A 72,089-nucleotide genomic window follows, 5' to 3' on the forward strand; every position below is an offset into this window, starting at 1 on the left:
TGCAACCTGGTCAGCCTGGATGGGGATTCAGACTCAGCTGTGGCACTGGAATCCAGGTGTTTTTTTTGTTTGTTTGAGACATCTTCATTTTGTTTATGAAAGCAGGAGTGAAAGTCTACCCTGAAACGTTCTCTGCAGCTTTGAAACTAATTAAGCAACAGGACTGTCAAGTGACTTCACTTCCATCATATCACGTGCCACACAGCAATGAAGCACAGTGACTGCAAAATGGTGGTGAAACATCCTCCAGCCCTATGTGGATCTTCATAATGGATCTTACATACCAAAACCAGGCAAGGATGAATAAGACATTGTGCTTTCTTAGGGTTACAGCTGGTTGAAACTGAAAGCTGAAAAATGAGTCTAAACAGCATGACTGGCCCCTCAAGGCAAACAGAAACGTCATGACCTCCCCATATGTTGTCCTGCTGCCCCCAACTCTTTCCATTCAAGGACATCAGAGGAAACTGAGGAAGGCAGCAGTGACATAGTTTCTTTGGGTCCCTTCACTAATACTTTGCCACCTTCAGTGGCACACTTCTCTGGTTGTCTGTTTAGCCCACAGCAAAACAAAACCAATCCCCCCCACTCTCCTCCATTCCTCATATTAAATATCACTGGATGGCAAAGTTCACATCAGAACTGGTATAAGTTGGGAGATGCAAATTCTAAGCCTCTTGGTGAAAAATCGAAGAGGACAAGGTCATTGTGCTTCATAACATGTACCATAAGCAAAACTATCTTTTAATGTTGCAATTGGTTACATGTCAGTAACTACACATAATGAGGAAAAAGGTTCAAAAGCCTCAAAAAATCATTAGGGGAACTGTTTTAAATTGATCATGTCATTTGTAATGAAGCTCATGCAGAAGTCATACAAAAATACCGAAACTTCTTCTCAAGAAATAAACAAAAAATACTTTCCAATTAAAGCATTTAATTATGACAACTACCATGATGAGTAAAATAAAAGAACATTACCAATGAAAATCTAATTTCTCTATAGCATCCTAATTCAGGACCTCATTTTCCAAACATGTTTAACTAATAGCAAAAATAGCAGCACTGATTTCACGTCTTCTTTTTTGTTACTAAAGGTAATCATGAATACAAGCATTTTCAAGAGTGGAATTTAAAGTTAGCAAATACATGATAAAATTTAGGACTGTCTCCACAGTACAAAAAGAAAAGAATATAATAACTTTTTACCTTCTACAGTCCACGATATTAAGGCAAGGTTTATGTAGGATTTCAATTTCTTAAACCAAGCCACTATCAAAATGCCTTTGTAGCAAAAAAGGATGAATATTTGAAGTTAGCAGAAAATATTGTAAGTGCCAATGTGAATGAAGAAAAAATCATTGATAACAGCAATCCTACCATTCAAAAATTACTCAAATCAGTGCCTATGCACAAAGTCCACCATAATAAATAAAGTTAGAAGTGAAGCATAGGAGGTAGAATCACATTTCATGGTATGCTAGTGCATAGCATATTACACACCTGTGATACAAACACCTGCCCCACATTCAACTGTACATTCCTTAACTGGCCACAATAATACTGTTGACGTCCTATTAACTTTGGGTACCGTTAAGCAATTTGTGGCTGACAATGTTTTAGAAAGACTAATGCAATACTTGCACTTCCATAATTTACACCAGTAGCCAGGCTATCTATTTATCATCCATTGCAGGCGTTAAAGCAGGGCTTAAACAATAGTGTAGAAACTATATCCCAGTAAATTATCTCTACTGCATCACTGAGACAGAAATGAGAATTAAAAAAGAGATACAAAATTTAAAAAAATGTCAGAAGCACATTAAAAATAAAATAAAATCGGTATTCTGTTTAATGTTCTTGCCATGAGAAAATCTTCTGGTGGAGTCAATGAGAGATTATCTTGGGCAGGGAGTACTGAGCTGGCCTTGACACATTAAAAGATAAATCATATATAGCTGATGCAAGTCAGGGGAGAAAAAAATGTTACGGGAAATGTTTATCTTTTCCAAATCTTTCTTGAGGGCAGTGTTAAAAAAAGGTTGGTGTGATTGAAGCATAATGTCATTACTTGCCAGGGGAAATACAGGATGTTAAGAGGCTGATTAACCTGCCTTCACAGTGCAAGCATGTCGGCCCTAAATAAGTTAATATGGTAACTTTTTATCTTCTGAAGTTCTCCAACTGCAAATGCACAGGTAAACTCAAAAGGTGCGTTTACTGCAGTTAAAGTGTGAGATGGGAGCTGTGTGCCACATTTAAAGCCAGAGCTCATCTGAACTGTTTGCAAATCTGAGGGGGGTCAGCTCCAAGGATTTAGTTTAGGTCCATGCTTAGCTAAGGGTAATTGAGGGCAAATTATGACCCCTTCAATCAGAAGAACTACAGAGCAATAGTGCTTTTGTTGGTGTTGCTTGGGCTTGCACAAAATTTCTTGATGCTAAGAACAGAATTTGATCTAAAACATACAAATTTATAATCCAGTCTTTATGAACTCTATGTATTTTTTTTTATGCTCCAGGATAGGTCTACTGCTAAATAACTATTTTTTCCATGGCCTTCCCCAGCTTAGTAACTAACACTTTTCTTTGATTTACAAAACAAAGTTCTCACCTTTGGTTGTTAGGAGTTTCTATTTTGGGCTCAGGCAGCACTCCTGGAATGCAGCAGAGCACGACTGGGTGCTGCACCTTCACCCCACGCAGGGAAGAGTCTCCCAGGAGCAGTAGCCGGAGGTTTGAGGAGAGCCCAACAAAGTGCACTGCTCCAGCAGAAAGCCCCGGAGGCAAATATATGCATGCCAGCTCATGCCTCTTAAAACTGTAAGAACAGGCTGTTCCAGAGCATGCATCATGAGATTCCCAACCTTGCTGACACCTCAATGCCTGCTGGAACACCAATGAACAGCATCATTACTCTTAAATTGGTTAATAAAGTTGCTTACTCTCAGGTGACTCTCCAAAGGTGTAAGCTTATTCACCTGCATTAGAGTGAGTTCATAACTTCTCCCAGTAGAAGATAGCCTTATGTTAAAATTATATCAAATTATAGATTAAGAAATGTTAGGAATATAAGTTTATAAATTTAAATGCTCCAAAGCTGAGAAATAACAGAATTAGGGTTGCCTTATTATTCACATCTGATTTTTTCCACAGGATGTACTGTGCTCATGTTAAGAGCTGAAATTATACCTCTTGCTGTCTCCCTGCCCCCTCTCAATTAACGAGAGAAGACGAGCTTTAAAAACTCATTTCTTAGAGACTTTTATAGGCCCTCAACTGTCTTGCATCCGATACGCTTCATACTGTTGACTAATTATTTTACAACATCCAAGTGAGATGAACTGACCCTAATGCCTCAGCCGCTGATGTGGAAGCACAGAGCCCACAGTCGGTTCTGACTGACAGATGAATGAAGCGGAGATTTTGCAGGAAAAGGAAAAGCGTGTGACACATAATTGAAGGCTCTATCGTACTGGGAGAGTACGACTCTTGAGGCAGGTGACTAAGATCGTGGAGCATGTCTCCATTGTGACTTTTTTTTTACTTCTGTCAGTTTGTGTGGATGTATCCACTCCAAGACAGTTGTCGGTGTCCCTACAGGCTTCTCTGCCCTGTTGGGCTCGCGGGTTTTTACCACACCTATTTGTAAATAGCTTCTTGGTCACACCAGGGGGTCCTAATAAAGCCTTTTAGACTTCTGCATTGTGGAGCCCCTAGGATCTGCCATGGAAAAGACAACTTACAAACAAACTTGATCCTCTTCATAGGGATCATCCAGAACAGAACAGCAGGGCCAGAGGATGATTTGCTGATTAGATCACTAGCCTGAAAGACGGGTGGCGTTGGTTCAGGTTCCTTCTCCATTACAGCTTTCTGCATGATTTGTGGCAAATGGCCAAAAGGTCCTTTGCCTCCTGCCAAAGGACGCAAGCACAAAAAGCAAGACAAGAATAAAATGTAGGCACTCAAGTACAGAAGTGTGACTCCGCAAGTCACACATGAACCTACATTTTCAACAGTAAAACTTCCTCAATGTTTGTAGCCCAGCACCACCATCATCCTCTGAGGGTTCAGTGCCTAGCTCTAATATTATGCTTAAACATGGGTGGCATCGCCTTTAACACTGAACATTCATCAACAGGTCTTGTAGCTTTAAGGCACCAAATACTATCATTACTGAATTAGAGATCTGAGATTCTGCCTCCTTCCTTGCCTAGCCCCATACTTCGTGTACTTTCTGCAATGCTGGCAAAGCTTTAGCTACAGAAGTGGAGTGTCCTTGTGCCCAAGGCTATGACAGCCAGTGGCAAGAGCATCTTCCTGGAAAGCAGGTGGTTTGGACCCTAATACATTCATGCAGAAGAGGACAGAGAACCTGAATTTCTTACAGCTTGGCCAAGCCCTCTAATCACTAATGTGGTCTTCATCCTGCTCTCGTCTCTCTTTCCCTTCATTAAAATAAAATAAATAAAAGGCCAGTATCACTTCCATTTTTAGAAGGAACTACGTAGGCATCTTAATTACAGAAGAGAGTCTAGCTCAGTGGAGTCTACACATTATTTTGGCCCAGTCAATCAAAATGCCAGCTTAAATGCCTCAATACTGTCCTTAGATTCACTTGCATCAATAACTGATCTGCAGTGTATTGCAAAAAACTTTTCCATATATGCCAGTGAATGTAAGAAAACTCTATAACCGTATACACAGTGTGTGGTGCCAATCAAATATTTTTGAAGTGAATCTAGAGAAACAGAAGTGGTGTAATTTACATGCTACAGTGAGCATATATGTTACTTGATTATCAAAACCTTTATTCCATTTGCTGTAACAAAGGTTCCAAAATTGGAGTGCACCCATGGGACCACCATTTACAAGATCCATTCAGAGATGTATCAACAGTTCGAGCCCACTAGGTACAGGAGAACATTGTAGAACATTCACAGTTCATAAAACCTAATACAACAACTGCCAAACCCTATAATATCTTGCTTTCAGAAGAACAATTCACCCCTTTATACATCAAACAGCAATTTTCTTAACTGCAGCGATTTTGTATGTGATGATAAATTCAGGTGGAAATTAGCCCAATAGATTCTCAAGAAAAGTAATGCAAAGAAACTCCCTGAACTTATCCGTCCATCTTTTTCAAAATTCATGTATGATATAAATACTTAAATATACTTGCATTGCTTTGGAAAAATTGGATACCTGTGCTCTTGATACTTGCACAGGTCTTTTTCTCCCAGGATTAGTCTCACTGTAGTTTGTGGGATTTACCATGACTACTTATAATCACTGGTTGAAAAATTGACAGGCAAGGTATTTCTCCCAAGAAAAGTACTTTATAGAGCTTAAGAAATAGATATCTTGGTAATCGAATTTAGAAAGGGAATGCATATACATGTAAAGAAAGGTCATTGTTAGCTGAAGTGTGACAGATCTAGTCCGTATTAATCTATACTGACTTGATGAAAATCCATGACTTCACTGAATTTTGGACTGACTCCTAACAATTGCAGATCCCAGCCAAATACAACAAGCTCTTACTACGGTGATTTTCAGACTGACCCATTTGGGATAATATGCTTCGTAAAAACCTAGACTGTAAAACTTATGAGTTCTTTCTAGCTTAAACAGCTCCAGGGAACTAAACCAATTGCAATTTGAACTCTGGTTTGCGTAAGCCTTTATTATGATATTATTATGATATCTTGAAGTATCATAATAAATCCTCAATTTTTAAATTATTGTACATTAAGTACCCTAAGTCTCCCTTGCAAAAAAACTAAGTTCAGCAAACCCAAATAATAAAGTCTATTTCAAAAGGAGATTTGTTCTTTTTTGTTGTTGTTGCTTTGCTTTCTTTGTGTGAAAATTTTGTGCCTTTCTGAACCATGAGTTTTGCTTCAGTCCAGTGACTTGGGATTTCAAACATAAGCTACAAGTTACAGCCTAAGCCTGTATCAGCTTACTTTATGGGAGTTCGGAGGGGTTAAATAATGATAAACGCATGATAAAATGTGAGGATTAAAAATAATTTCTGTTTTATTAGCATCAGTACTGTGGCCGAATTCCACTCTTTTAAACCAAGATAAAATGCTTTTTACTTATTTTCATTCAGTATTAAGAAAACCGTAATTCTGCCTATATGGAAATCGGAGCACAGTTCATGCCCTTCTCATGCTTGGTTTATATCTCTCCCCATTTAGCTTTTGTTGTGCTCTTCCAGTTCCAGCTTGAGCAGAATTTGGACTGGACTCTAACAATTACAGGAGTCTCAAGCAGTTGGGTTGGTTTTAAGTTTCATATTCTTTGTTTTGTTTTCCACTTGTCCACTATAAATGGGTGTGACTAACAGAAACAATGAAAAAAAGTTAGTGTTTTAAAAATCTTTCAAAAATAATTGCATTTCAATAAATTCACAATAACTTTTGCTACTTCTAATCTTACTATCATCTATTCAATTATCTACAATTTAGAAATATTCATACAAGTTTTCTCTAAATGTTGAAGAAAGTCAAGCTACTGAGCCAGCTGAAGTCCTGGCTAAACATCCGTATCAGTTTGTTGAAGTCTTAAACCAGGTTTTGACAAGACTATCCTTTTCTATTGTATAAGAATACTTCTTTGCCTCAGTTTATTCCACTAGTTCTGATTAGTAATTAGTTTATCCACAGCTGAAAAAAATCAAACAGGAATTGAAAAACGGAAGAGAGATTATTCTCTTCTTTCTGTCTGTGTATAACAATACAGTGTAAGAGGAAGAGATCTATCACCTCTAAAATTATGAAGGATAAGGATGAATGTAAGTAAATTGATTCAATTTAATAATTCAATTAAATACAATATTCCTTTTGTTTAATAATTGAATTTAGATGAATTTATATTGTTTTCTTATATATCTAGCCTACTTAGGGTAATTTATTTCAGTAGCATCAACAAGATTAATTCCTAGATATCCATTGGAATTATAATTTCTACACAAATGAGGATACAATCATTATCCAACCCATAATAAATGCAAATGTAAAAAAAAATCTATAGAAGTGCTTAAATATTATACACTAGATATATTGTGCCATACATAGTAGCAAACTTAATACAAAGTTATAGCAGCCTTAAAGGTGCTGTTGCTGTTTGCTTATTAGTATTATTTAAATTGCTTTTTTTACTATTTTGTTTTAAATCAACTCAACTTGGCTCACAGAAACATTTTTTTTCCCCTGTGGCTTGTAGCTTTGGTCTAATCCTATGGTAGGTATTTGGTGACCTTTAGGTAAAAAAGATGAATTTCATAGAATTTTCCTTTTTAAAAAAAACAAACACGTATTGGCTCATCTTGGATGAGCTTTCCCTTATTGCTACCAGAATCAAAACATTTGTTTGTAAAAGGTTTAACTTTCCTTGGATCTCTTCACTCCATTAAAAAAAAAAAACCATGTGTTTTCAACCTCTGTACTCATTGAATAGTTCAATTTAGTTTTATCTATACTTCACCCCTGTCTGTATTAAACTTTAATTTGCCTTTAGGACTGCTCACTCTTGGAGGTCTCTTAGTACGCTGTCCTGAAACAGGTAGTTTCTTGAAGTGGTAACCATGCATAGAAAAAAGCGCTTTCTTTGAACACGGAATTAAAAGCTGTGCAGCATAAGAAAAGATATATTGTCTTTGAACTGCTTGCTTGGTCTTTATATGGTTTTTTGCAAGCCTCTAATAGCACATCATCATTCTTACCAGAAGACTGGGCTTGAGAAACCTTGGTCCTCTCAGTGTGCTAAGCTCTTGAATTTGCTTCCACTCCCGTTGGAATAATTACCATTTTTACCTCCTTAATCTGTATAGGTATGACAAGCTGTCATACCTTAACTATGCTGTACAGACTTTGTTATTATTTGGTACATCAAATTTGGGGTTTCGTTTATAAAAGTTCAGTAATATTATTTTGATATAAATTTTATATGACTGATTTTTCCCAGTTTAAGGAATGCATTGCTTAACTTACATTATATCCAGAGCTTTACTGAACACCAGAATATGATTGTCCAACTTTTGGTTTTTTTGATCATGGGGAGGTTTACACGGCACCGGGCCTGCTGGTGACAGACGGAGTCCAGCTGTCTCACAGGGGGAAAAGGATCCTCGCTCATGAATTGGCAGGGCGCATCGAGAGGGCTTTAAACTAGGTTCAAAGGGGGAAGGGGATAAAACCAGGCTCACTAGAAATGAGCCTAGGGGTGGCATGCCGATGCTGGGGGCGAAATCGATAGCCCAGCTCAAGTGCATCTACACCAATGCACACAGCATGGGCGGCAAGCAGGAGGAGCTGGAAGCCATTGTGCAGCGGGAGAGATATGACTTAGTCACCATCACAGAAACATGGTGGGGTGACTCTCATGACTGGAGTGCTGCAATGGATGGCTATAGACTCTTCAGAAGGGACAGGCGAGGAAGGAGAGGCGGTGGGGTGGCCCTGTATGTTAGGGAGTGTTTCGATTGTCTAGAGCTCAATGATTGTGATGATGATACGGTTGAGTGTTTATGGGTAAGGATGAGGGGGAAGGCCAACGAGGCAGGTATCCTGCTGGGAGCCTGTTATAGACCACCCAGCCAGGATGAAGGGGCGGATGAAGCGTTCTACAAGCGGCTGGCAGAAGTCTCTCAATCGCTAGCCCTTGTTCTCGTGGGGGACTTCAACTTCCCAGACGTCTGCTGGAAATACAACACGGCAGAGAGGAAGCAGTCTAGGAGGTTCCTGGAGTGTGTGGAAGACAACTTCCTGACACAGCTGGTAAGTGAGCCTACCAGGGGAGGTGCCTTGCTTGACCTGCTGTTTACTAACAGAGAAGGACTGGTGGGAGATGTGGTGGTCGGAGGCCGTCTTGGGCTTAGCGACCATGAAATGGTAGAATTCTCGATTCTTGGTGAAGTAAGGAGGGGGGCCAGCAAAACCGCAACCATGGACTTCTGGAGGGCGGACTTTGGCCTGTTCAGGACGCTGGTTGAGAGAGTCCCGTGGGAGACAGTCCTGAAGGGCAAAGGGGCCCAGGAAGGCTGGACGATCTTCAAGAAGGAAGTCTTAAAGGCGCAGGAGCAGTCTGCCCCCATACGCCATAAGAAGAACGGGCGGGGAAGACGACCGGCCTGGCTGAACGGGGAGCTCTTGCTGGGACTCAGGAAAAAAAGGAGAGTTTACCGCTTGTGGAAGAAGGGTCAGGCAACTCAAGAAGAGTACAGGGATCTCGTTAGGTCGTGCAGAGAAGAAATGAGAAAGGCAAAAGCCCAGCTAGAATGCAATCTGGCCGCTGTCGTTAAAGACAACAAAAAAAGCTTTTACAAATATATTAATGACAAGAAGAGAGCCAAGGAAAATCTCCATCCTTTATTGGATGCGGGGGGGGACATTGTCACCAAGGATGAGGAAAAGGCTGAGGTACTCAATGCCTTCTTTGCCTCAGTCTTTAACAGGCAGACCAGTTCTCCTCAGGGTACTCGGCCCCCCGAGCTGGAAGACGGGGACGGTGAGCAGGATAAACCCCCCATAATCCAAGAGGAAGCAGTCAACGACCTGCTACGCCACCTGGATGCTCACAAGTCTATGGGGCCGGATGGGATCCACCCGAAAGTGCTGAGGGAGCTGGCGGAGGTGCTCGCCAAACTGCTCTCCATCATTTATCAGCAGTCCTGGTTAACGGGGGAGGTCCCGGACGACTGGAGGCTTGCCAATGTGATGCCCATGTACAACAAGGGCTGGAAGGAGGATCCGGGGAACTACAGGCCTGTCAGCCTGACCTCGGTGCCGGGGAAGATTATGGAGCGGTTCATCTTGAGGGCGCTCACAAGGCATGTGTGGGACAACCAGGGGATCAGGCCCAGCCAACACGGATTCATGACAGGCAGGTCCTGCTTGACCAACCTGATCTCCTTCTATGACCAGGTGACCCGCCTAGTGGACAAGGGAAAGGCTGTGGATGTGGTCTACCTGGACTTCAGCAAGGCCTTTGACACCGTCTCCCACAGCATTCTCCTCGAGAAGCTGGCGGCTCACGGCTTAGACAGGTGTACTCTGCGCTGGGTCAAAAACTGGCTGGACGGCCGGGCCCAGAGAGTTGTGGTGAATGGAGTTCAATCCAGTTGGCGGCCGGTCACGAGCGGTGTTCCCCAGGGCTCAGTACTGGGGCCGGTCTTGTTTAATATCTTTATCAATGATCTGGATGAGGGGATTGAGTGCACCCTCAGTAAGTTTGCAGACGACACCAAGTTGGGCGGGAGTGTTGATCTGCGCGAGGGTAGGAAGGCTCTGCAGAGGGACCTGGACAGGCTGGATCGATGGGCCCAGGCCAACTGTATGAGGTTCAACAAGGCCAAGTGCCGGGTCCTGCACTTCGGCCACAACAACCCCATGCAGCGCTACAGGCTTGGGGAAGAGTGGCTGGAAAGCTGCCTGTCGGAAAAGGACCTGGGGGTGCTGGTCGACAGCCGGCTGAACATGAGCCGGCAGTGTGCCCAGGCGGCCAAGAAGGCCAATGGCATCCTGGCCCGTATCAGAAATAGTGTGGCCAGCAGGAGTAGGGAAGTGATCGTGCCCCTGTACTCGGCCCTGGTGAGGCCGCACCTCGAATACTGTGTTCAGTTTTGGGCCCCTCACTGCAAGAAGGACGTTGAGGTGCTGGAGCGTGTCCAGAGAAGGGCAACGAGGCTGGTGAGGGGTCTGGAGAACAAGTCTTATGAGGAGCGGCTGAGGGAACTGGGGTTGTTTAGCCTGGAGAAAAGGAGGCTGAGGGGAGACCTCATCGCTCCCTACAGCTACCTGAAAGGAGGTTGTAGCCAGGTGGGTGTCGGTCTCTTCTCCGAAGTAACAAGTGATAGGACGAGAGGAAATGGCCTCAAGTTGCGCCAGGGGAGGTTTAGATTGGATGTAAGGAAAAATTTCTTTACTGAAAGAGTGGTGAAACATTGGAACAGGCTGCCCAGGGAAGTGGTTGAGTCACCATCCCTGGAGGTATTTAAAAGATGTGTAGATGAGGCACTTAGGGACATGGTTTAGTGGGCCTGGTGGTGTTGGGTTGACGGTTGGACTCGATGATCTTAGAGGTCTTTTCCAACCTCAATGATTCTATGATTCTATGATAACTTGGTTCCTGAATTTACTGACTCGCTTATGCTCAAATAGATGTTATCTCAGTTCTGCCAACCCAGCTCCCTTTACCTCCTCTGACTTTTGGGTAAATACACATTTAATGGTAACATCACAACGTTTTAAATTCTTTGCCAAATATTTTATGGTATTCTAGATTATTATAATTTTTTCCCTCTCTAATATCAGCAGATAAACCAATAGGTTGAATATTCCATGTTTTATTCTACATCTAAATCTTTTTATAGGTCCTAAGTGATTTTTAATTTTTTCTCCCTCATTGTCAATAGGAACTTTGACATTATATTTAGATACAGTTTTATCCTTTTTACAAGCTGGCTCTTTCTAACATGACTCTTGGAGAATATATAATCATATAGTAATGTAATAATTTTGAAAAAAGCTTGTCGTTGTTCCTATTGCTTCAGTAATAATTTGCTGCTCATAGAGCTTGAATATTATTGGTTTTATCAGAATAAAACCATAGATTTTCATATTACCTGTTACTATAGTCCATAGTAGCTTGAATAAAAGGTTTCTCCTGGATTCCTAGAAGTAGTATTCACTTTCAATGTCGGCATAGAGACAAGACTTACCTTTACACATCTCTGGGGAGTTTTGCAACGTCAGTTTGAATTCATTATTATCAGACCATTCAGCTGACTAGATGACCTAATCCCATCCCCATTACTCACAAATGTAGTCCTGTTAACATAAATAGGACAACATAGAAGAATAATGGATTGCAAGGGTTTGTTTTGTTTTGTTTTTACATCTTAAAAGATGTTACCTCGTTCAATTCTGCATTTTGAGATACAAAAACATGAGGTGGTTACATTCCTGTGAAGAAACTGTTTAATTACCACTAATTTCGGGGAAAGGTGATGTTGCCCGAAGATATGGGAAGCTGGACTCGGTGATCCAATCGAAGGTCCCTTCCAACCTGAGTTATTCTATGATAAAAATGTCCCCATAGCACTTGGTGAAATAAGACATCCCATCCCAGTGAGTCATTAGATATTTTAAAAATTGACTGGGAATTTCTTTCCTGCTAGTGCTTTGGTCGGGAAGAAATAATTCAGCCTTCTTGGTTAGACTTGCTAATGGCCTTATTGCACAGACTGTTTCTTCTAGTTTGGACATGAAGAAGATAGATGTTTAAATTCAACTTTTTCTCCTCTCTAAGGCTGTGTCACTATCCGCTCAGTGGCGGCTTTTCCTAATGCCTCACCAGTCTCCTGACTCCACACGGATACTGACTGCTGAGCAGGTAGTAGAGGTAAGTGCTTTCGATGTTGCCGATCGTGGAGGGGGAGGAAAAGCTACTGATGGGAGGAAGAGCTTAAAAGAGGATTTCACCTGCAAGCTGTGGAAGGCAGAAGAGATGTCTTGGGGGCTAAACAACATCAAAGGATGAGAGCAGATCCTGGAGGGTGACAGAAGTAGTTAGCGTTTAGAATTTACTTCCTTTGTCAATGACTCAATGGAATTTGAGTAGTATTTACAAATACATACACTTTCCTCGCATAAGAAAATAAAAGGCTGTTTGGCTCAGCAGAACTGTTATGGATTTAATTGGACAGCAAATTCCCACGTACTCAGCTAATTACACAGAGAGATGCACAAGACTCTCCTTCCAGGTGCCTTAGTCCTGCCTAGTATGGAGTGTCACTCTGTCAAAAACATTTGAACAATTATTGTAGTAAATTTGTCAGTTTAGAAACTCAATTTCTGGGCTGCTTGAAAGAGAAATGCTTTGCAAAAGCAACACGTGTTTTTTTCCTCCTATTACAAGAAGATATTTACAATAACAACATTTGTTCAAATGGTGAAAATCCCTTTTAATTATATAAATTTTCTGAAAAGCTTCATAGCTACAATAGTTTTATGAGTCATTTATTAGAAAAGATTGAGGTTTGTAAGAGGATCCAGCTGTAACTTGCCCTGAGCACTGTACGAATTCTTTAGTAAGTACTGATGACTTTTTTTGTGTCTGCGTGATTGAAAAAAATGCCCAGTAGTTTTGTTTATCAATGCAAAAACTTGTTTAAACATATTCAGTACTGTGTTTCTGTTTTTATTGAACATAATCTGTCTGTTTCTCTTATTAAGAATGCTTTCATACAAATGATCAAAATTACGAAACCGTATACCTCAGAGTCACACAGAAGTTGAGAAAATGCAACGGTGGTAAGTTTTGATGTTTTCTGAAGTAGGAAGACTACAGCGTTTTGGCTTGGGGATAAGTACTTTAAAAGCATAGCACATGATGTTTTCCTTTCACCCAGAAAAGAGAAGTAAAGTAGATTTTTCTTAGCAAATTAATTATCCTAACTTCCACACAAATCATCCAAGTAAACCGAGTCTGACCTCTCCATTCCAGCCTTTCTGGGAGCCACTGTTTGGCACCACTGCACGCTTGTACTTTCCAATTATCGCACGGAAAAGATAAACTAAGGATAAGGAAAAGTTAAGATCTTGGGAAAAACACAGATATGACGGTGTTTGGTTTAACTATTAAGAATATAACCAGTAAAATCTGCTCTGCCTTAGTGGGCCACTTGCTGTCCCTTGACTGATTTATTTCTAGATTCAGAGGTGTTGTCTGAATGTTCTACCTGTGCAAACCAATAAAACGTGACGAGGTGTCAAATGCCTCCGAAGTCTTCTGCTGGGTCTGCTGCCTTCACCGAAGTGATGCGCCTACTACACATTCCTGGAATAAGAGTTTTCCTTTTGAGTTACTGATCTAAAAATGATGAGTACTGCCAGAATTGCATCATTCTCTGTCAAGATTAAGGGAGAAACAAAAGAAAAACCCTCCTGAAATTCCTCTGATATTTTTACCTATGCAACCTCACAGATCCAAATGGAGACTTGAGGCTGTAACTCAACACGATTTTGCATAATTGGACCCACTTTAAATTGCAGTCTTCTAGTGTTGCTAACCCTGGAGTCTGACCTTGGCTTTAATTTTTAAAAGTTTACTTTGCTGAAGCTTCTCCTTCTCAACTTCAGTGATACTCAAAACAATGACAGAGCAGCTAATAACTACAAAGCGGGCAAATAACAGTGCGCTCATCAAACTTTTTTGTACTCGGATACCATTTTAAACACAAGTGATATTAGGAACAGAGCATGATTTAAATGTGCTTTGACATGGGAGATGATACCGGGGAAGATAAATGTTTTAAATCAAACTCTATTTAAGATAAGCACGGCATACAAAGTAGCTACTTGACTCTTGAATTTAAAAGTGCAGTTATTCAGATACATACTTAAATATACAGACTGTATCTGGAAAATATGTTCAATGAGCAATTATATTAGTAAAGAAAATACAATGTGCTTGGGCAGTATGCCATTTTATTTATTATTATTCTTCAACTAATTTTTACATCTTGCCAAAGCGCATGCTGTGCGCTGTATACTGATTTGAAGCCAAATTGAAAGTACAGGTGCACCAACATGTGAGAAAGTATTTCAATAGCTGAAGAAAAAGCTTATATTCAGAACTGAAGCTGTGTAAACCAATGTCTTCAACTGCTTAACTGTGTGCCAGAGGAAGAAAAGGTCTCAGAAAGAAACAGACTGATGCTATGCCATCTCACAAAAATCCTGGGCTACAAACACATTATTTTTTGTGTAACTTTACCATAAGACAAGCCAAAATATTTCCTTCCTAGGGACCAGGATTTATACTCAGCCTTAAATTTTCCTCAATGTCAGCAAAGCTAATTGCTACTTTGAAAACAGGTGTGGTAAGGGTCCGTTGCCCTGGATCTAAGATAGTCATTAAAACCAGTGCAGAGTGGAAATAACTGTTAATATTGAAATGTAGTGGCCTTTTAAGCTCATTTTGACCTGGTATAATGCCAAAATTTGGCATTAATGTCAAAGTTTAAAAAAAAATTACACTTATTCAGAATTTCACAACTTTCTACTTAGTAAGGGCCTAGAGACAAAAAAAGGAAAAAAAGTTTTAAACAGGAATGAGCCTCCTGAGTTTTGCTGCTCATGAGAAGTGGTCTGAGAACAAGAGATTCATGGTTTTTAGCAGATATGCTGCCAGCTTTTCTCACAGGCAGCAATAGACAGTGTAAACTCCAGGGCCACATATAAAATAAACACATTTTATACCTGTGGGAAGCAGGGGAGGTTCAGTTTTCCAATGTTCTAAACAATTAATATCCAGCAGTTGACAGATACGAGCTGATATAACATACAGCGGTTCCATTGGGTACTGCAGCAAAAGGGTAACAATAATCCAAATGTCAGGCTGAGATCTGCTACCGTGCAAACTGCAAGGGCTACAACCAACTTGCTCAAAGGCTTTCAGACACTGACTCAGCTGTGCAGGTACCAGTCCTAGGTTAGCAATGAGAAAAAGATGAAATCCTGGAAATTTTATAAGTGATGATCAGTGTCTTTTTAAGTGCTCAGAAGAGAAAGCACTGCCTTCTAAAATACTTCAGAAGAAGTACCACTTTGTATTTGGGATTGCAGTGAGTGGTTATTTCAGCTGGCCAGTATTATGCTAGTAACTCTTCCCAAGCTAGAATGACAGCTACTTTGTATGGGGATTTATTGAGGAAAGGATGTTTCCCAGGACATCGCAACAAGTGCTCCTGCCAGAAGACCACCACTTCACTGAAAGATTTTGCTTGTAAAAAGAACTCTGCTAGCCTAATATATCTCCTTTATAACTGCATTACTCCTTGTTTATATGTCAGTCTCTGAACAAAGCATTGACTCCATTAGCCTTCTGTCAGACTAAAAGCCGCAATTTTTCTTTCGAAGACAAGTGAAAGGAGGAATCAAATAAAGCAGCGAAAGATTTAATATTTTGTGTATCCGCTAATTGTCCTTTGGGTAATAAATAAACAAACAAATAAAATCAGGGGCTTGTAATTCAAGCAATTTACTTTGGGGGAAAATTTGTGTACTTTTTTCCATGAGAAAATCTGAGAAATGTTACTATTTGTGTTCACAGCATCTAGCACACTCCTGAAGTGTGATGCTTACTGTAGCTGGTCAGTTATTGCCTCCTGTAAGGAATCAGTTATTGCTTCTCATGCTTACCACGGGAAAACTCAACAAGCTCATTCTTCACTTTTTATATTCTGAGTGAGATGCTGCTCCCTTTCAAAGCTACCTTATATATTAGCATTTGATCAATCTTCAGTACAGTGACTATCTAAAAACTGTCCTCCTCTTCCTTCTAAAATTAATATTTCACTTTTTACCTAAATGCACAACCCCTAGTTGCTGAAGACCATCGTTGCTGAACGGTTTTCTCCTACTTCTTTATTTCTTAACATCTTAAAATACTGGGAATTTGAAAGATACTGTGATTGTGAAAGGGGCTTTGGTTAGGTTTTTCACAGAAGAACTCTATTTTCTCCAATGCTACCTTTTTTTAACACACATATTCAACTGCGAAGTACAGCAATCTACTTAGTCACAGCAGCTGTCTTTTGCAAGTCTACACGTTTCTTCGAGGGATACAGGGAAAAATGTGGTCTCCTCTTTATTCAGATGAACTGGCTGTAACTAATGAACTGAAGCTGAATATTCTCCTATTTTTAAGTTAGAGGAGAAAGACACTGAATGTATTTAACAGAAACCATCTCCAAAGTTGGCAACTTTTCAGACAAGTTAATGATGTCCCGCAGGACATTATCAACAAATGCTACCTTCTATTTTGAATGCCCTTTGGCTAACACACTTTTGTGTAGTAAGCCCAAACAGGAACTGCAAAGCTTCGTGGGCTTCCAGATGAAAAACACCCTGACCAACCCATCCTGATTGGTATGCATTTGGAAATTCATCTGCTTATTTGCTTCCTTTCCCCTAAGACTAAAGTGACTGTCTAGTCTTAGGGCGATACACACCCCCACCTGTATGCAAGAACTCTGTTCCCACCTTGACGTTTATTTCACTATGTTTTGCTCTATTTAGACTGTGGCTTTGAGTCATCCTTCCAAAGTTCAAGATAGTTTTCCAATGAGCCCTTCAGAAACTTGCTTTGATCCCAGTTTTGGCAGTCATCGCTCGTCACATATTTCATTTGTTACTTTAGACGTAAGTCTCCATCCAAAACAGTCCAAGAGCAAAGAAGAGGAACAGCCTCCAAATATGGTGAGAGCTAAGCTGGTTTCTGGAGTAGTTTAGCACATCGGCGTGTGTAAGAATGAAGAGAACTGGAACGAGTTTTAAATAATGCTCTAAATAGACTGTGGTGAAATGTTCAGAACTTAAAACTACACACAAAAGCATGAAACAGATAAAAGAATAGCTAAGACCCCATTAGTAAATATAACTCTGTCACGATCAACTCCAGCAATAAAATGTTGCTTCAACTCTCTGAAATGATGTCTGATGAAACAAAGGTTAAGCACAGGTCTTTCACTTAATATTTGGTTTATAAAGAGCTAGTAAAGTTTACACTATCAAATATGAAGGGAAGGATGAGGTTTTTTCCAAAGCAATTATACTGGACAGTTATAATAAAAATACTTCCCAGAAAAAATACTCTTCAGTATCCACCAACTGAATTTTAATTTGGATCACACAATTCTTTTGCTTTTAATTAGGATTATTTTATTTCTCCCCACTGCTGTCGGATGTTCCTTTCATTTAGTGTCTCAACTTAAAAGTCACACTATTTCACAGTATTCTGTGCGTGGATTATGAGGAGACCAATTACGAGAGAGTCTCAAATGGCAGTAACGTTAATCAAGTGAACTGTTACATATATTGTAGCCAACAATAATCTGGCCCTTAACAATAAACAAACAGTTATTTATACAAGTTTTTAAATGTGAAAATGTAAGAAAGTTTTCTATATCTGATCCTGGAAGCACATAAACCTGGTATTGACGCTTCTCACACACAAAAAAGTCAAGACCGCATCTCACAAAGTGGCAGTATTTTTTTCCTTGGTCCATAAGAGCAGTACCTAGCACCTCTTGTAATCTGATTCCTATTCTCTTGTCCTCCACTTTATAAAGAAAGCAAATTTGATGCTAGTCTGTTGGATAAAGGAGTGCCTGAGGCTACATACCCAAGTTTAATTGCACTGCAGTTCAACACATAGGCATGTGCAATTTTTTAGGAAAACCTTAATTCTCCCAGAGCTCATTTTTAACTTCTACAATACACAAAAGAGTATATCCGATACTTTCACTCTGTATATTTTGGAAAAAAATAATGTGGGATATCACAATATTATCTTACAATTTAGAATATGTAATTGTGGTAGATTTGAATCGTAACTATAAAATATTGGAGCACAAATCTATAAAGGAATTAAAACTGTAAATTGCATGAACACTTTAAATTGTTTCTTGTTATACATGTTTAATGATTTAGTTTAAAACAGCATGTAAAAACTCCTTAAAAATAGCGTATTCAAAATGCTTATCCAAATGCAATTGCTATGCACAAGACAAGAGTTTTCTCTTAAAAAAACCTGACATTTTGCATTTTGTGCTTCAGTGTTCCTTAAAAATAAGTACTGAGTAATCTACAATTAGCAAAATATAAGCATATTTAAGCTGTGAATTATAAGTTAATGAAATAAGCTGCTTTAATGGGGAAAACATTTTATTAGTAATAGAAAATACTCATAGCTGGAGAGTCAGCAGCTGCTTTTAAAGGATGCCATTAAGCTGCCATTATTTTGACAAAGCTCTGGCCTCAAAGAGGCAGATTTTCTTAATGCATTGTAGAAGTCCTTGGCAAATTACATAATATTCATTAAATTTAAATGGAGACCCTTGATGTCTCCTGTAAAGACGTCCCAGGGAGTCAATTTTCAAGGGATTCATAATGTAAGCAGCAAGTTATCGGAGAAGGAGCCATTCATCACCTAAGAAGGCCCCGAATTAATCATTTAGAGAAGGAGGTGATATGACACATTTTGGTGGTTTATTTGTTAGACTCCATGAGACCCTGAGCCAGACACCTACTTCAAGTAACAACAGAGGCAGTCCGGCCAGCCACGTGCTGCATACACCAAATTTCCTCAGACGCTTCCTAACTTTCAGAGGAAAGCGGTTCGTTTAATCCCTAAAGTTAATACTACAATGTCAGAGGGACTAAAAAAGCAGAGGCGACAGCTAGCCAAAGCACTGTGCTTCTGCCTGACATCTGCCTCACACCTAACACCTTGGGAACTAATCCTCCCGTTAAACTCCTGACACTGATCCTGCTGGTGAAGGATGCTGTGTTAACTTTTCCTATTACAAAAAGAACCTCGCGCATGCTGGGCAAGTAGATCCCTTAAAATCTGAATCCTAGTCCTACTAAATTTTTGTGGTTGGCTTTTTTGGATCCCAACAGTGGAATCTCCCCAATGCTGCTTTTACTCATTCCCTCGGTGTCACACAGCAGACAATGTTAAGGCTGAAACAAAAGACCATCCCAGGAAGTTTTCCCCCTTTTTAATATTTGGCTTCATTTAAATGCTGCATGTCCCCAAAACCTTTTTAAACTGCTTACTTTTAAAGTACAAGCATGTCAGTATTTAGCCACAGAGGGTACTTTCTGTCCTAAATCACCATCCATTTATCAAAGACTGACCTGTGTTGCTAAATGCTGTAAAAACACATTATAAAAACATTGCAATAATCTCCATGTAATAGCCATTGGCTTCCAGCATTGAATATACTGATATTTGTATAAACATTACACAGACAATGCCACACGGTTTTCAAATTGGGCTGTACTTAGTGTGGTAGGCTGCCATCATCATTACTCAATAAGTAGTACAGACAAGAGAAAACAGCTTCCTTTAGCAGATACGTCTTATTCCTATCTCTCACAAAATGGCACTATTACAAAATAATCCAATATTTAATTTATTAATGCAGACTAAGAGATGGGATTTGTTTTTCATCACCATTATTTATAACTGTACTAACGTGCCCAGCGTTACACAAAAGGGCAACGTATCCCAAGTGAACTGCAGCCAGAGCTTGCACAACACTCCCATAAAAACAAATTAAACAACTTAAAATATGGAAATGAAATCCTGATTTTTACTCTGTATGGTTCCATAAAGAATTAACTTTAATAAATGTAACTGGAGAGAGAATTGTCCTTGATGATCCTTCTAGTTTACGTCTAAATATTTCAATAGCTCTTTAACTGCTAAACTATATTTAAAATATCCTTGAAAACCTTTATTAGGGGGTTGAGACGTTAAATAATGAAAACTCAAAAACCAACTCCATGCTGGGGAAACTCGAAGCTATTTAATCAAGCTGGGCTTTTACATTGTCAATAGAATTACGGTTGGTATCAACTAACAAACATTATGCCTCTGAGGTAGGGAAATTGCGATGGCTCCATTTTCAAATGGGCATAGGAACTGAGATTAGTTACTAGATGTGAATTACAGATGGAAACTGGTATTTAATATGCAGCATGGCGCTTTCGGAAACCTGCCTTCCTCCTCTGTCCTCATTCCTCATCTACTTAACCATCAGGACAGTGCCAAGTCAGTGAGACATGGGGTGAAACAGCTGATGGAAACCCGCATAACAAAGCATGTGTAAGCACATGTACATCTCAAAAATTGACTATGATTTCCCGTAACCACCACATTTCATGGATACCTCAAAGAGAAGAACCCTTTCTAAACCTCATAAGTCCACAGTTGTACGACGAAGGACCTCACGGAGCAAGTTAACTTAATCGCATCCCAGTGAAATTCAAGCCTCCAAGTAACTGGGTGAACTACTCAACGTTCTTCTGAGCCAGGACCACTCTTTGTATCTCCTTAGCATCCAGAAAATGTACTATTGTCAGGGGACAGACTTTGCTGTCTTGCTGCCTCAAGGAAGAGGAAAAGACGACAGGCAAAAGCATTTTTTTTTCTGAGAAAAGTGTGTTGAAAAACTTGTGGGAGCATTGAAAAAAATACCTATGGGGCAGACAGGTGGGGCAGAATGCTCCGGTTTTCTGTCATTCTGGCTGGGTTTTATTCTGTCAAGCATGAAGAGAAATATGCATCATGTTTTCCATATCAAAATTGGCACAGTGTTTGTCCTCATGCTAAATGCAGTTCTGGCCTGCAGTGCCAAAGATCTCCTAGTAATATTTACACAACCACAGAGTCAGACGAATAGTGCATTTAAAGGGACTGCAGCTGTCATATAAAAAAGACATACATACTAGCACATTAAGAACATGCCATTTTTTTCACTAATCACAAGTTTTGGACACTACTGAAGAGATTTCCCTTAATGGCTACCCTGCAAACAGCTGGGATATTAATTTAGAGCTGTCCTTAAGGAAATACACCTCTCTGTGGTCTGTGAGTCTTAACAGCATGGTTCTTACAAACACATACTTAAGCAGAGCTTAGGAGTTACAAGCTTTGCATAACACAGATTAATATCACAATTCAAGATACACTGCGGTAGTGCATTGTGGTGCTTTATTAGTGTTAGACATGCAATATTTATTTACTGAACAGAAATTAAAATATTAAGATAACATTTTAATCAAATTAAAGGAGTTGAAGTTGCAATAATGAAACAAAAAAAGTTTTTCATGCATTCTAAGTTTATAGTTCTCACATGTGCATATAGTTGTGATTCTGTACCATTATTAAATGTAGACAAACTATTGATTGCACGAGACAAAATCAACCCTTAAGTTACAAGTAATGTTCATATCTTTCACAGACTTCCTATATAACCTGGATCTTCAGCTTTTTATAGTACATTGTAATACAAGACATCTGGAAGCTTCTAAGATGAATAGGAATGGCTCTACCATTTGTAACATACAGTGGCTTCTTTAATGTACAAATTACAAAAGATAAAGCAAATGCCCACCATGCTTTAGGAGACCATGACTTTTTCAACAGAAACAAATCTCAAAACCCTTCATAAACAGATTAAAGTGCTACCTATTGCATATTAAATACTTCCAGTGACTGTATCTACATTTAGAAGTTATAAATCCCTGAAAATAGGGTTTCATACCGAAAGTGCTGACAGACCCTTAAATCTAGCATCATCAACACAGCAGCGCTATAATCCTTCACCGTGTACTTCAAAGGGAGGAAGTTAGTCAACATGCTTTAAATATCACCATTTTAAGAGCCCACAGCTAGCGCCTCTATCGTATCTACAACAGTAATGGATACATAAAGAGCAAAAAAGCATGAGCTTACTTTACATACTTGATGTAGGACAGTAATTTTTCTTTAAAGCTGGAAGTGTAAACAAACCTCCAGTGCAGCAGTAAACATATTAAGACAGCAGTTCTGTTTGTTTTAAGATGCATCTAAGAAAGGGCATCCTGTACAGAAAGAAATGCAGTCTAGTACCTAATGAGCATGAGTTTCATTAGGTCCCCAAATCATGAAACTTTTCTAAATGCAAGGCAACATTTTCACAGCTGGAAAATTACAAATAGTTCTTGATACAGAGCCAACAGCAATAAACGTAGTTATGTATAATCTAAGGAGAATGCTACATTCATTAGTAGGTGGAAAACCAAGCTAAACGTAAAATACAGCAGCAAGAAGTAACATATATAAATATTAAACATCCTTGAATGGCAGAAAGTTTAAATTTGTTACTTACAACATTAAAGTATGGCCTCGATATTTGTCCTCTAAAGTAAGCAAAGCACGTGGCTATGAGCAGAGCTGTTTCAAAGGATAATTTCAAAGTATAGTGTGTGCATGGATGAACTCTTATGCTAATTTTTGAGAGAAAAAAATCAAAGTAATGTGGAGATGTCCAAAATTTTCATCCCTACATTTTAAAGGGCAAGAAAGACTGACCATAAGTGGCAAGTTCTTATGGTTTTAAAATGATCTGCAAAAACGTTTACAATTTTATCCTATGGGAGAAACAGAACTTTCTTTGTTTTCAACATGTAAATTACTCTGTATGAAATGTTTTCATTCGAAAGCTGCATGGTTCAAAAAATACGTGGGGTGAAGATGCTTTTCAAAAATACTCTCAAAATATAGAAAAAACTTAAAATTTTCTTTCTAAGCAGAAAGTGACGTGCATGTAATCTTTCCAGAATTGCTCCAAAAGCAGCCTACATCTTCAGCTGTAAGAACTCTATAAAAATATTTTCATAGTTGTAAATGTCCCGTTCGGCCTCTCTGTGTAACTTTACCTTGTCCTAAACTGCATTTGTCATTCTCCCCTCTTTCTTGACAAACTGTTAGAAACAAAAGGTGCTTTTATTCATTTACAGATCAGATAAAGACTAGACAGCACATTCAAAGCTTCACTAAATTTCTCCACTAATGCACAAAAATTGATCTTTTCGCTACCTTTAATCTGCTTATCATTCTTGGTATGCAAATATGTCAAATGATCTGCTTTTAGTCAATTATGCAGTTTGATATTCTACATTTACATTCTAAAAGAAGTGATTTCAGAGGTGCTAAATATAGTAGAGTTTCATTTTAATAATTACAAGTTGGCTTGCAAGTGAAAAGTCATTGGAGCATATTCTCTGGTTAGTTTACTTGTTAAACATCGGTGTGTATGATTTAATCATTACTACAGATGGTCTCATACCAGTCAGTTTGAAAATGACTCTGGAATTCAAAACAATTGCACAACACTTCCCCATTAACAATATGAGAAAACCACTTGCTTTGGCCAAACATTTGAAAATGTTTAAGAACTTTTATGGAAATACTGAGTAACTGAAATACATCTTGGTGTAATTAGGAAATTAAAATCTAATTGAGTGCAAAACCTAACTTCCAACAGTAAACGTACCATAACTTAGTACATAACCTTTGGCACTTTGAATATATTACAACAAATTTACAGTCATTTAGATCTTAAGTGGGTCAAAAGAACATTCACGTGCTTTATGAGGTACCGAACTCGATAAATCCTTAGGTTGTCAAAAGAGAGAGACTACCTGATGAAGTGGGCCCATTTCTGTGCTACAAACATCTAAATGCAGAGCACTACAATTAGGTAGGGCTTGAATCGCTCAGGCTCCATCCAGGCACAAGGATCTATGCTAATGGATCCCAATGGTGGGTTGGGAACATTTCAGGGACATAGTGCTAGGGGGATGGGAGGTAGTTGCTAAAAAAAAAAAGAAGAAGAAAGAAGAAGAAGAAAGAAGAAGAAGAAAGAAGAAGAAGAAAGAAGAAGAAGAAAGAAGAAGAAGAAAGAAGAAGAAGAAAGAAGAAGAAGAAAGAAGAAGAAGAAAGAAGAAGAAGAAAGAAGAAGAAGAAAGAAGAAGAAGAAAGGAAAAGGAAAAGGAAAAGGAAAAGGAAAAAAAGGAAAAGGAGAAATAGCCAAAAATAAGTAAATGAAGTCTGAGAACAATTGTACAAAGAAGTATTTTTTTCAAACAAGAATAATTCTGTGCTGTCATACAATACTAACACCGTCGAAAGCATTGAGATAGTAGAAGTTTTTCAACTTTTCCAGATCATATTCAAGATATTACTAATTTTTGCAGTTTTAAAAATGAAAACATATTTAGATCTTTTACTACAACAAAAAAAAATTGGAATTTAATTTCAAGCTTTGTTTTCCTCCTCAGCAACAGCCATTACATGGTGCTGTAAGGAAAAAAAAAAAAGATCAGGTGTAGAAAAAGAAGAGGAGGAGGAAAAGACAGTCAGTTTTCTTAAATCCAAATCTAAAATATTCTCTGTACTTTTTTTTTAATATCATCTTACTGTTTCACAGCAACAGACAATCCAACTGAGACTCTTATGAAGGAAATTAAAATGAAAATCTATTTATGTTAATACTGTGAGGATTCTTCTACAGTATTTTCCCATTATACATTCATCACTATATTTTGCCAATTTATTGAATAACAGATACCTTTTTCATATGACATTTTACAAACAATTATTAAATGATCAGGAAGACATTTACTTCATTCTTCTTTCATTTGCCTCAGTGAAAACTGACTTTTAGAAGTACTTACAAGGAATACAGATTTTTTTTTAAATGAAAAGCCTTTCTAAGTACTCTGTATGTGTTTAAGCAACATAGCCTATTTCTAAAGGCATATACTTCATTGTGATAAGATTTAAAAAACCTAAGACATATATAATGTAAAACTCAACCTTAAATTGAGTCAGTTCTATATTTTTTGAATCATCATGTCTATTTAAGTCAGTCTGTTCATTTCTTCCACATTTTCACTGTAGTAGACTTTGACTAAACAAAGTATTCATATCTTTATTCCATACTTTTCTCCAGTTCTACCTCTGACTCTATTAACACTGTTCAAAGTACTTTAACATATAAAAAGGCATGCAATAACTTCATACAAAAAGATCCTCAAAACAACCTTATGTCATGAGCTCACTACCAAAGTTCAATCATTATACACAAAATTCAGCATTTAAGTGTAAAATAACTGATTCCAGCATGTGCCATTACTGAAATGGCGTGCTATTTTTTACATTGTTATACAAAAAGCACATTGTATAGAATACAGCATTTACTCTGCAAAGATTGTGCATCACTGTTTTCCTCTAATATGTGTAGAACAAACTACATTCCATTGCAACAAACCACACTTAGGTTTAGTAAAGCGTACTACACTGGCTTGAAAACAGTGGTCTTGATGGCATGCTGTAATATCAGAATCGATATATTTGCATAATACCAATAATCATTCAAGAAAACATTCATAACAGCACAGGCTTCCCAGTTGAAACTGCCACACGGTGAACACTAAGATATTATATAAACTGTATGGACATATTTAATATGCATTATTAACTCTACTGTAATTATTCTGTACCTAAAGGTATTTTCAAAAAGAAAAAAAGTTATTTAGGTGATCTAACAGAATATTACTTTTGGAAGTCCCTGCTAGCGTTTGGAGTAAAAAACAAATAAAAAAACCCATGCCATAGTCCCATCCTCCCCCCGTTCCTGGAATTTCTTAGGAGAAAAGGAATGAAGATAAGTCAAAATGTTAAAGTGTGATTTCCTTCCACTAACGCATTCAGCAGAAAGTACCATCAAGTATTGCTATCTTAGCTTTTGGAAAATTTGCCAGCTTTTCGAGAAGGTTCATATGGCACTCTGAGAATACTAGGTGTTTCTTCCATTACTCGTACAAGAAGATTATCAATGTAATCTTCAAGTTCACGAATATGGGTGTCCTTCTTCTTAAGTTGCTCTTTATGTTTCACCAGCTCCTGCAAAACCTCTTCGTAAGTAAGGTTACGGTATCCTGCAGTGGCGTCAAAAGGATTTCCATCCTACGGGTAAGTTTAAAAAAACCATCAGATTTTATGAAATAGTTCAGTGTTCTGAACAAATTGATGGGTTATCGCTTTTCATATGTGTCTCGCGCACCTCTTGACAGAAGCAACTTTACTTAGACAACATACCTCCATTTGCTCTAGAGCTTTTCCCTCCAATACCCCCACTGGGGCAGACAACTGGAGATAGGTTGCCCAGTTTGAAGTAAGTTTCCCGTACTGTCATCTCAGAAAAAATATTGTTCTCAGTGAGATTATACACAGTTATTAACCACCCAAGCAGTAACCACAAGGACAGTTAGCAGGTCCATTTTGGGAAACCAGCTATGTGGTAACCTTAATTATAGAAGAGCAAGAGAAAGAGCCCCGAGAATTCAAGTCCTACTGTAACTTTCCTGAGTTCTTGCCTTTTGAGCATATCATAGCAAAACGTAGCTCTAAATGACATCAGCCCTCATCTGTCTTTCATATTCTATTTTTAGTCATCAGTGGTTCTCCAGGCCTTGGCCTCTGAATCAGATAATAAAACTTTCAATTTTAAGTTTCAGGTGAAGCTAAAAGGCTGCATCTTATGTGCACCAGAGCACTTAAGACAGAAATGCGTACTACTGAAAGATCTTGCTTGCCTGCTTGCTTGCTTTAAAGCAGGAGGGGCCCAGAATTAAGCAGTAGGGAAAACAGAATTGTTTCTGTAATGATTTCTGACGACTCAGTAAGTGCAGGTATTAGCGGAGATGGACAAATTAGTCCCCTTAACAAACGGCAACACGCGATCCAAAAAACTATAAACTTGAATGTCTTATTCTGTGTCAAGAAGAATTAGCTGTGACCTTAAGTAACCAGATTATGAAAAATATGGAAATGTGTAACTGAGAAAAAGATTGTGAGAGTTGGTTTATAAAAGTATTAGCGCCATTAGACATGCTAAGCAGTAAGTTTTATCTGATTCAGAAATGGAGACATTTAAAAAGATATGGAACCTCTAATTAAGTAAAATAATCTAACCTCTCAAATCCTGCACCTCTAACAGGGCAGAAGAACACAAGACAGCTTTTGTTTACAGTAGAAACTTGTCATTAAAAATCATAAAGCTTGCACAGCTAGGAAGCACACCACATAATAAAGTCATATTCATTCCTTTTCCATGCTCCATTCTTTCTCTTTCCATACAGCTCCATATTTGCACAGTGGCATACGTCGAATCATTAAAATATGCAGGTGGCCAAAGTTTTCAAACAAACCTCATTAAAAGTGATGGTGCACTGCAAATAGGCTGAAGTACAACGGATCAGTCAGCTTCTCTCCATCAATTATATTCTAATAGTAGCTCTCGAAAATATGTGCTTTTAAGGGTTTCTCACTACATTTGAGATATTTAATGTCACGTTCATGTACGTGTATTCAGTATTTTAAACTTATCAAGTTACAAGATTGTAAGTGATCAATAACTCCCACTTTATTAAAATGGCTAACTTGATGAAATTTATAAATTGGTTAGTAATTGATTTCCAACAAGTATAGAAGAGAAAATAACTTCGCTTTGTGGTCATTATATTTTTAGCACATTTTCTTCTACAAGAAGGAAGTAAAATTTTCTCTTTACGGTACTCAATTTTTGTACACATTGGAAAAGACAGCATTAACACTTCCACGTCTAAAATACAGGGTTTCCCTAATTTTCTGATTTGGCAAAGGAAGAGGAATTAAGATGCAATGATGTCTTTAATTATTATGTAAAGTTTACTGGAAAATCGTGTGTAATACATATGCTTTAAAGATGTTTTGTCATACACATGCTCCACATAGATCTTTGGGGTGGAATAACCTATGACATTAATTACACAAGAAAATTCTAGTTAAAGGATGTTAGTACTTAGAAATAAATATTGTTAAAGTTAAGAAGATTTTAAATGTTCAGTTTGAGCAAATAAGTGATACTTAAATGTATAAGGATGTTAAAGTTAAGATTTTAAATGTTCCATCTGAGCAAATAAGTGATACTTAAATGTTTAAGGATGTTAAAATTAACATTTTAAATGTTCAGTTTGAGCAAATAAGTGATACTTAAATGTATAAGGAACAACTATATCTTTACAAAAATAGATACTATAATTTTAATACAAAACATTAATCTTATAATGAATTATTAAGAAAAAAAGATTCTAAATAACAAGCTATGCAAAGAACGATTGTCTCGGCTACAAAATACTATTGGGGTACACACTGACAGCCAGAGGAAATGGAGTTAGATAAAATGAAGGCCTGGCAATCTCTGATCATCTCTTTATTGTTCTAATGAGGAATTCTACTCTGGGAATATCATCTAAGCCACTTTCCACATCTTTTGTCCTACTTACTTCATCTTCCTTTCAGTTCTTAATTAGGCCTTAAAGAGCTCACGATGCCCTTTCAACTGGCTACTGCTCCCATTTAAACACTGCTTTCAGAGACAGGTGTTGGCACCAGAGTAGAAGACATACAAACATAATTACTAAATGTGATGCATAAGGAAGAAATATAACAACTTGGTGACAGCTGTTATTGCAGAACCTAATAATAAATTACTTCAAACACCTTAGAAAGCAATCTTGAATATGTAAAAAAAAATTCAAACAGTTTCATTCAGAACTATGGTTGAGATACAGTTTCTTCTCCTCCTAATTTGTATTTTGTCTTAAATGAGCACCACCTCATAATCCTACAACTGACATCTAGGATAGCTGGTATTCCAAAAGAAAAATCATCAAGGATTTCTTTTATCACCTTTAAATCCTTTAAATAAAACAATTCACATCTTATTTCTTAAAAGAATTAAACCGATGCTTTTACCAGCAATAAATTACATGATTTGCGGGAGTACATTTGCAAGCACATAGAAACTGTAATTATAGTTACTTTACAGACAATAGCTGCTAAGTTAAATCAATTTTTTGATGTCGCTTTTTGTCAGAGATTAAGTAACCGCCTGGTAGAATTCAGTTTACTATCTGATCAAAGGCAGCCTTCATATACTCTGACATCTCCCACCAGTTACTTACATTATAAAAACTTGGGCATTTACAATAACATCAAATGTTATTACAAATCATTTACATAAACCAGCAAAAACCAAACAGTACAAAGTCATATTTGCTTGTGAAACTTGCTTTCTATATATTTTAAAAAATGAAAACAAACCTACTTTTAAAGATTTCATCTATTCACAGAACAAATTCTAGTAAGACATTTTACTTCAAACAAAGACACTGCATAGGATATCTGTGGATTTTTTTGGTTTTTTCTTAGTACACAATTTATTGTAGGTACTTTTAGAGTCAAAAGAGTATTCTGAATAATAACTTCTAGGATTTCTATTTTTTAGTGTTTTCTGAGAGGCTGTTCATTTATTATTTGTATTATTAATCCTATCATGCATCAGTTCATTACTTCCATTTTGATTTGCCATCTAAAGACTGTCCTCAAGTCTCCGACTACAGTGATAGGAAACTCCTGTTAAGTCAATTAATACATCACTGCCTAATACAGAGTTCCTCACCTGACTATTACTTCTCTAGAGTCATCTGAAATACCGCAAAGCAACAGTTTTCTTTTCACTTTCTGTGCAAAGATCTAATTTTTCCCTTCTTCTCTACATCATCATACCAGAATAACACTGCATATTGAGTGTTAAACTCTTCTTTATTTCCAAATTTATATTAAGCCTGTAATTTTCTAATTAGATTTTCTGGATACGTCAAAAGAAAAACAAAAAACCCCCAACATTTCCTTATAAGAGGTTAAACAAGAATAATAGCTTATATTGTGTCAAGCACCAATTAGTTGGCATTTACTGATGGCTTTCCATAACACTTCATAACTCACCATTGTTTTCCTGAGGTCCTCAATGCCAGAAGGATTCGTATTAAAACTGTGGGAAAAAACCAAAACCCCAAATATTAGCAGTGCATACTTATCTAACTAAAACATCTACTAGAAGACACTACTGAATTAGGTATATAGCTATAAAATGTTTAGTATGATTTATTTTCTTGATTTGTTGAACTTAGGAGAAGTAGGAAACATTCAAAGTTAATGGAAATTTTCATATATTCTTTGTTCACAATTTTTTGTATTTTTCATATTCTTTTTGTCATAAAATTTGAATAAGTAATTAAGAAATACAAGAAAGGATATTACAGATTGGGCTTCCCTAGCTCTTCTCTTATTTCTAGACTTACCTCGAGCTTCTAAGCAAAAAGAGATCCTTTAAATGAAATATTCTGGAAACAGGTCCCTGGGATGAGATTGTTAAAAAAACAACAACAAAACCCTACAGACTAACATGTATTCCCAGCTTTCGTGGCAGCTGCTAGAGGAGAAACGTCCTTTAGAAATTCCAGTGAGATCACCAGCTTAAGTGAGAGCTGAAAAGCCATCTTCTGTCAGCAACATTTGTTTTGTACTTAAAATTGAGTAAATAATCTATTATTTTATAAACCTAGTGATTATCCCACATATCCAAAAAGCAAAGCTATTTCATGATGTTGCTGTGTTGAGATTTTTTCTTCCTCAACTGCAAAAATGCAGTTGATATTGATAAAAGCAGCCATCGCCTAAGTCTCAGGCCTAAGAAACGGTCCACTGGTCTCTCAGGTTGATGTAATTATTAGCAAGTATCTTCAAAAATCAGCGCTGCTATGTCCTTATGTACTTGCTACAGCAAGTTTGGAGAGAAAACTAACTCTCTGAAAATGTGTTCAGAATTTGCGTATGACTCACAAATACTATTTACTTGTTAGCATCATAGCAGACATTCTTTCACATCACAGAATCTATTAGTTAGATTGCATGTACTGGCTGTCAAGGGCGACGTCTGTTGACTAAGAATAATGCAAAAAGTTACAAAAATATGTTTACACTTATATTTTAAAGGTAGCTTAAAGTAAGGAACATGTATTTTGTGACTGTTCATCACTTATCTGAATTTATAAGCCATATATTTCATGGTGTAAAAGAGGAAGGGACATAATTTACAAACGTAAATTACATGAAATGTAAAACCTGGGTTTTTTCTGTAAAAAAAAAAGTTTACAATTTTTTTTTACATTAAAATTTTTTATTCTGTACATTATTTTTCATTTCCAAAGTAGGCAGTCTTTTGCCGATACAGAAGTTCCGTGAACCATCTGCTGGACTGAGGATATTAGATACAGATTGGATTACATGAACAGTCACAACTAGAAATCAAGAGGTGTCTGACGAATCAAGTTCTGGCTAATTCCCATTATACCTGTTTGTAACAGTGATTCACAGCAGTCTGCCTAGTTTGCTGGAGACCAGTTTTGAATGAGGGGCCTCTTTCGTCGGGTATTGTCTAAAAAGCTAAAGGCAGGAACCCTCCCTCACAGCCCGCCTTTTAGTTTCACACTGATGTGTCAAACACATGATGAACTTGCTTCATTCATGGCTGCCTTTTGTGATCCGAGTACAAAAAAAAATGAGTTAACTGAACTGGATCGAATTAGCTTGGTGAAAACCAAGAATGTCTCTGTTTAACGAAGTGTGGCGTTAATTTGGGATATCTTTCTTTTGGGACTGTTTCCTCGTGTTAGACAAGATATAGAATAATACGGCCTGACTGCTCAACTGAGTGACTTTCTGAAAGGTTAAAAAAGCAAGATCTTTCATTGCCTTGAATGACTTTATAGTTTCTGTGAAATAAGTTCTGGGACTCTTTTTTCATAGCAGCAGCTTAAAAGAAAAGCAGCAGTTCTGACTACGAAAAGTTGCGTTTGAAAATTAGAAATATAAATCCCTGGCAATATGGACTAGTTTTGGGGGTTTTTTAGCTAAAAAACCTGCAGTCATTTCCGTAACATTGCAGACAATGTAACTGCAATTACAAAAGAGCACATCTGTGTATTTCACATGGAGCAACTTGAATATACTTGCAAAAAATGAAAAACCATTAAACAAAATATTCACCAATAAAAACTCAAACCCCATGAATACTCTTACCCATATTTTAAAGAGATATGTGGAAAATATACTGCTTCTCAAGGAAGAAACAGGTGCTGAGATTGCATTTTTTAAATCAGATTGTCTGCTAAAGAAGGTGGGAGCTCCACGGCCTCACTGAGCCCCACAGGGTTTCCTGCCAGCGCTTCCAGCCCGAGGTGAGCGTGAGCAGATGCAGGCTCTCACTGCTGTACACATAATTCACTGTCCAAGGACCAAGTAATACCTTGAAAGAAAATACTCTAAAATTATGAATGCATACAGTTGGGGGAGTTGCATGTTTGGTGTACTGAAATTCATGAGAGCGTTTATTTTTGAATTTAAATTTCATCACAATAATACACCCCTAAAGTTATCATCTCACTTGATTACTAGTAATAGCTTACAGAAAACACGCCTCTAGGACCACAGCCCACACGCTGTACAACCATCATAAGCCTCCTTCGAGCAGCCATTTTCTTGACTTCCTAAGAGCACTCTGAAGTCATTGATTTAAGCAATTATAAAAAACAATGTCATTTTTTTTGCTGTGTTACAATCACAGTTCATAGTGATAATGCTTGTTATAGTCCCATCTCTGTTTTTTCCCCAGGGTTTGATAAATGGGCAGGGAACTTTTGCTATGGAAGCATGAAAAAACTATGTTCACAGCTTGGGAAAAAAATTTCTTCTAGCTTTTTTTGAGTGCAGTTTTCTGTGAACAGTGATTGTAAAAAAAAGTGGTATTGTGGGATTCTACAATTGTTTCTCAATTATGCCCAAACTAAATTTGCTCAGTTTACAAGTAAAAAGATGATTCTTTTCTAATAAATGGACTTTCTGCCAACTCACCCTGAGAACTAAAGTCAAACTGGGTTTCTCTGGCTCACCATCATTAACACTGTGTGAAACTCCCAGGTGTTATATCTGAGTCTAACACCTTCTTACTGGACAGACCTTCCAACCTACACAAACTGGCTTGACTACTCCTCTTTCTGTTCACTGAAAAGAGCTCATCTACCTTCTTGCTCTTGTGACCTTCATCATCTCAAGGAATCAAGTCATTTTCTGCCTCTTCCACTTATCCAGTCAGAGCAAGAAGCCCCCCGCTCCACCACTGTGGAGTCTCAGGTGCCTCAAGGTGATGTCCCAGGACCCATAATGATTTTTTAACAGAAGCTCCATGGTTTGTCTCTTACAGCTAATAAACTTTCATTCATTCCAATCACCTTCAAGAAAGTTAGGAACTAGTAAAAAGGAGGTAAATCACACCAGCACAGATTCAAAATCAGCTGCAGTAGGTTCATGCAGATGACTCTGAACAAGCAAGCCACCCAACTTCTACACTGCCCCTAACCCACTATAGGTAGAATAGACTTCTTCAATCTAGCACAGAAATTAGTCATGTCTCCCATTTCACTCATCTGGGAATTCAATTAGTTTCCTTAACAGTTACTTTATATCAGTTATTTTTACCAGATAAAATCATATCCATTATTTTATTGCAACTTTTTCTTTACAATTTTACTGAACGGTAAAGTTTGTTTGAATTTCTGGGGGTTTATTAGCTTGTATTTAAATTTTAGCTCATCTGAGATGAGAACTCTTCCCTATTTCCATGTTGCTGGGGGGAGAAAAGTGATGAGAAATAAAACCAGAATAAACTAATGATGGAGACAGACATACTATAGTGCTGATTCTGTAGAGTGTTTTGGATGACCATTTCATAATCATAAAAAACATATTATTTTATACTTTCTTGTTATTTTCCCTATTTAAATACATTTCATTAGAACTACATGAAACACTTTCTTTCTTTTCATAACACCTACTTTTTATGAGGTAGTTAAATACTTACATTGCATGCTGATTATTTGCAGTTTGTATAGAAACTTCAACACACTGGAGCTGAGTTTAGGATGTATCACAGGCTCAAGTTTATGACTGGAGCTTGTAATTTTGTCTTTTGAAGTTTAATGGTAGTTAAAAATCCAAACATTTGGTCTAGTGGCTGCTTAAATATTTAGCTTCTAAATGCCTAGAGATTAAAACAGTGTTTAAAAAATCTTTCCTATAACTGATTTAAACATTTTAGTGCCTGAACCATTTACTCTGACAACATAATGAATGGGAATCAGACTCCTAAATTATGCTGTATAGAAAGCATATTTTCTTAAGGAGCAAAAGCTTTTTACTTATCTTTAGCTATTCGTATTAGTTATATGATCACCGTACTGTATACTATTAGAAATTAAAACAATATTTACATTAATCTTTACTATTCAAAGTATTGAAATCTTCTTTGTTAACTTGACATCTTGTAAAATAACCAAAATACCTATGTGCTCAGTGTGAGCTTTCAGGTTTTTTCCTTTAATATGGAACGTCTATGTACAAGTTATTAGCAAAGCTCTACCATGTTCATTTTCCATTAGAGTTGAAAAATTATTCCTATTCCTACTTCTCGGTCTTTCGACTGATTTTTATTGCATTGCTTATGCACTCTTCTTTGGATTCTCACAACACGTATCAAAACCTTGAAATATTAGGATGCAGTGTAAGTTATTACCAATGTACTAGAAAGACAAAAGAAGTGAATAAAATCAGATACAGTTAATGAAATTCAGAAACTTTGCTTTCCATAGAATATTATTAGCCTGCTGTGCCTGGCAACGCAGACATCACTTTATACTCTGAGAAGGAATGACTGTCATGTCTGGCAGCTAAGCAAGTATGGAGTAAGCATATTACAATTATTTCCCAATCAGATTCTGGGGAACATCACTTAAGACACCTCACTATATAAATTGTCCTGCTGTCAAGCCATGCTCCAAGGCCTTCTGGAGTATGTGCAACCCCAGGAGAACACAAAAAGAGTATCAGGTTTTGTTGCTATTACTCCATTTTCTTAATATTACTATAAAGTCTCATGCCAAGAGTTAAGAAACCGGACCAAAACCCCTGAACTTTGAATGTAAGATACACTTTTCTTGCAAATAATTTGTTCTCAAGCTACATATTCTTTACATAGACTACTTTGGAAACGGTCTGTTCATGACTATACTGCTGCACTCTACAGAGCCGTTTAAAGATGGCAGAAGGTTCCGTAAGATCAAGAAGTTACAGTCTCAGAATACAGTGCTCAATAATGGTCCTGAACAATATGCATTTCAAGGAAGCAGCCTTTTCTCTTGTGGCTTACGTATATTTCAAATTTAGTGCAGTAGAAACATGACAATGCAACTATATAGAGGTTTTCAGTTAAAACAACTCAAAGAATTTAACAAATTTTTGCCTTCATGTATAAAGGCCTTCATTTCGAAGAGAGACATGAATTTGGATCCACAATAGGCTGGTGGCCGATTTCGAGGTGTCTGATACTGCTGGATACAGATCAAGGGAACTGGAGGCACACAGGGCTGCATTCATGAGCTCTATAAGAATGCCAGCCTTCTCCTTCCAAAAATAGAAGTATCTTAAAACAATGGCACTTGTACTTGCACACTGCTGGACACATTACTCATGCAAATTCACTTATTATTCAGGACTTACGAGACATTCTAAACTCCAAAGTGATCTTACACAGTGCACTCAACTGAATGTTAATTTCAGTTTCTGGAAACAAACAACAACAGTTTTACATAAAAAGTTAATGTTTTTAAGCATTGAAATATTTCTCCTTTTACTAGGCAGTTGTGCTATGACTAAAAAAATAATGAAGTTTTATCCTCAAGAGACCACTAAAGTTCTTTTATACTAAAAGTTGTGCCAGGACTTCCACTAAAAGACTCTACTATTAGAGATCTCTAAGTCAACCAAAAAACCCAACAACCCTAAAGTAAAATTTGGCATTGAAACTTCCACAACCATTTTTAAATGCTTAAAAAAATAGCACTAATTCTTAGTTCTTACAATGAAACAGAAAAAAAAAAAAGTTCATCAATTTTACATAGCTTCTGCATTTATTAATACAGAAACTGGATATAACTATTTAATTTATTTTAAAGAAAATAGAACAGGTAGTGCATTCCACCTTGGGTCACATAATATGCCTCGTGCATCCACTCAAAAAAGTTTTTACATGCCCTAATGTGCACCAACAGACAATGAAAGCTTGAAAAAATCTTGTCATGCAGCCAGCAGGATGAACTTCCCAAACAGTGTTCCTAAAACAGACAACTAATTAGGAGTAAGTGATTGCTGGTGAAGAGTCTGCAAAAGTCAAGATTAATACTAAGTATTTCTACAATATCTCTCTAGGAATTGATTGCTCCAAACCACCCCAAATACTGTGACCATTGCTTTGTAGTAGCTTTGGGCAAGATTTCATTGTTCTCTCATCACATGCAGTGATCTTTGTAAATCGAACAATAACAGTCTTGGCAGGACAGACCAGGAGACTAAGAATCCTTGCATGACTTCTGCTTGTTCTATCATTTCCCGTTACCTCTCACATACCTGGAATGTATTTGTTTTGTTGAAATAACGTTCTACCAACAGCTTTACCACACCGAATTAACAAATATTAACAGTCTACAGTATAATTAATGTACTGTTGCAGTCTATCAATATTCTACCTAGACTATAGATAATCACAGTTGACTAGAGATAAGTCTAGTCAAATTTCAGTAGAGAACTGAAAAAAATCCTTTAATTTCAAGAAAAGCAATGCAGAAGTACACTGTTCTTAAATTAAGACATGCTAACACTGACAGAGGAAACAAAATTCTGAAAATAGCATAGTTCACCTGATGTCATTTTTTGACTAACAGAGAAATATACGTTAAAACGTCGGAACAGACTTTATTACTCTAGCAAGCACAGTAATAAACTTGTTAGACATCAACATTTCTGAAAAAGGCATACGAAAATTAAAAATAGTGAGTTGTATTGTACACTGGAAAAGGATCACCTACTTGGTAAAGAAATACACAGCCATTACAACCCTTTGCTCTGATCAGGCAACTTCTGGGGTTCATTCCAATGGAGCTGTGGCCAGTAACTATGCCTCTGGCACATCACATGTAATAGGCGAGATTGAAACCATTTAAGAGTCATTTATCTTTGATGATGTTGAAGTTATTGCACTAATAGCCTAAACCACTGTGAAGATAAGTTAACAGGTTTTACTTCACAACAGCAGTTGACTACAGCCAGGCACCTGGTCTACTAACATAGCTCAACTGACAAGCAGTAACCTAGAGTAACACCATGATTTCGCAAAAGCTTCTCTAACTAGTTGACCATCACACATACAAAATTTTAATATTTGCTGAAATGTAACAGACATCAGCTGTTCCTTAGACTTAACTATTTAATATGATCTGAACACATTGTGGTTATCAAGAGCCTCCTGTTTTCATGGCACTTCCCCCCCCCCCCCCCCCCAATCTAGTAATGGACATATCAAATGTTTGAAATTGCTTATCTCAAACATTGCATCCATTGGGAAAAATGAAACTGCAGATACTGATTTGTTTGGAACAGGCATCACTGGAGAGGCAGGCAGGTCTAACAGCTACATGTGATGACAGTATAGGGGAGAGACGCTGAAGAAAATAACAGCATTCGGAAATGACAGACAAAGCAGAAAGATGCAAAAGAGATAAGTTTAAGGGTTGGGTTTGGGGTTTTTTGAGTTGACTTTTTTAAAAAAGTCTGAAGCAGTAAAAGAACACAGAAAAAAAATTACATAATGTTTTTGTATTTTTTGCTCCAATTGACCAATAACTAATGTTATAAATATGAGCATTATTCATAATTGTTACAGTGAATCCTAGTAAGATACATGTTTCTTTCTCCTCCACTATTCCCTCTTCCATAGTCCTTAGAATGTAACATATTTATTGCAAGAACTTGAGATAAAGTGTAACCAGTATGTAGGCACAACCTTAATCTTCTTTTCTCTAAATTTAACAATACTTAGGTCATGGAAATGCTACTTCAAAAGTTTTTTTTAATGTATCTCTCTCTATATGTGTGTATATATGTATATACAGACACAAACTTATATTGTGTGTATGTATACATATATTATATATGTAATGTTTCTTAGAAAGCTCCCAAACACCTATCAATTCAGTTTCCCAGACCTGGAATTTGATCAGACTAGTAACAACCTGTCAGCTTTAAATATTGGACTATTTGTTTCTCCCTGTGTCCAGTGCCTAAGATCTTGTTAATTACCTAAGCTCTCTTTCTGTAGGTCTTGTTAATTACCCGTCTCCTGTCTCAGAGGACCTTGTTAATAACTTGTACAATCTCTCTAAAAAGGTCCTAATAACACATTAAAATTAAAGATGCTTTTCTTTTAGCACTTGTCAAGTGGTGTAAATTGAGAAATTTTCACATCAGTTTATTAGCCTACTGTAGTGTATTTCCTAAACACAAACAATTTCAGAGAAATGATGCGCAAGGTTTGGTCATGGCATAAAAAAAATCTTTGTTTTCCAGGAGTACCCTCAATTTCTTTAACTGTGTTCAATGCAAAATCCACGTGGCTCCTGACTGCAAATTAACCTCGAGAGCCATGACAATAGCAGTAACTGTAAGAATGAATGCAATTTAAGATAATATTAGGTAAAAGTTTCAAAGCAGTGGATTAAGAAGTATGAAGACAAAACTATTATTCGTAAATGCTGGCTAAAAATACTAGACATATTGTGTGCTTAAAAATTCTTCATTGGCTGTATGATATAAATCCGCTGGAATGAAAAGATTTTGTAATATTTGCAAAAACAGCATTTCTCGTTTCACTATGAGACTGCAGCATTTTTAAATTGTCAAGAAATCAGCTCATAAATATCTTTCTTACACCTACACCAGACAATAAAAAACCCCCAATCTTAACACTTATGTAATACTGTAATACCGTCCCTATAAAACCCTTAAAAAATACTAATTTATCCACCTAGCATTTGTAAGAGGTAACAAAATATTATCCTCATTTTACAGGTGAGGAGCAGGGAGACTAAGTGATTTAGCCAAAGCCACGGAACAAGCCTTTGCCAGAGCAGAGATTAACAGAAATTAGGGGTCCATATTTTGTGATTTCCTGACAACCAGTATTATACACAAACTAGGCAGGTTTTGTTTTGCTTTTCCAAAATACTTCTTAAATCTTCTTCAAATAACAATAACAAATAATACTAATAAAAATAAATAATAATTTTCAAATAATCATGGGATACTTCTTGCTTTTCGGAAAAAAAATCCTGTAACTGTTGCTGAACCACTTCTACATTTTCTGTATCAGCAGCTGAGAAACACGTGGAAGATGTATTTATCTTCATTCTTTTAATTAGTAAATAAGAGTAATTATAAGAGTAATTAGAGTATGCACACAGCCAGTGAGCACTTAACGACTGGTTGGGTGAAGGGCTATTCAGCAACTCTGTTCTGCAACTCACCTAGCCATCAGTTAGTGATGTTGTTATGAGCTGCTGTCACGCACGTCATTACTGCTTAGTCAACATTACCAAACACAATTAATCAGGATGCACTTGAGCCTGACCCAAAGCTCACCAAAGTCACTGAAAAGACTCGCACTAACTTTACAGACATAGGTTTGTTGGTGCTAAGAACCTGACCTTCACACTTTGCACATGAAGGAGTTGGGTTTGGTCATTTTTTTTTGAGGGTGGGGGAAAAGGGTTGTTGTGGGGTTTTTTTTCTTCCACTTTGCACTATCTCCAGCCTGGTCACACAGACTAAACACCCTTTTGTGGCTACGGTGTGCTCCTGGAATACATCTTCCAGTTGAGTTTCATCAGACAGGAATCCAGTTCACATGCCCCAGGACCGTTCCATCACTCAAACAAAGGCTTAGCTAAGTGGGGTTAACTGGGAGATCCACCTGCAAAGCAAACTCCTCATCCACACCAGAACACTGATTTTGGAGGCACCTTAATAAAAAGACATCGCCTGGTTTACTTGCGGAAATGGTTTCCATCCAAAAGAGCTTAATAGCATGTTGAGTAAATAAAAAGCAACTCGAAGTCTAAATTCCCTGTGTATGCTTTCTGCATACTGAGTTTGTTACTCAACCTCATTTATTTTGTGCCCACAGATTTATACAATTCTTTCTTCACAGTATTACTAGTTTGAAAAATTAAAAATTGATTCTATTCAACAAATCCCCCACAGATAAAAGGTAAACTTAAACTGTAAACTTATTAAATATGCACATTTTGTATTAGTTTCTACTTCAAAAGAAAATCATTGTACAAGATACATTTGAAAGAAAGTGAACTTATTGTAAAAGATTCTCACAGAACATAATACTGGAGCATATAAAAATCGAGAGCTTCTAACTTAAATTACTGCATGCTAGATATTATTCCATAATAGCTTATTTTCAAAAAGCCAAAAATAGTAAACAGTTTGACCTTTTCTATAACAGAATATCTGTCTTATCAAAAGTTTATGTTTACATAAAAGTCAAGAACTAGTAAAAGAGACTCATACAAAGAAGAGGAACAAATGACTAGAGTCCTCCTGAATGGGCACTGTGATGAGCTTTTTAATTACAAAATAAAGAAAAAAATCCAACATCACGATTACTGTTAAAGATTTATATTTATCAAGATCTGCTGCATTCAAGAACTTCAAAAGATTTCACTACTTATATCTAGCATCTGCCTGAATACATTTTTCATTTTAAAAAAATGCTATGTAATTTTAATTGTTATTTAAATTACTTCTCTTTAAAGGAGCTTATTTAAATGGAAGTTTAACTTCTGACAAACCAAGCTACATCCTAACCTTACTCTAATGTAGAGAAATCCTTTATTAAATAAATAATATTCTAAGACTCTGTCTGTAAACATGTTCTTTAAGACACTAGGAACTGACTTGACTTGTAGAAGACACTAAGAAGATAATTCATTGAAGTCTGTATGAGCTTCTAGCAACCAAATCTTTTCTATAGCAGTTCCATTTCAGTTCATTTATCTAATTCACATCCATGATTAGTTTTGTTGAGAAAATTATTATAAGTTTAAATCAGGAGTGCATGCATTCTAACCTATGAATAAAACTGAGTTGGGACACAGTAAGATCAATCTGTTCTAAAATCTTAAAGGACAAGATAACAAGAAACAAATCACTTTTTTTTTAAAAAGAAAATACCATTGTGTCATTAATTTAGGAATTACTAGACAGGAAAAAGCCAAATTTGTTAGAACCACGTTTTCCATTTTAAATGGGGATTTATTTTACAACCTTAAAATTCCAGTTTGGAGCATTTTAATTTTAAATTCAATTTCGACCAAATTTAAGTTATTTAATAGAAATGAATCATTACCTTGAAAAAAAGGGACTGTTAATTTCTGGCATTAATATACAGAAAAAAATGAGAATGCAAATGAATAAAAGTTAATTATTTAACTGCTTAAATATTTATCTATTGGTAACAGTGTATGTGGGAGAGGGGTGTGTGTGTGTGTGTGTATATATATATATATATATATAAAGAGAATATATTTTCCTCACTAGCAAGCAAAAGCCAGAAAGGAAACAAACTGTGGGATATGCTTTTTTTTTTAAGGAAAACAAGTTACTTGTTGATAGACAAACAAAGGTTAAAATGGATTATTTAAATCAAAGTTTCTTATCAGCCCCTGTAACTTAATTCACACATAAACTGCTGTCTTGTGCAAATACATAAGAACTCAGCAAAGCTACAGTGAGCCAAATGAATTCAAGCGTGGTAAGTGCCCATGTGGGTGCTCCCATTTAGAAACAGAATGGTCTTCAATTCTTGTGCTTTAACATACAGAATCTAAATCCATTTTTTTCCCAAATGGTGACATCCATAGGATTTTTTTTCATTACTCACATTTTCTTCACCCTTTTATTTATTCAATTTCATCTTTCCCTTAGGCTTGAAATCTTTCCCTCTAAAACCTTGACTAAGGGCAGTGTAATAGTTAGCAATGAGTGTTCAGTGAAAGCAGAAGGCTTTCAGGAAGAACCCATTCTGAAGCACGAACAAGGTCTTCCACAAACGCAAGTACACAAGAACATTCACAGTACATATTAGTAATATAACTTCAAAATGAAGTAAGAAAAGATCAAACTATATAAAAAGTTCATAACTTTTACTTAGAAACAGATAAGCAATGATATAAACGTATATAAAGCACAAAGATTTTGTTCCTCAACACTTCACATTTTCATTTATATAACATGTGCAAGATATCAGATCAAAATACAGCAAAAACCTACCTTGAAGATGGCAACATGCTTGAAGGCTTGAAGTTTGTCATAAATGGATTAGTCGAATCATAATCAAAACTCTCCTGATGAGTTTCACCAAACGCACTAGGTGATTTCAAGTCAGTAGAACTGTCTGATCCCCCATTGCTAAGTTTATCTGACCTCTTGCTATCTTTTTTTCCAGTCACTCTTTCAAAAAGACTAACTTTCTCTTTTTTCTCTTTTTTAATTTCTTTTCTGATTTCGACAGGTTTGGAAAACAGACTTATGTTTTGATCCCATGTTGCTGGGCTTTCTTCAAACGGATTCTTCTGTCTTGGCAGTGTAGCAAATTTTTGGGGTAACGAAGCACTCACATTGGTAAATGGGTCATTTTGTGCTTCAAGTGCAGTTTCATCAACTGTGCTGTCAAGCTGGTTCATTTTAGAAGTATCAACACTTAATGTCCTTCTATGTGGAGATTTTAGACTCCCTGCAAACAATCTGTCATTAGTATATTATCAATGAGACACTATATCATAGTTCATGACATGCAGAGAACCCATTTTACCTTAGGTCTAGAAGCTTTGCAATTGAGTCTCAGTTCAAAACACTGCTGAGTAACCAAGCTATTTAAAAAAAAAAATTAACAGCTGTGGCCTTGACTTTGTGGTTCAGAAATGTTTATGGATAGACACTACAGCAAATTTTTGTTTCCTGTGTGAAACCTAAGTTCCACAAAGAAGACAGCTACGACTAGTGTGCCATTCCAGAAAGCGACAGTAGTCTATTGCCGCATAATAACTTTGAACAACGCAAAGTACTCTTAGTTCTTTGTATAAATCAGGCTTAAAACTTTGGTGATAGTTTTCAACTCTTTAAACAGACTTTTATTTTTCACAAGACTCTATTTTGCCTAGAGTTCCCTTTAGAATGCAATACTTCACTACAACATACTCTCAAATGAGGACATAAGAAGAAAAATGCTAAATTACCATACCTTATGACCAATATAAGTAATTTCTTATGCTCAGAAACAGCAATTATGAGTTACCACCAACTAATGGAAGTGAAAAAAAAATAGGCCAGCAATAATTCTTAACTTTTTGGTCTTGTAATTGTTTCATATACTAAAGAAACAAGACTTTTGCATGCTCTAATAGCAGTGAACTGTAATTATAAAGGTCATGACTTTTACTTACCACCTTCATCAACTGAACCAAAAGATTCTAGCTGACGCCTGAAAAGATGAGAGTAGCCAACTGTGCTGGATTTCATTTTTTCTGAGGAGACATGCGATCCCGTTAAATCTGACATTGAATGAGCTGAGGATAGCCGCTGAGGTCCCAAAAGGAAAGGTTTTTTTGGTTTTGATTTCATTTGTACTTCACCACTACATACCTCAACGTTTGCATCAGGTATGTGAGTACTTGGGATGATTGCAGAGGATGTATCCGAAAACGTCCCATCGTTTTTCCGACCCTTCATTTTGTCTTTTAGTTTCGCAAAAGGGGATTTGGTTTTGTCCTTCATTGACAAATCAAACATACTTGCTGTCATGTTATTCCTCATAAACTGAATATTGACCTTTATTTCTCCTCTGTCTTTAGTTCTCTTCCCTTGTCTGGACTCTAGGTGAAACCACCTTAAAGGAGAAAAAGAGCAAGTTCAGTTGTGTTTTCTGGAGGCTAGTCATTGAACTCTGGTTAGTTGGTTAATGTATCTGGCTAGTATAATTTAAAATATGAAAACCAAATTCCATACCAAAAATTAAAACATTCCTGTATTGAAACACTTTTTTCTCTGTATTTGTTTTTGAAGAGAAAACTTAATAACTAAGCAAGCACGAAGCTCTTTGCACTCTTCACCTGTTTTGAGAACCAAAGTCAACTCTGTGGAATCTTACAAAACTTCATCATAGCTAATGGGCTCACATCTGCTTACAAAGGAGAATTTGTATCTAATGTTAATTATAAATACAAATACATTTTATTTTGCTATTTAAAAGAACACTTGATATTTTTCAAGTGGCCTTCATTTAGCAGTGATGTATATTACCTGAATGTATACTATGTGGCAAATATTTCATCTAGTAACCTTTTCTCCTTCGATTTTGCTCAGGTTTATACACTAGCTGACATTTTTCCCCTCTGTCCCTTCCTTCTAACCACTGGTTAAGATTTATGTCAACTGCACTAGCACTAGCAAAGAAATATCTGAGACCCCTGAATAGTCAACTGTCATTTTGGTTCTGCAGCTGCAACCCCTACTAATGTTGACGGTAACTCCACGAGCACCAGCGGCAGAACAGCGAGTGCGTAGGTGTATCTAACAGTTGTCCCTTCTTTTGCAGGTCACCAGTAGGATTAACTTCAGAAATATTTCCACAGGCTTTGGAACCATGACATAAACCCCTACTCCTTGAAAAGAGATCAAAGGTGTGATCATCTGTTTCAAAAAGCCAAGTGTGCTTCTTTGCCGGGTCCAATAAAGGCTTTATCATTATCCAACCATCTTACTCATTCCCTATTGTGCTCCATTGTCCCATGGAAACATCTGCAGAATTATGGCTCAATCTTCCTTCAGCTAAATGAATGACTGACGGACAATCCCTTCTCCACACCCATCATTAATAGACTTTTCCTATTTCAAAAAGGGCACAAGAGCATATTTCAGACCCGCCAGCTCCAAAGAAGTGCTCTAAACCCACTGACAGGAGAAATGCATGCACACATGCTAACAGAACAGTGCAGTATCACAGTGAAGTAACTTTTGAACTGGAGACTAAGAAATGAAATTGCCTATCAGCATGATCAAGATGCCTATCAGCATCTGTGCAGTTACACATATATTATTCAATACTGCCAAATATACAAAACAAGGTCAGGAAAGGAGAAAAATAACCCTCTATTTCCTTTCAGATTTCATAAATATTTTTAGAGGTGACAGCTGAAATCAAATTTTCAGGCAGAGATACTATTTTCTGAGTTGAGAAAATACGTGTAAAAGTGACCCACCAGAGAAATAATGAAAGGATAAAGAGAATTATGACTTCTTTTGTTGTTTTGTGATGTCCAAAAGGTTTTACATCCCATACTAAACCAGAATAATTAAGAAATATCAGATCTTCTCTATCCCAGCACTGGACAATATGAATCCAGACCAGTAGATCCAGAAGTTCAAACCGGTAGAAGGACAATTAAACCTTTAGGAAGAAAGTTTTTCTTCTGTTGCAAGAGAACTTCATTTGTGTGTTTTAAATGAAATGCAAAACCTGAAATATGTTATGTGTCTGAAGAAGATGGATCATTTTTCCTTTAGTTAATAAAGTTTCACTTCTTGGTAACTGATTCCAGAAATTCTTTAAGTCATCTATACAGTCGCTACAGAAAACGTACACAAGAGAACCAAGAGTAAATCTTTTTTGTGATATAGAATATCGCAAAAACTGGAAGACAAGATAGCCTACTTTCTTTAAAACTCTTCTTTAAAAGAAAGTATGTTAATATATACTCTTAAAAAAATAAAAATACACAGCCATAATGAGCAAGCCCTTGCTCAGACAGATCTTGCCTATGCAGAAAAAAAAAAAACAAACCAAAAACCACCCTGAAACTGAGAAAGTCCTCACCATGATCCCTTAGACAGACACTAAACATAAATATAAATAAGGCTTATGAGTGTTTTAAGAGGCTTAATAGGCAGAGAGGGCCTCACTTTTTGACATTCAAATTTAATGGCACAGCCTACGCTGTAAGAAAACATATTCCACTTCTCCCTCTTTCCCTCCCCTCACAGGTTTCAAACATTAATACTGTATCTCTGATAAGATTGCTGAATTTTCCTATGTTTCTACTTGGGAATTAGCGAAACTTTAAACTGATATATGATACTTGCTTACTTGTTTTAGAACAATATCAAGACATACATTCTTAAGCTTTTGCTGTGTGGAAGAAAGCCTTTTCTTTTAAAACTTAATTTACCTCAACTATTGACATTCTTATCATGAATCAACAACTACTCTGTGTCACTATCAGTATTCACCTGCTACTGGCATACCTACGCATTATTTTGACATTCATCAGGTTTGAAGGAGAGAATTCCAGCACACAACTAATACATTGCCTTTGCAGCTTCTACATACGTTTTCAAAGTAGACTTTGGAGAACTTGACACTAAAAATAAGTTCAGCTGGGAAAACAAAGAAACTCTCCTTACCCTAAGAAGAGAACACAACGGCATAAGGGACTGGACCTCATACCTGCCGGGACCAGGTTCAACACTACCACTGATTCCAATAGAATTTAATCATAAACTCTTTACTCCAGCAAAATTCCTCTGGACTTCAGTGGAATTTCTATTTGAATAATGATTGCTGGATCAAATCTTTGTATAAAATACAGATATTTAATTTTCATAGGCATTTCAAGGAGGCTTCCTTGTTACCTTGGAGAGTTTATCTTGTTTTAGTTATAAGGAAGGTTCCATATGCTTCAGCTCATAACAAGACAATATGAGAAGCAGACTCAAATCATTATTTTCTTCGAATTCAAAGGCAAATAATTACTTCTTAAACAGATGAGAACAAATGCAGGCAATGCATTTGTGTGGAGCTGCACGTGAATGAGCAACTGAGTCCGTAAATGTTTCTTATTAGAATCTGTTTCTACAACACATGGGCGTGAGCAACAAATAGAAAAAACAGCACTGTACATAATAGAAAAAAAGAATTGGAAAATGAAGTCCACTGTTTTCAGATAACAACATTTGGGTCCTAAAATACTAAATTCCACTATACCACTGCCAATTTAAAAAATTGCAATGTATTATAAAAGCCAATAAAACTTGCTATTTTGGTTTTGTTTACAGTACTTTTAGCCACAATAAATGCTCCATTTGTCAGGCTGCCATGAGCTTATTCTATAGAAAGCCTGTACAAAGTAGGAAAATAGCCAATAACATACATGAACAAAACAGGGTGGCTTTTATGAGAGCAGATGCCCTTTTATTTAATAACCAAATATTACATCCAGTCTTGCAGACAGTCTTTATTTAAACAGACCTTGTACAAAGTCTGGCAAATTTTCCCAACTTCAAAGGAAACCCTATTGCCTTCTGAATCACATTCATACTTCTTGCTCTCACCTTCAAATGTTCTGTAGGACAACCTCCTCCATACACCCTCTAATTTCGACTTTTCCCCTATGGTTTCCATCAGAACAACACTTGCTTCTTTTTCTCATCTGTTTTTGAGTGCGCTAATGGGCTTCGCCTGTCTTGCACAGGTTTCTGATAATTTTTATTTTGTAAGTATTATATAAATTGCCACTCTGTATGCTGACAGTTTTTTTGAACACATAAAGAGAAGATCAACGTTCAAGGCCGAATAGGAAAAACCCTGCTGACCAGTCAGCCCTGAAAAACTAAAGTCCTATCTGAAGAAACATGGCTATTTTCCAACCATGACAAAATTACTCAATTTTAGCCATACCTACAATTAGGGGAGGAAAAAGAAAACTCCCTTATTTCTAAGAAAGACAATAGCCGTCTTCTGCATACTAGTAAAGTAAATTGTGTAGTATTAGCAGTACTGAACCCTTTACCTTAGTAAAGATAGACAGGAAGAGTGAAAGAGAAAACTGAAATAAGTTACTATAAATGAGCAAGTTACAAAATTCTGGCCTGCCTATTCCATCTAAATAGCTAGTGATCTACAAACATACTTACATTTGCAAAACAATTTCTTCAACTGTTCTTTTCCTCCCCTTTTTCTGTTTTCAGTTTTTTCCCATTAACTTGGTTTTCCAACTCACTTTTGCTTATCTATACTATTCTCATTGCACCCTTCATCCTGTGTTCAACAAGTATTTTGAAACGAGTATCTTGTTTCTCTTCTCCTAATAGCAGGAAGCTGATGTCATCATGTCTTACCCTCCAAATCTGCCGTGGAATTTGACAGTTCTAAGTCTTAGCCCTCTCTCTTCTTTGAAGAGGCATCACTCAACCTGTTCTGCTCACCATGTAACAGTGAGCAGAATAGGTTGACAGTATGGGTAAGAAAAATAGTAACAGTATGGGTAATAAAAACCACTGTGTAATTTTAACTATATACTTAAAAATTTAACAGCCTCCAAAACCACTGGGACACTTGTCTACCAATTTCAACAGGCATTAGAAGTCTTCTAGCCAGCACATTCAACCTGTGCATGATAGATGACCTTCTGACTATGTCTTCTTGCCAGTGCTGAAGATGGAAAGTACTAAAACAATTTTCCCACTCATTCTGCTGCTTCTCAAATATGCCACTCTGCCTTCACTCTACCAGTAAATACCTATTGAGCTGATCTAAGTTTGCTTTGCTGAAATCATTAGATCGCATCCAAAGATTTTTGCAAAATCTTGATTTTAATTCACAAATTACTGAAGGAATTCTGCAAAAAGCCACATAATCATTACAGCATCCACAAGGCTTCTAACCTTGATTTTACACGTAAAATCAGCATCCTGATCTGCTAAGCAACTTTAATCTGCAGTGATGAGCAGAATTTTCTACACCAGCAGGTACTTCTAAAACTACCCCTATAAAAGACCATAAAAATCCCAATGATTAGAACACATCCATCAGCTGTCACGGGAGAGACGTACTTCTTCATCTTAGATTACTATGTTCAAGCTAGATGCAGTGAAGAAACTTGCTTTACAAAAACCCACTAACATAAACGTCCACAGCTAATGGATAAAAACCAACATCCAAAGCCCAAAACCGTCTAACATTTTCATTAGCAGCAAGTGCACTTTGAAAAATGCAGAAGTATGTTTTGTGATAAATCACTCAAATACCATACCGAAAGACTGCCCCAAAAGTCAGTAAGTAGGAAAATTAAGGCAAGGGGCTGAGCACAGACTACATAGTATATGAGGGGAAATGAAGAAGAAAACAGATTATTTATTAAAATAAGTGATGACATTCACAAAGATGAATACTATTACTTTCTGGAAGCCAACTGAAATGAGATATACAAAGTAGAGTTTAAAAATAAATATTACAGAGTGACATCGTAACACCACAAAACATATGGGAACTGACACATATCCCAACACCCTTACTAAGGGGTTAGCTAACATCAACTGGAATCAAAGGAATTAAGTGGCCTTAGTTTACTTATTATTTTGGCTAAAGACTATGTGTGAAAACTTTTATTTTAGAAACAAAACAACTGAATGTATGAGAATTAAGGCCAGTCATTTCAGTTGGGTGTGTGTGTGCAAGCATGTATGTGTGTACAGAAAATGGAGAAGTATTTCAATCCAGATGGTACTCAGACTCTGACTCAGAATTATGACTTATTCAGAGGATGTGCTTGCATTTGTTGTCAAAATGTAAATGCTGGGAATATTACTAGATAATTTGAAAATATTGCTATAATCCCATAAAGCTACAACTGGGCACAACTTTTTGTTTTCCCCCATAACCATCTTTCTCTTCTGTTCCTCACTACTAACTTTCCTTCTTTTTTTTTTACATTTACTGAGTGGTACCACAAAAGCAACAGCACAAATCCATATGGATCCTCCAGGATGCTCATTATTACTGCACCTTTAACAAATTTCGTAGTTACTACTCTTTCCACTTTTGACTAGAGTGGAACAAGTTTTTTCTCTTACTTTAACCACAACATTTTGACAATTTCTGTTACAGCCTGCCATTTCCACTACTATTTAGTTTTATCACCTAAAATGCATTTTTCTGGTTTAAACTAAATTTAAGACTCAAAAATAGTAAATAATGTTTAGAATGTGTTATGTTTTGTAGTATTATTTTTAAAAAGGCACTATCCGTTAACAAGCACTGAGCCCTCGACAATCATACTATCTGTTTATTAGTGGTTGTTTGCTTGTTCATTATTCAAGTTGCATTTGAAGCCGCCTACTCGAGCGCCTGCCTCTTGCTTATGCTGCTACAGATGAGACAGAGGACAGGGCAGAGGCAGTCGAAGGGGGAACCTGTCCATATCCAAGAGGGAGGCTGCCAAGAAGGAAGGAATTAACATTAATTTGGAGGAAGTCACACAATTATGTATCTTTCAGGAAGCTCAGCAGCACTAAAGCATAAGTGCTTACAACACAGGGGTCTTGATCATGGTCAATCATTAATTCTTTTTGCTTGCTTGTTTGCTTAGAAGCTGGTTCTGACTATTTTATATGATCATTGTAAGCAGAGGAGAAGCACCTTAGATAAGGCCAAGATTCCTTCACTCTATTATGCTTACATAAGCAATTTTACAACACTGCTGCAATTTGGGGGGTGTGTGTGTGTGTGTCTGTGTAACTGTTGAGCTATTATAGAAACCAGGGAAAAGGGGAATTAAGTCACAAATAAAAAATGTCTTCTCCAGCAAAATCTCCCTAAGAAATAATAACTCTACCATCGCCTGCCCCCCCTCAAATTTATAACATTCCAGACAAGTGTTGCATCTTAAATCAGCTGAAGGTATAACAACATTAGCTCTCCAGGAAAGCTAATAAAGGAATGGACAATAAATAGTGTGGAATTAGAGAACAACAAGCATGAAGCAAATGTCAATGAAGTAAGTAACATCATGGTGAAAGCTAACAGAAATTTGTTCTTCTATTGATGCGTTCATTTAGCACACAGAAGAAAAACAAACTAAGCACAGTCATTAAGAAAAACTACTGAAAAATACTTTAGTAAATTAAGACATGTCAGTAACTGATTTTTATTCCATGATAATTCAAAAATTTGTTTTGATGTTACGCATTGTCAGATTATCAGCAGTATTAAGGCAACTATGAATTTATAACTGAATTGAAATTATTACAAAAACATATATATGCTTTAAAACAACACATTCATTGATCATCATTTACATTTAAACGGCAAGAGCAAAGGAAGTATATGTTTTCTGCAACAGCAGACCAAAAAAACTTGTCATGTATTTCTCAGGATGAATTAAAAAAAAAACCCACAGGATTTTACTACAAAAAATAAAACCATGTCAGAAATCTAAGATCTGAAAACTTATGCTAAATATACTTCCAATAAAGCAGTATCTCCCAAGCTTTTTTTACTGAATGTTTTTTAACAGTTCAATCTCTCAGCATCTGGAGCCCAGTTTTCAACTCTGGAGAAAAAAGCAGAAGTAAAAAGAGCCTGTCTATTTCCAACTACAGCAGAGATGCCAGAGAGACAAATTTACAGTTAGCACAGTGTGATGGCACTTTTGCTCAATACAGAAAGAAAATGAACTAGGATCCTGCAGATGCTTTGCCTGAGGTCTCAGGAAGAGACCTAGTAAGGGACCATCTGAGCCACATCTGGATCTAACCATTCTAGGAATTTTCACTTTTAAGAATTTGAAAAATCATCGGTTTCAAAAAGAAAGAGAAAGGACATTGCATGATGGTGTGTACAAAATTTTCACTATCAAATTCTAGTAAATATACTGCTTTGTTTCCTTAAATATTGTGTGAAATCAAGTTTATTAGAACACAAGACACGCAAATCCTATCATGAGGCCTCTGCCCGAAAACTTTACTGCAGAGAGTATTTTTCGTAAGGTGCGACAAGTAACAAAAAAAGCTATACAAAAAAAAGGATTATTTTTCCCTAACATAATGTTTCTGAAGCTGCAGCAAATTTTTAAATTTATTTCTTTAAAATTATAAAATATTAAATTAAAAAAATATATAAAAAATCTGAATGTCACACACCCCACAGTCTTCCTAGGAATTCAAAATCAGCTGGTAGCCTTCACTTCTCATACCTCCTTACTAAAAAAGCACTAGGGGATTGCTGACAGGGTTCAGCATTGTGCAGAATATTAAATATCTTTTTTGCAATACCCTGGTGACTTTTGAGTCTGTCTCTTAGAGCACCATATGTACAGCTGTGTTGGAAAGAGGAAGCTATTAAATATATTAAAAAGTAGAAATATTACCAATAGACACTTCATCAAATAACTGGATCTCATTCATCCCCAAACAAAGCAAGAAATGTTAAGGTTACATCAACATGAGAAAATAACTCTGGATTTAATAACACCACAAGCCTGTTGAACATATTTGAAAGTAAAAACATTGCTTAATAAAACAGATTAGTGTTTCTGAAACAATGAATATAGCTTTCAACCATCAGAATGCTTTGGTAATAAAGACATTGGACTTGGTCTGGAAAGGCACTGGGTATCTCAGTTCCCACACCATAGTCACGGCTAGAAGGTCTTCGGGTCCAAATATACTACCCTTAGTTTACTGCCAACACAGGACTAGGAATATTTTGTATCAGAAAGGATTTAATAAAAGGAAAAAGAGAAAGAGCATTTTGTTTGAGATCGCATTTGCAAATATATTCTTGAAAGTTTGCCCTCCTCCCACATACACGTACAAATACTGCATCCATATCGCCAACTAATACTTAAAGGAGACAGCAACAACACCCACGCATTCCACAAAGGCATACAAGTAGACAACCCTGAGAACTTTTAAAAAACATCTAAACGCTTAAGGACTCAATTATTTTTTAAAAAGTGAGTTTCAAAAAGGACATTTTCTAAGGTTTCTAAGCATCTAAAGACACCGACAGGAAAACTGGAGTTTCAGTGGCTCCTATCTCATAAGAATTTAAATCGACATTGAGCGAGTACATGCTGCCAGAAATCCCACTAACTGCCTATCCGCACTTTTCCACATATATAAGACTTTTACAAGTACGGCTGTTCAGCTCTAGAAGCCTAACACCCATCAACTTTCAGTAAGATTTGCAATCTTAAATGCTCGAGTAACTTGTGAAAATAGGATTTAGGCTGTTTGTAAAAATTTCCCCATAGGCCCCCATCCTCTGCAGCACAGCTCGCAGGCAGAGCGCAGCATTCCCAGGGAGCCCTGATAATTTCAGCGGTGGTCCAGGGAAGCACCGCTGCACATTTACATAGCGTGAGTTCCTCTCTCACACTTCAGAGAAAGAAATGAAAAAATAAAGAACACCTATGAAGCCCTGCTAAGCACAACTTCATATAAAAATACTGAAGAGATCTGAATGTTTATTTAACTATCACAAGGACTACGTTAATTATCCCACTTAAAAATTTTTGCAATAATTTTGTAAGACTCCAATACTACTTTTGCTAAAATTGCTGCAAAAACATATGGTTCCCCAAAGGGAAAAGAGGTTTTGTTACTCTCAGTAATACATGAATAACGTACATATTTTCCTCCAGTTTCTGAATACATATTTCTACCCAGACTTACAAAGTTTTTACAGTTAGCAGCGTTTCTACTTCATTCATTCACCTTTTTTTCTGTACAGCTGCTAGGTATTTAAACTAAAGTAGTTGCCTATGACTTGCAAGATAATTACAACTGATGATTAAAGAATATTTAAGATGCATGTCTAAAGAGCACTGAAACTTCTTGAATCAAGTGTAAATAGAAGTCAAGACCCTAAGGCTACAGGCATTACCGTGTATTGCATCAAGATAACTGGTTTGTCCTTAAAAAAATAAGCAATTAAAAAGTATAATACTTCAGACCATGAACCCACAAAAGATTCTGCATGGACACGTTGTTCCCTACTACAGGGTTAGTGAACATACTGTTTTGCTAAAAATTTATTTACAAAAAAAAAACCAAACCCAAAACACCAGGGCAAAGACAGCTTTAACTTTTCTTTGGTGCTCCTTCAACCTCAGCCACTGCACATAAGCAGGACCAGGTTTTGAGATGGTTTTTGCAGAAACAGTTGTCTGATCAACAAGACCCGGTTGGTGTTGCTGTACTGATTTCCGCCTCCAACTGCCCGCTCCCACTCTGCTGGAGGTTAACGCCTCCCCAGCACAGTCAGCGACAGACAAATGATGCCAGCCTCTTAGTCACTTTGATGCAAAGTCCAGCATCTTACCATAGACCCACCATCACCAACAGATGAAATACCAGACTTTAATTTTAACAGCTGAGATTTGGGCACAGGCGCCTTTCTGCTCTACTGAAGAGACACTAGAGGAGGAAAGGCACCTGGGGCAGGAACTTTTTAACCACTGCAGAAAAATCTGGCAGCACTCATACGTCACTGCCTACATATAGCTAGCTTGGAGGTCTCCATGCTGTTCTCGGACTACTTCTGTGGGACAAGCATAGCTAAAACAAACACAAATCATGTAGTCACAGGCATGCCTGCAGTTCGCTTACACCTACAGTTTATTCCCATACACTTTGGAGGATAAATTACACTGGTACCAGACATCTTTGTGCAACCATGTCTTAACTAGAAGTTATAAACAATTTTACTAATGTAGTTGAAAAACTCAGAGTTAGATACGTTTACAGTTCAGCCTAATAAATTGCTGTGATGCCTTTTTTTTTTTTTTTTTTTGCATTCCAGTGCCAGAATTTGTTGGCAAATGGCAATTTTATTTGACAAAGGCTTATGTAGGTAATGATGGAGGCTACTACAACAGCAGAAATTTCTCTTCAGTCTTTTCTGTTGAGGCCTGCTGTACAGAGCAGCCTGCAGGATCACGGCCTAAGACTAACCAGGATCAGAAAAGCACTGTGCTGCTGTGGTAAGCCTTCATTAAGTCACAGTTCATTGACCACTAAAACATAAATATAAAATATTTAACGATGCTTGGTTGCAGCAATTGAAGGAAAACATTTTTAAAGAGAACACCACCAGGCTTCGAGAGAGTCTGTCTCATACGTGGTTCAAATTGAGGTAAGAGTTGAATGGGGACGTGGCCCTGAGCAGAATGAAGAAAGATCTTTAGAAAAACAGACTGTAATGAGTTCATGTTCCACACAAGAATTTGTCAAAAAATGTTAATGTTATTGACAGTCCTTCCCTGTGCAGGGTGACCACTGTGATTACAGTAAACTTCTCTCTGGAAGAGGTCAGACCGCAATGACATAACTGTATATGTTAGGGGCTCTGAACATACCACAGGAGAGAGAAATGTCCTAATTTCATTTCAAAGTACGTTGATAATAAGGCTACTATTCCCACCCCCAAGTGCAAGTGTACCAGGAATACAAATTGGAATGAAAAAACCCCAACCATCACTTACTCTGTTTTCCTTCTTTGCTTGTCCTCAAATATATCATTCAGACTTATCGCCACCTGTCCCAAAAACTTGTCCAGCCCCACCAGCGACCTGTGCATGACAATCAGGTACAGGATGTATTTTTCTGGATTCTCCTGCATGAGTAATCCAGGGAGCTCGAAGGAGGCCTCTTCTTTCCAGACGGGATCCAGGGTCTTCTCGGCCACCGAGGTGGAGTACTTCTCCTTGCCCAGCTGTATGATGGTGTAGGCATCGTTGCTGCCATTTTTACCTTTCGGCTTCAGACCTTTGGCTTGAAGGACCGTAACTTGCACGTGAGTTGGGAACCACTTCTGGGCTTGCTCTGCTAACATCATCTTTGAAGATCGCAGTGGCAATAACAACACTAAGTCTGTAAGTCTTCGAGTTACTGCGTAAGGGCACTTACGGCGGAGACACCTGTCAGCGGCTCAGCGTGGTCCTTCCTCCAGTGCTCCCCACCGCGGGTGGCACTCACCAGTCCTCAGGTTCCCCCCTCCCCACGCAGCCCTACCTGCGACTCCATGGCTGGGAGCTGCGGGGTCCCCTCGCAGCACCGACACTACTCCTCCCCTGCCCCCGGCCACCACCCGCTCGCCGGCACCGCTCCCCTCCCGCCGCTGCCGCCGGCCCGGCTCCCCGCCGCCCCCAGGGCATCCCCCGGGCAGGGCCCCTCCGTCGCCCGGCCCGGCCCGGAGCGCCGCGGCCCCTCAGCGCGGCCCGGCCCGGCGCGGCGCGGCGCGGGCCCCGCAGGCCTCCGGCGGCCTCCCCCTGCCCCTCACAGCTCGGTGCCTCAGGGCGGCGGGCAGCGCGGGGGGGGGGGGTCGCCACCGCCCCGCTCCTCGCGGGGGTGTCGGGCCGGGCTGCCGCGGCCGGCGCGGCCGTCACGGCGCTGCCCTCCCGCCTGCCTCAGCCTCTCACCGCGCTCCCCCCCCGCCGCCGCCGCCCGGCCTGACGGGCCGGCTCCGCCGCTTCCGCCTTCCCCATGCTGCCAGCGGCGGCGGCCTCCGCGGCGGTCAGAGGGCAGAGGGCAGGGTTCGCCCCCTCCCCGCCGCCGCCGGGGCGGGCGGCCGCCTCTCCTCCCCTCCCTTCCCCCGCCGCGCCGTGGCCGGTCACCCGGGGCAGGCGCCGCGCAGGGCACCGGCTACCACCGCTGAAGGCCCCCCCCGTCCCGGCGGTCCTGCCCGAGGACAGGGCGGGGAGAGGCCCGGGTTCCCCCGGGGGTAACGGAGAGCTGGGCCCTCGGGGTCCCCTCCCGCCTGAGACCCCCGTCTCGTTTATTCATCACTATTTTCGTTTCTAGAGGGGAGAGAGATCTCTACTGGAGCCGTGGGCAGGCGAGAACTTCTATAGACATTACTATTAACTAGTGTTATAGGAATAATACTATTATTGTATTTATATTAATGTTAATTATTAATACAACAGTGATAATATAATTAATATTAGTAATATTATTATATTTAGCAAGGGAAAGAAGCCCCCTTAAATTCTGCGGCAGAGGAGGGGAAGCGCAGGGTTTGTGGCAGTGGTGGCTGTCCATCTGTGCCCCGGTACTGGGGGCTGGCGGGGGCTCGGGGGCAGCCGTGAAGCCGGCCACAGGCTTGTGCTGCTCTGGGGGAAGCTCTCAGTTGGCCGGTCCTGCTGCGAGCCGCTTTGGGAACTTCTTTATTTTCCACCCCATCTGCCCTACCGGGCAATTCTGTTGAATTTAAATGAGAAAGCGGAAATAATTGTCAGATGTTTTGAGGACACATAATTTTGTTGGTGGTACACCTGGAGGCTACGTGTGTATGTGTGCATGTACATGCACACCTGTAAGTGGAGTCACAGGTATTAACTTTGTTTCTACAAAAAAAGAAGAGAAGCCCACATGCAATTAGGGTTGCAAGGCTCCATATTCCACCCCCAAAATCTGTAACAAGCAGGGAAATCGGCAGCCAAGTCAGATAATACTTCATCCACCACCTCTCACTCATGAGTCCCCAGTCCACAGCTCACGGGTTACTGAGCAACAAAAAGCTTGGGAGACCTTCTCATACTGCTGAGACCTACAGGAAATTAAAAAGTTAAAGCTGAAGGTCATTAGGGAGAATAAAGTATGATTCTGCCCACAACACTTAATGCTGAGTGAGTTATTGTCCAGGGTCAGAAAAGGTTGGGGATCACCGGTCTACACATAGTCATTAGTCTGAGTCACAGCTCACGTTATCTCTGTACACAACTTAAATAACTACTTAACGACCCTTAAGTCGTTTTGACTGGGAACAATATTTGTCTGCGTGCTGTGATAATTAACACAGTGCTGGCACTTCTTTCCTCTTCCACATTGTATCTGATTTTTGTTGATGTTGGAAAATAGATGGTCCAGTTGGAAATGATAACTTCAGAACATGTCTTGGGATCATATTTAGACAAAAGCATGTAAATGGATTATCTAGGGTAGTAATTTCTTAGAGAGTTATAAATGCTATGATTATCTGCTTTGGTTCGTATTGGTGAGATACTAATGGTCAAATTAAGGCTGCACGTCAACTCTTTGGGATAAATTGCCATCCCCCTCACCTGAAAATCACTTCCCCTCCTCTCCAGCTGCCAGTGTCCCACATCCTCAGGTATCTTTCCCAAATGTTTCACAAGGAATTGTCAACGAAGCTCTCAGGGTGAACTGCTGTGCTTGGGGAAAAAAGTAGCAGTATTTCAGGCAGGAAGAGCCAGGAAGGATTATGGTGACGGTGTTCTGCAGGAGACTTAGGCTATGGGGGAAAGCCACAGGGTTCTTGTTGGAAACGAGGGAGACAAATGTACATCACGTTATTTCTTAAATGAATTTTACCACATACAAATTCTGTTTTAATAGAATATTCTTCATTGCACTAAATTGAAACCAAGCACAATGCACTCGTCAAATCAAAACAAGAAGGGAATTTTAGGTAGGCAGAATGTATTTATTTAATCAGAAATTTAAGTCAAACGTCATGTCCTGCATGCTGTGTCTTAGGAAAAGTTTTATGGGTTCTTATAACAGGCAGGATTTGTGCTTTTTCCTTGTCTTTTATTGGTATTCTATAATTTCTTATTGTCTCTTTCTAAATGGGGTCTAACTGGAATACATATGCATACAGCTGAATAGGGGAAGGTGGAAGAACTTTTGTACCTCCGCATGCAATATATCAATACAACACCCAATCTACCTTTCCTGCTTTCAAAAATAAGGAGATTATTAGTCCTCTACTCCTTCTGTGCAATCTGGCATGTGAGAAGAGGAGAGTGGAGCCTCTCTCTCTTTCTCATGTCTCTCCTCAGCTGGTGGAGCAGGCACTGGGGAGATGCCCTCTCAACTCCCCCACCCCTGTGCTTGAAGTGAATTCTGCTCAAAGGTGCACCAGATATATTTTATTCGCTCTTATACCTCTCTAGGGTCAACTTGCAATCCGGCCTTTTGATTTCATTCTCTTTGGAATAGGGACATTGTCGTCTTCTTGAATGTAACGTGTGATATAAATGACAAAACATCTCGGAGAAATAATGATATCTCCAGCAACACAGTGTCCCCTGGCACTATGTTAGAGCATTAATCCAGAAATGACTCAGATTCCCACTTAGTAAACCACCACCACCGCTCAGTGGCTGCTTGCACTGTAGGTTTTGCTCATCACTCTCCATGATTTAGTGAATATTATATTAGAAAACCCATTTTATTTTCTATGCACCATTTTGGTTACGAGACCGTACTGTTCCTTTGCTTTTGCTTTTCCTCCCCACGTTGAGAGCAAGCACTGTGGATGCAGGACAAACAGTGCAGGAATATCAGTGGTCACTGATATTAAATACTTTGCCTTAGCAGTGCAGTGGGAATGCTAATGAGGATGACTAATCTTTGAGAAACCATTTTTTCTGGCTGAATTTGAAGTGGGCCCTAACCAAACAACAGTTCACGCGGGGAAGGATACCGTGAAGCTGACAGAAGTTATGGACAAATTCTGTTTTCATTGTCTCTTCACTGATTAGAATAAGCAGACAAAAATAGATACAAGAGGAGGAAAGTCTAGGGAATCTGAAAGAGATAATTAAAACTCAAATGTCTCCTGGGGAAAGGGCGGAATTTTTCTTAGATTGGGTTTTGGCAAGATCTGTAATTCATGCTTTCTCTGTGAAAAGGACTTACAGCTTTTTATGTATCAAGGTCACCATATTCCTTCTTCTAGCTAGCTCACATCATCAAAATGCTCCTTAATCCCAGAAGTTTATTTATTTTGAGTGGTTTATTTGGGAAGGAATAGCTAAGTGGACTAACAATGTGAGAGAAGAGAGGGACATTACCTACAAGGAGAAGAGGTGTTGGAGCAGCCACCAGGAACATAGTACAGACAGTGCGAATCAGAAATGTAGAAACAGTTTTCTGAGGCCAGATGCTCCAGCTTTGATGGCTTTTTCTTCAGCAGCAAGAATTCTGGGCTTGCTTTTCTCAGCTGTCTTTCTCCAATCCTACACAGGTGGTGGGAGGACACAGAAAAGGGACAAGCCAGAGAATGATACAGGAGCTACCATCCTCAGAGAGAAATCCTTTTTACCACAATATAGCACTCAAGGGAGGTACTTTTGAGTGCAAGCTCCAAACATAACATTTTGAGCTCAAAATCCTCTAAAAGAAACAAAACCAAGGACTGGAAAATTCATGATAGAACATCCTCAGAGTGAGTGGACTTGGACAGAAAACACGATACAGTGATGAGAGCGAGTTTAAAAAATGGTTGTTTATCACAGAACAACAGTGGATATCTATGGTGTATTTAATGTGGAACCTTAATGTGTGCCATCTATTATACATTCTTCCAGGCATTTCTGGCCCAGGAGATTGACACAGTTTTTTAAAGAGGGAATTCCAACAATTATGGTGGATTTTTTTTTCAATTTCAGTAGTTTGAAATACCCTCTCAGTTCTCCCTCCTGAGCCAATGGTACATCTGATTAAACATCAGGCTTGGTATTCTGGCTGCCCTTGGAAAAGAAAATGCAAGAAAATCTTTTCGCCTGTGCTGCTGAGACAGTTCCACCTTCTGCTTCTCATTTCCAGTTGCGTACTTGCTAAAGAGGATCAGAGCAGTTGTGCTTACAGTGGGAAACTGTAGCAGATAATTTGATGATTTAATTTCTCCCTGATTTCTGTTTATGAAGTAGGAAGCATTTTGGGTTTTTTTTATGAAAATGCTCTCTCTTCTTTGAAATGATTTGCTGAATAATTCTTTGTCGGCAGATCTCAGGTGATGTGTTTGTTCTGAACATTATGTAGTTGTGAGGCACAGGCTGGTTTTGTTGAGACATGTAACGAGCTTCTGCTTTCTGCCTAGCTGACTCTAACTTTCAGTAGCTGTTGCAGCTGTCCAGATTGCACATTTTCGGGAGAGACTATGCAAATTTTGAGACTGAACATTGTTGTCTGTTAACTTTATCTTAGCTGCCATTATTTTTTCCATTAGTGACTTCTTCAGGAATTCACTAGAATTAATTGATTGCAGAAATCAAATAGCTGGGCTCAAACCCACCACTGTGAATTGGAAAGTTTTTCTCAAGCTACTGTTTTTGTCTGCTCTCTTGGTTTGAGGAGAATTTGTTAAGTGGAAGTATTTTGATGTAAATATTAAAAGCTAGATGAATATTCATCATGTTTCTGTCCTGAACTGAAATTTTGCATCCCCAAGCGTTCATGGTTTTTGAGGCTGGGTGAGTTAGGCACTGTCCTGCTCTGCGTGCTCTCTTTTACCTTTCACATTCACTCTTATGGAACACCTCCTCAGAAGTACGATCTCATCCTCCAGCTGTCTTTGGCCTCAACACTAGGGCTGAATCCTCTCTGATAGCTCTTGACAGCCCTACACACACCTCACTGGTACTGAGCTCTCAGGTACTGCCACTGTCATCGCTTCTGTGCCGTTGTTCTCTCTAGCTGGGTACGGGTTTATCCTCCCCTCTGCTTCAGATGCAATTTGTGTCTCCCCTGCCTCATTCTTTGCTGGCTTTCTTGCATTATGGCAACAAACAGGATCATACAACAAATAGCAAAGGAAATGTGTCTCTAAAGAGGGGAGTAGGGGCTTGAAATCAGGCAAATGCCCATGGAATTGTCCATTGTTTTGATAGAAATCCAGTACTTTTCAACCAGAAACCTGGAGTCACAGATACACTAGAATTTTGTGCAATATCAGACTTCAGATAAACCCCAGGTACCACTAAGACTGTTGGAAGCATCATCTTTTTTGTTTATTTTTAGCTGAACTTGTTTCACAGCCTTTCAACACTGTCATCCATTGTGAAGTTCAAAGAGGCTTAAATGCCGTAAAACAGTCATCAAATGCTATAATTAAACTTGCCAGTCATCCAGATTTGACCCAAACTGCCTGTGTCTCAAGATGTTAGTCAGGTGTCCGGGTTAGATTGCAATTCAGTCTTTTAAAGACATGAAGACACCTAGCTCTCAGCAGCTTTTCCACAAATCGTGAGCAGGCAAATAATTTTGCTCTTCTGTCAAATCATCCCCATCATGCAAACTCCTTGAGCACTTCCAACCTGAAATAGCTGTGGGATACCTCAGGCATGTAGCCCTGCCCTAGACCTGATAGGATTCAGACTGTCTTCAGCAATACCTCCACGGGGGACAGGACCAGCCACATGCAACTCTTCTAAAACTAACCGCTAAGGGCTGGATTCAGATTTGCCATTGGCTCTCCTGAAAGTGAGCCTTCGAGAAGTACCCGTTCAAAAATCATAGAAACACGAACTGGGGCTCAAACTAAAGAGTTACATTAGAAATGGAAATTGGCTATATGACATCTATTTTCAGACTTAAATATGCACATTCTTTTCTTGTTTTCAGTACCTGTCCAATGCTTGAAGGTCACAAACAACTTTTATGCATTGGAAATGGACATAAATAATACAAGGAGAGTCAAGGATAATTTTGCCATCTCTGCAGAGAATAGTCTTTTTTCGTGCTTGACAGAACCTAAGAAACATTAGCGATAGAAACAAACGACTTGCAAATTGTGACCTTCTTTCTGGTTTCCTAATGAACTAGCTGGAACAAAAAAAAAAAAGATTTTTATCATTGTCTGAGTATGAGGTTTCTTCAGAGGTATTTCTCCTGTGTTTAAATAACTCATGCATTTACCCTCTCTTTATAGGTCTTTAAGGATCTCAGAGACCATTACCTCAGAAATTATCCAAAGTTATCAACTCTCTTAAGGAGAATCTCAGCAAATACCAGAAAATTATGTCCTAAAAAAAGTTCTAATAATGGAAGTTCTGAACTTCTCTACTTCTTTTTTCTTCCTAGGACTTCAAAATGCTTTACAGGACCTACACATTCAACATCAGTAGGCTGCCATATGAGGGCAGACAAAAAGGAATTATTTGCAAGAAGATTAAATTGCTATACTTCCACCATTGCTTTACGTACTAAGTCAGCAGTTGCATCACGCTGGTAAAGTACCTACCCACCTTAAAGCATAGTGTGCTCCTTGAAAAGAGTGGAAAGTCCTCCTTGAAGTTTGGTCTTCTTAACTGAAACAACACATTTAAACTTCCTGCTCATTCCCCAGACTTTTTCCCAGGCTTAGCTGCCCCCAATTTCTTCCCAGGGATTTTCTTCTACCAGAGGACTACCCCATGTCTCGTCTGTTGTTGAAGGGTCTAATGGAATCCACCTGCAGCACTGAGTTAGCCATGATTAATCTGCAGTTAACTGCAGGGTCTCAACACCTCCTGCGTGTTGGTAACAGGAGAACCCTTCTTCCCTGATGATACAAAAAAAACCCAAAACCACCCCAAACATAACATATTTTATGAAGGAAGGAAGGAGGGTAGATGTATTTGTTAGACTTAGACTTAACGTGTCTCCTTTTGAGTCCTGGTAAACCAAGACATGGATTTTCTAACTCTTCACCCCACATTGCAGAGCTGGTATAAAGCCCAGAACAATATTTGGTATTTTGGGAGAATTTTTTTCTCTTGCTGAGTTGATGAATAATTCAGATTTTATATCATCTTTGCCTCCTGGCAATATAAATTTCAATTTGGCTTCAGCAAGGTCTTAGTATAAATATGTGATTAGAGAAGGAATCTAAATTAAATTGCTGTAGTTAAGTTTTATGTGCGGTAAATGTATGTACTCCAAGCACTCTTCTCCAATGTTACTTACAACCCTCCTTTCTTTGAAGCATGGTTTATTCTTAGAAAACTCAAGCTGCTCCTAAAATTCTGCTCCCAGTAAGAGACAAATTAGATAAAACAATTTGGTGAGAGGAGAGAGCTTGCAGAGCTCATGCAAGTAGACGTGGAGTACTGCTTGACAGCCTTCTATGCCTTTTTTGTAAGAATTATCCAATACCTAGACATATAACAGATAAAATTTCACCTTTCCAGAATATCTGTAGTGCATCTTCTTCCCAACACCAAAAGTTAGAAGGATTGTGAGGGCTATGGGAATACTGCAAATTTATCTTGGCACTGCCTAGTGCCTCAAGCATCCTGGAAATCAGTACTGGATAAATTCTCATAGTCTGGATGTAAATTAGCCATATGTGCATTAGTGGCATTATTTACAGATTGAATTGTGCAACTATACTTAGGGCCTTAGATAAATTATTTCTATATTGGGTCCAATTTTTGCTGTAATTTACAATAATAGAAGTCTAGGATCACTCCACTGAAGTCAGTGGGGTAATTACTTTGAATTTTCTCCAGTGTGACGGAGAGCAGAATTTAGCCTCTGATTATTATTTGCAGCTCTGAAGCCCTTTCCCCTACACTAGAAATCTACTGAGTCTCTTCTGTCAGCTTGTCCACTGTCGCTTTAGAATTGTGCTCAGAAAATGTACCTGCGCATGAAAGCAAAGTGATGCAGTCAGATTTAGTTCCTTTTGGAGTCTGAGTAAATAAAAATGAAAACAGTTACCTGGTGTAACAATCTCTTGTTGGATATATAGCTTTGCTCTTCATGCTCCTTTGTCTTTGCTTCGAAAAGAGGAATTGCTGTGGAAGTTTGCCACCGGAGCTATCTCTGGTTGAGCCTCACTAAAAAAGTCAATACTAACAGTGTTAGGATAAAGATGTCACCCTCTGAGCTTCTTCACCCACCACTTTGAATGGACCTACCGTTAGCAAAAGTGATTTGTTTTCTTACTTTCTGGTCATTACCATAGGGTTTTCACTGTATCTTCATGGCTTAAGCCAATGGTGCTCCTTCTTTTTCCATTGATGTTTGACAGCATTGTCTAACTGTGAAGAAGCAGTGAATAACAGTAAAAGCTTTCTATAGCAGCTCTTTTGAAACTCCCATCTGCTAGAAAAATATGAAAGCAAAGATAGAGCATACCAGTCTGAATAGAAAAACAGAAACCATGCTAACATGTCAGCAATTGTTCTCTAGAAACACTCTCACTGATGTTGGAGTAAATACGATTGTCCATGTAAGAACACAGATGTCTCATCATCCAGCAACATATGATGTTAAGGCATACCAATGTTGGATGCAACTTCGTAGCTGTGGTTCAAAAGCTCGTGTAAGAGGAACACACTGGGATACCGGTTATATCTTTTTCAACTCAGTATTTCTAATGAGAAGAAGATGTCTGAATGTATTTTATGTAAGTCATAATCATTTGAAAAAATGCATTAGCAGGCACAGGTCTCTTAAGTGATTTTAAATCATCTCCATATTTTGTTTTCCTTCAGCCTCTCCTTTGTTTCTTTGCTGCTGCTCAATCTCATTTTTTCTCTCCCCCATACTACTGCAACAGCATGTCCACCTTCATTTACAGTGATAGAAAAGGCTATATAATTAAATGCTCCACTTTGGCAATCAGATGTTCTAGCTGATTAATTTATCTCAGGATCTTTTGTACAGTGTCCTGCCACTACCTGGGTCCTTCCATCCCTAGTGACAATATCAAGAGGTCACGGAAATTTTTAGGTAAGGCATTAATAATTGCACCATTGCTGGGTTTGAGCAGCATGATAATGCCTAGAGAGTGCTGACTAAAGGGACGCAAGACTAACATTACTGTGCAAATAACCTTTACTCGGCAAAACTCACAGGCAGTTGTGAGTACTAACTTAAATATCATCCCAGCCAAGATACCACTTTTCAGGCTCATTCCTGAAATTACTTACATCACAGAAACAGAGATTCACTTCAGCATTTAAGTATCCAGAATATGTTCCCAAAGAAGACATTTTTCCAGACTTTTCTATCCAGTGGCAAGCCTGAGATAGAGGAGTTGGTGAGAGAAAAGAGGTAGAGAGGTAGAAGAAAGATTAGAGCAGTTGGGTTGTGCATGGCACCAGTGGGATTGGACAAAGCAGATTACCTGGCTCCATTTTTATATTTTCTACAGAAAAGTCTGGGCATGGAGGGTATTGGGAAGGGAAGAGGGAGCTGAGCACCAAGCCAAGCACAGGTGACAGGGCTTCCCAGAGCATCAGCGATCCTGTGAAGAGGGGACCATTCAGGTTGTGGGTTTTACCGTGGTTCATACACCAACGTTGATTTTGCCAACTAGTTCAACTGAATAAGATTGACCTGCCCCATCACATCCTTGGTCATAGGGATCATCATGATTAACAAATTTGCCCTGGCCCGAATGCCTCACCTGGGAATCCTGCACCCAGCCCAGTCCACAGGTCTCCTTATGTCAAAGAGCCATCCAGTCTTGACTGAAAGTCTTCTGAGGTGAAGAACCCACGATCCTTTTGTAGACATTTTCCTGATGACTAATTAACCTCACTGTTAATCCTGTCTGCTTTATCCATGATCAGAATGTGACCATTTTCAGCTTCTAGGTCTTGATTCATTTTTATATGCTAAATTACAGAGCCTTTACAAATCTCCACGTGTAGGTATTAATATATCACAATCAAGTCTCTTAACCTGTCTTTTGATAAAGTAAACAGATCAGGCTGCATACATCTATCCCTACAAGGCAGATATTCCAGATCTTGAAATCATTCTTTTCTGATCTATTTTCAATTTTCCATGGCTTCTTTGAAGTGTGAACACCAAGACTAGTCATGATATTCCAGTAGTTTTCCCACCAGCTCACACACAGCTGTACTTCTTGTGCCAGAATCCCCGGCCCAGTAATTCTGCTGCTAGCTTAGGTTTAGGAAATTCAATCTAGGGTATTGAAACACTTGCTATATATTTTTCCTGCATAATTGGAAAGCAGTGAGAGATCAAGCAAAGGATCAAATCTGGGGGGAAAAAAGTTTCCAATTCTCAAGTTAATTGTCCTGAAAAGTTTGGAGAAATTGACTATAGAGATACTCTCCCATAGAGCAACCAAGTACTGACTGTAAGTCTGTTTATGCTTTGGACACATCTGTATGGCAGCAGCATAAAGACTGTGGCATGCCGTTTAATATCTGTCAGGCTTCTTTTTTAAACCACTTAATAAGCATGTATGTAAATTCTACGCAATAAAAAAGTTCTAACAACTAGAACAAGAATAACCTTTTATGTGGTGGCTCCCACCCTTAATCCCAGCTTCTACATGCCAGTTCCTCCCCCCACTTTCACAGCCCCATTTCTTGACAGGTGCCAGAAGGTTTCAGAATTTTCTTGCGGCTTCACCATGGGAACTGCCATTTCACCAGGAATGAATTTGACCCGCTGAGCAATAAAGCTGAGGCAAAACACTTATGCTTTAGCCAGGATGGGGGAATCACTTGTCTTTCTGTTGGCATGGTCTCCTCTGGCAACTTTTTTTAGCCAAGGAAAGCTCCATGTTCATTCAACCTCCTTCTGACTTCACCTTGAGAAAGAAACAGGGCTTTGAAAGTGTCATTTTCCCAGCAACAGCTGCTGCTTTTAGCATCCAACAGTCTTTAAATCCATAGAAGGCTAGTTTATATGGACAAGGAAGCATTAAATGCTAGGAAATGAGAGTCTTTAGGTAACTATTCCAGATCTGCTATATCTGCAGTTACAGCAATTGGTGGTGTAGGTGGTGTTCTTTTACTGGCTTTTAATGAGACACATTTATTACTGCCTTGCGATAAACCAAAGTAAAGCCATAAAAGTGACTTTCATTGAACATTTGTTTGAGTCCTGCCTGGGTTTTATAAAGCTTCATTTGTTCAAGACTTTAGTTTTTGTTTTACATGCCTGCCACCTTTTTGGTAACAGCTGTTATCTCCTTCGATAGTTACATAAAATAGGCTTACCTTCCACGATACAACAGAAACTTGTTTCAAGACTTGTGTGAGATAGAGCTGGGAGCTGATCTTTCGTAATCTGCTAAATCACTTGAGTAACCCAGCTACTCCTTATGACTGTGCAGAACATGGGTTTGAAACTGCTCATGTTTATTTGTTATTTGTTATAATTTCACGATGGTTGAAAACTGTAACTGTGCGGGTTGATAACAGAACTGAAATTTTAAGAAGAACAGCATCTAATCCAGCGGTCTTTGTTCAGAGGAGTGAAGTCCCAATGACTTAAGAGAGACATCCTTGATAGACCCAAACCTTCAGCCATAGCATGGTGATAAAAATAAATATGCAGCAGGTCCAGCAATGAATCCACTGTTTAAGGCTTACGCATTTTCTTCATCTACTGGACTAGTTTGCATTACACTAAATATGAGTTCCAGTATTGCAGCTAAACTCTCTGGAAATATTCTTCAAGAAATGTTCTTAACAGTTCACCTCCGTAAATTAATACCTCTTAAAACCCAAAAATGAATTAGATTTGGAGTTTCCTGGATTCTTGTGTTTGTCATGCAAATTTTCAGTGCTGTTCTTTTTATGATAATATGAAATAAAGTCGTTTCTTATAGTAACATTGTAAATCATTTGCTTTCTATTACACGCAGCTGGTTTTGTTACTGTAATGATTTTGTATGGGTGCACACTGTAGTGCATATTAAAGGCAATGAGACATTCTTTTTCAGGGCTCACATGCAATTGAAGTTTGTGCAAATATAACCAGATAATGACAAAACAGTAATTTATTATAATATATTAGCGAGGTTGGTTTTTCTCTCTTCTCCCAAAATGCACCTTCTCATAAGCTGCATGTCCGTCCTCCCCCCAGCAAATCCTTGTTTTTCCTGTTTACAGAAATGACTCCCCACCCTTGCAGATGCAGATTACAGTTTTTCAGCTCACTAGAGATCCAGAATCAAAATCTAAACCAGCTGGTGTTTTTAGGCGGGTGTCTTACTTTAGCTTACTCAAAAGAACACAAGATGAACGGTAAGAATTAAATAAACCACAAATTATTTTGGGGACTGTCTGGTTTATATTAGAAGTAAACTTTTCACTGCTGGCTGTTGTTTCAAAACTATTGCCTCTATTTTTGATATTCATCCTTGGGATCTAACACAAACTATGTCTTACTAGATTAATCCATTGTTAGGCCATGTTTAAATATCTTTTATTATAGTCATGTGCTATAAAATAGTTCTCACTGGAGTTTACTGGCTCGAAGCCAAAGGGTAATACTGCTTCAAGTGGCACAGCGCAGTATTAAAAGAATTTTTTTCCTTTGGTGTTGGTACTTACCAATTTCACACCTTGAAAAGAGCCTAACTACATCAAAATGTGGTGTATCTACTTTGAGTGCAGGGACTAGAAAAATATTATAGCGCAAAATGAGAGCAAAGAAAACATTTCAACTGTCTCAACAGTTTATTCATTTTTGTGCGCGATTAGCAATTTGTGTAATTCCTTGCTGTAGACCTTATGAATTATATACAAATATTTTTCAAGCTTCTGTTTTCAAAAGTAATTTTGTTTTTAACTTGCTGCAGCAGGACCACTTACAGGACTACAATGATCATGATTTGGGTCATAATTAACATTTAATTAGGTCATTTGTATTTAGAAAGATTTTTTTCCTCCCCTGAAATGATAGTTGAATGAAGGGTGTAACATCTCCAGTTCAGCTTCTGACAGCATTTTTTTCCACAATCACGCAAACGCTACCAATGAAGTGAATGAAGACTGATAATGCTGCTTAATAATGTGGACCTTCAATTCTGCAAGCATTTTGGCAGGAGCAGATTCCTTCCCTGATACATTTCAAAATATTTCCAGGTATGGACTTGGTTCCATTGGGATGATCAGGGATTAAGACAAAAAAATTGCTACCATTACTTCATCACTGTGGTTTGTACCAGCACCTTCATTCTAGGGTATTATGACATTCAGGTCTGTTGTTTCTATTATTCATGGTGAGAACATGCCCAGAGAGGAAGGAAAGAGACTGCTAGGAGCAGTTAACCTCTGCAACTTCCAAAGAGAGCGCTAACGTTCAATATATGCCAAATGCAGGCCCATTAGGTTGAATAATGAGTAAGTATATCTGAGACACTGTACAAGACAAGATGAAAACAGATTGGGCAGGCTATTGTACCACACTTTATTACCTAGTGAAATGTAATTTGATCCATTTGCAGGAGGAAGAACCAGAGATGCTTGTTTCAGAATTCAGTTGTTCCAGAAAGATGTGAGTACCCTAGTGTTGTTATTTTTATATCGATTTTTATGAAACACGTGTAGTTACGTTTTTACAAGGCAGTAGGTTCTCTTAACGATGGCAGCAAGACAGGCAGTGCAAATGTTAGGGGGCTGAGTACATTCTTCTGTCAAATGACAGAGGGCAAGAATATATAGTTCAACTTCAGCCTTGTAGAAATAAAACCAGAACCAGACATTCAACTCCAGACAAGTTGCAGTCGGTTTGGTTCCTGGAGAGGTGACTCTCTGCTATCGCTTCATTCTCCCAGTCCCAGGGTGGGGATGTTTGATAAAGTGCATCCACAGAGAAGAGCTTGGGCTAGATTCACCACGCAGTGTCTTCAGTGGTGGAATTTCAGCTTGACTATTGATTTCAAGGTGTGGTATTCTCGGCTGTGATTTAAATTTGTGTTCTAGAGATTTTTATGTATTTGTTTTGAAAGTGAGAATAATTTTGAATTTTGATCCCGCATCCTTGAATTTGCAATAAGCATGTTAGCTAAAGATTATGCTTGTATCTTTAAAAGGGAAACACAGAATTTCATTAGCATAACTTCCACTTTTTTTTTTTCCCCTGCATCCCTCTTGAGTTGAAATAAACAAGAAAAAAAAGGACAAGGAGATATTGTCAGAGAAAGCAAAAAAAGAGAAATGGCCCTGAACTTGACTGTTATATAAATCACAGTAGAAATGCTGTTGAGGCTAGACATTATTGTATTTTGGAAAGTAGCCTTTAAGCCAACATCAAATGAGACAAATATATTTGGATAGAAAACTCAGCTTGCTGCATACCTTCAGGAGAGGAGAAGGAAAAAAAAGCATCATGCTCCATTATCACCAACTTGGAAATATTTAACATGAAACAATAGACTATAAAGAAATTAAGCCAGGAAGTCTGACAGTAACCCAGGCATTTTAGACTTGCTTTATATTGAAGCTGTATGTGCAAGTGTACCTTTAAATTTTATGGAGATACAGTCGTAGCTACTGGTGCTTTTCTTATGTGTTTCTCTTTCAGCATTAGAAGGCACTCTACTTTTTAGGAAGCCCCTGCTGAGCAGGTGGCAAGTATCACCAACATCACAGATCTTGAGGCTGATTCATTCACTTTTCTTTTTCTTCTTTTTTTCAACATCGTTGGCTTTTTTTTTTCTGTGCAGACTACAGTAACTCCTGAAATGTCTAAAATCATACGAACTGACACACACCTTTTTTTCTTTTCTTTCTTTTTTATCAGTATGGTATGTGTACCATCTCTTAACAGCAACTCTTTCAAACACTTATCTCAGCATCTTCCTGCTCATCTTGCAAACACCAACCCCTTCCTTCTAGTAGGCTTGACCTCTTTTCGCTATTTGTGATTTTGTGTAGTCCTGTCTTGTTCCTAGAAGAAAAATCCCCATCTTAATTTCTCCGTCTTTACTTGGACATGGCTGTGTCTTGTGCTCCTTCAGTCATCTTCTCCATTCTTTCTGACAGAAGACCTGCTTGCATCCAGCTCACTTTACCTTTGTGTCTAGAAGCAGACTTTACTCCCCTTTCCCTCCAGTCCCAGTTACTCTGACACTGGCTCTAGCAACCTGGGCATGAAAGCCACACACCTTCTGTATCTCTACTCACCTCAGTGTGTACTGGTTTTTAGCTTACTACACACTGCTTGGGCAGAAGAGCAATCATATTTTGCAGGACATAACAAGCAATACTGCAGTTTCCACTGGTAGTCACTGGACACATCATCTGTCCCTGCAGTCCAGTCTCCAAGCAGCAGTCTGGAGGCTGCAGCTGAAGGTTAGCATCCCTTCCTTCCCAGCTGTAGCCCTTGGAGGTCACAGATATAATTTTAGAACTCAAAACGGCTCCTTACACAAAGTATTACAAGAATTGGCAATCCTATACATAACAGGGAGGAACC

The 72,089-nt window shown here is 38.2% G+C and overlaps 1 protein-coding gene across 1 annotated transcript; it reads right to left on the reverse strand.

The window, feature by feature from the left end:
• Nucleotides 1–24,870: 24,870 nt before the first annotated feature.
• On the reverse strand, nt 24,871–56,221 carry RAB11FIP2 (RAB11 family interacting protein 2). Its single transcript, XM_076339104.1, has 5 exons — nt 55,643–56,221; nt 43,766–44,208; nt 42,594–43,056; nt 30,252–30,297; nt 24,871–26,387 (listed from the first exon to the last, which is right to left on the reverse strand). The coding sequence occupies exons 1-5, from the start codon at nt 55,993–55,995 to the stop codon at nt 26,160–26,162; spliced, it is 1,533 nt and encodes a 510-aa protein (XP_076195219.1). The 5' UTR covers nt 55,996–56,221; the 3' UTR covers nt 24,871–26,159.
• Nucleotides 56,222–72,089: the final 15,868 nt, after the last annotated feature.

The sequence above is a fragment of the Aptenodytes patagonicus genome, chromosome 5 (assembly GCF_965638725.1).
Source record: "Aptenodytes patagonicus chromosome 5, bAptPat1.pri.cur, whole genome shotgun sequence".
In the NCBI taxonomy this organism is placed as follows: Eukaryota; Metazoa; Chordata; class Aves; order Sphenisciformes; family Spheniscidae; genus Aptenodytes; species Aptenodytes patagonicus.

Bases quoted from the DNA above. Each gene is read 5' to 3' on its own strand.
- RAB11FIP2 (XM_076339104.1), bottom strand. From the start codon at position 55,995: ATGATGTTAGCAGAGCAAGCCCAGAAGTGGTTCCCAACTCACGTGCAA. The intron at 43,057-43,765 runs GTAAGTAAAAGT...GATTGTTTGCAG, and splicing joins TGGTTCAGTTGATGAAGGTG to GGAGTCTAAAATCTCCACAT. The intron at 30,298-42,593 runs GTAGGTTTTTGC...TTTTTCCCACAG, and splicing joins AGCATGTTGCCATCTTCAAG to TTTTAATACGAATCCTTCTG.